The 72,089-nt window shown below is 35.9% G+C and overlaps 3 protein-coding genes across 6 annotated transcripts; 1 reads left to right on the forward strand and 2 right to left on the reverse strand.

The window, feature by feature from the left end:
• Positions 1–3,524: 3,524 nt before the first annotated feature.
• On the reverse strand, positions 3,525–30,385 carry LOC5571738 (TLD domain-containing protein 1). Of its 3 annotated transcripts, XM_021845036.1 has the most exons (9): positions 29,950–30,385; positions 29,511–29,842; positions 16,877–17,038; positions 16,591–16,818; positions 16,338–16,525; positions 14,393–14,727; positions 14,108–14,334; positions 5,592–5,774; positions 3,525–5,520 (listed from the first exon to the last, which is right to left on the reverse strand). In XM_021845036.1, the coding sequence occupies exons 3-9, from the start codon at positions 17,012–17,014 to the stop codon at positions 5,407–5,409; spliced, it is 1,413 nt and encodes a 470-aa protein (XP_021700728.1). In that variant the 5' UTR covers positions 17,015–17,038; positions 29,511–29,842; positions 29,950–30,385; the 3' UTR covers positions 3,525–5,406. The 3 variants fall into 3 exon arrangements, with proteins under 3 accessions (XP_021700728.1, XP_021700729.1, XP_001659873.1); XM_021845037.1 differs by lacking the exon at positions 29,511–29,842 and having other exon boundaries at positions 30,213–30,385; XM_001659823.2 differs by lacking the exon at positions 29,511–29,842.
• A 15,916-nt stretch (positions 30,386–46,301) lies between these two features.
• Positions 46,302–55,319, forward strand: LOC5571737 (jmjC domain-containing protein 7). The gene is made up of 6 exons (XM_021845039.1): positions 46,302–46,515; positions 46,600–46,753; positions 47,421–47,573; positions 47,638–47,804; positions 47,866–48,030; positions 54,978–55,319. The coding sequence occupies exons 1-6, from the start codon at positions 46,461–46,463 to the stop codon at positions 55,250–55,252; spliced, it is 969 nt and encodes a 322-aa protein (XP_021700731.1). The 5' UTR covers positions 46,302–46,460; the 3' UTR covers positions 55,253–55,319.
• LOC5571736 lies at positions 55,286–58,613 on the reverse strand. Of its 2 annotated transcripts, none has more exons than XM_001659825.2 (3): positions 58,487–58,613; positions 57,075–57,756; positions 55,286–55,831 (listed from the first exon to the last, which is right to left on the reverse strand). In XM_001659825.2, exons 2-3 carry the CDS (start codon positions 57,754–57,756, stop codon positions 55,503–55,505), a joined length of 1,011 nt encoding a protein of 336 aa, XP_001659875.1. In that variant the 5' UTR covers positions 58,487–58,613; the 3' UTR covers positions 55,286–55,502. The 2 variants fall into 2 exon arrangements, with proteins under 2 accessions (XP_001659875.1, XP_021700730.1); XM_021845038.1 differs by lacking the exon at positions 58,487–58,613 and adding an exon at positions 57,826–57,919.
• Between the last annotated feature and the right edge of the window lie 13,476 nt (positions 58,614–72,089).

The following is a 72,089-nucleotide window of genomic DNA, read 5'->3' on the forward strand; positions in this document are numbered from 1 at the left end:
CCTCAGTTGTTGTCGGTGCATCTAGTAATTCCTCAGTTGTTGTTTTCGAACTTCCTGCAACCTGATCCACCGATGATGTACAGATTGCCCGTTTGTCAACGTTTAAACGGCAGGACGTACAAATGCGTAAATTTGTATTCAATGTAGACATTGGAGCATAACCAGCCGCTTTCAGTTTATCTATGGTGCTTTCGGTGAGATTTCGTAGCTCTTTCGAACACTTTTTTTTTGCAAACGGCCTGCAACAGTTGAGAAAGCGACTACTCATGTTGCTCGTTAGATTTTAATAAACAAAATCACTTTTAAGTTTTTACTGACTAGTTTGGTGTCGTTTGCTTGACTGAAGAAAAATTTTACAATTAAATCTTTTATAACCATAGTGGTAGTATATTTTTAGCTTTTTCGTGAGTATGTTCATGGTATGTACCTATCATGTTTTTGATGTTGTTGAAGTAACTCGCTTTCTCCCAAATATGATTAACAAAGTCTATTCTCTACCAAGGCGGGTCTATACCCAGGTGTAATCAGATTTTAACTTTGTGGAGAAAACCAGCGCCGAGAAAACCGACCTGCTTTACGTATACTAGATCACCTGGGTATAGACCCGCCTTGTTCTCTACGAGGTAAACTTTTAGCAGGTAAACTAGTCGTATACCTGTATAGAAAACTTTTTTTGTAGCTTTTGTTTTCAATATTAGATTTCTTATAGGTTTCTTTTATCAAAAGGTTTCAACACTATTGAGAGAATTTTTCTTCAGTTACGTACAATAAAAAATATGACACTATCAAGACTTTAGATCACAACACTGGATCGCGTCTAACTTTCTAATAGATGCTATAATAGCTATGAATAATAAAATAAAATATCATGAAAACAACTTGTTAACTTCATGTGGTACCCTTAACAAAAAAATCAGCAACAAACTGCGGTCCTAAAAAAAATTAACAATGAAAAAAAAAAATTTTCACTAAGTGTCAAATTTGTGAAATATTTGAAATGTCATAACTTTTTTGTTTATTGGCTTACCATCACCAAATTTTTATGGTAGATAGCTAATATAATGGACCGTTTTCCCTCAAAAAATTACGTTGGTATTCCGATAGGGTTTTGAGATATTTGAGTTTTTGTGACAAAAATGATGTTTTTTAATGCAAAAAAAAATTTTTTTTACTGTGTGTATTTTTTTTTAAATCTTTATTTAGTTGTCTAACTTTGTTTCTTTAGTTGTCTAACAATCGAACGAACCGTTTTTGCTGTGCAGCTTTTTGAATATTTTTGAACCATTTTCACATACACCCTTTTGAAAAGTTAGTCGTGACTCAACTTGAAGATTTGATATCGGAAAATGACGATTTAGATGGAACTGAAAAACTGTGCAAAGTTTCAGATATTTTTGAAATGGTCGATCAGAATCGACTTGCATGCCTCCGTGGAATCCCTCACTCGTCACATACGTCAAAATAGTAGAACATGATTTGGAAAATCATTCATTCTGTAGGATAAATACCATTGCTCACCTAGTTTTGGTACTCTACTCAGTTTTTCTCTGCTTTCTAATGGTGATCTCAGAATTCAAAACGAGCGGCGTGCTAATGAACGATTTTTCAGACGAAATCCAAAATACCCGCCAATTTATTTGTAACTTCAAATGAAAGCTACATCTTTTCTCTATACGGTGCCACAAAGTTTGCTATTTGTTTCAATGCAAATATGCCATATAGCACAACACCTAAGATTTATCAAAAAAATGGGCTTTTCGCAAACTGTTTAGCTAGCAGGCGCTAAAGGGGTTCACCAATTTGAGAAAACTGGAACGACTCCTCCTTTAGTTTTAGCATATACTAGCGATCAGTGATATAAAATTGAACCAACGATGTGTGCCGATGGCGGCCTGATTTCAGCAAGAATTGCTAATGTCGCATTGAGTGAATATTGAGTGCGCAAAATTAATAACTAAACTTACCTCCGTGATTGTGTTTCAAAAAGTGCTCCGCGATGCAAAATGATTGAAAACCCATGTCATGATTTTAGCTTAGCTTAGCTTAGCTTAGACTGACTGCACATATCAATGGTTGCTATTCCGTGATTGACCGAAGTCAGTGAAAATGCACAAAGAATCAACTAGAAGTTTGGCTGGGATTGGCCATAATCTTCTTCAATGTGCATTATTCAGTGCATCTATTTATACAGGGTCAATAACGGCGCCGGCCACGTCCTTGCAGTCAGGTGGGATTGGGGGAAGGAATGTTAGTGTGTAACCTTTGCTATTTGGAGACCGTGTTTGCCTCTGCATCTCCACAAAGGTTACTGGGAGGGATGTTTGTTAATGGGGAGGATCGTTGTGTCACAGGATTCACTTTGATAAGCGATTAGACCATGATAAACAATGATTTGTGAGATATATACATGCTTATACGTAAATATAATATTTTCATTTAATATGAACAATTTCTATGTAGAGGAAAATTATGCCGACACTTGAGGTGACGAACCATTCAAAGTTTGTTGAACAAATACCTAAATGTAACATTCCTACAGCTGTCAGGACGAAAGCATGTGTTATTATATTTTACTCATTTGAAAAGAAACAAAAAACTCGATTGGTTGGGACATCATAGAACACTCTTATTCTTATGCCGACACTTACAGTGGCGAACCATCCAAAGTTTGTTGAATAAAGTGAACCTTTCGCAAGTCTACACTTGTAGTGTCGAACCATTCAAAGTTTTTTTAATTACAAAAATAAAGGTATATAAGAGGTGTTCTGAAAAAGAAATGTTAAACATAAATAAATCATGAATCAGAGTTTGTGTCGACACTCACAGTGACGAACCATCCATAGTTTGTTGAAAAATCATATTTACATCCCACCATTGTAACGATTAAATGTGCATGTATTTATAGATTAGAAATAGTAGCATGAAACGAGCTCACCAATTGATCCGTTATCCTTGACTGAGCAGCCACAATCCACTTTCAGCTTTACTCGTTTGCTCGGCTAGCACTCAGAAAAAAAAAATAGGCGCGCGATCCGAAAAAACAAACACGGACGACAGCTCGGGCTTTCTTGACGCACTGCCCAGGAGCAAGCGTCAAGGTCGTCGAAAGATCAAAAAGAACGAACCGATCGCGGCACTTTTTAACTTACTCCAACCGAACTCCCCGATCACACCACTTTTTCACTTACGAGATCGACGCGCGACATGTTTGATCCTGCCCTCGTCGCTCGCTCCGGCAAAAGCAAGCGTCAAGGTCGAAAGATCAAACAGAACTCTGAAAACCCATGTCATGATTTTGACGAGAAACAAAAAGCCCATATATGTGCTTATTCTGCGCGGCGTGTGAGGTGACACGAGTCGAACGAGGTGATAATTGTCGAATCGCTCCCATTTGATTAACATTGGTCGTCTCACGTCACTCGAGGTGAGAAAGACTCGTCTCGATTCACACGCCACGCAGAATAAGCACAATAGTAAATTTGGAAAACATGTTCTCAATAAAAAAAATGTATTGAACAATAAGGTACGATTTATTCAGCTTTGTATATTTGTCTTCATTTCGGATCTTGGGCAACGTTCCGTAGCACATATATAATGATTGACATAGATCGGTGATCTCATTTTATGATTTCATAACAGTCAACGCAAAAGGCAACAACAAAAATAATACTAATGGATTCTGTACTTTCTACTTTGCATTATCAATGTACACATAGGTTTAGTTTATATGGCACCTGCTATCAAACCTGTGCGTTCATAAATCCAAAAGGAATAAAAAATTACTATACACGCAATAAATTAATTAAACGCAAGATGAGTTAGGACTGAACGAAAATCTCTATATTTACACTTCTCATGCTGTTGGGCATAACAGTTCTTGAATAAATTATCACTTTTTAATAGTTGAATTGCTCAAGCTACTTGTTGTGTTGCTTCTTTCTACCATTTGCGGTACAATTATAATCACATTAACGCACATCTACAATAAGTTCCATTGAAGCGTTTTTCTCTGATGCACTGCTCGACCGGCTCAAGCTCGTACATGCTTTAAATTGCTCATGCTAATATTCAGGTATGATCACAGACAAGCAAACATAACACTCTGACCATCTTTCATTGCCAGAATTCTGTCGTCAATAATTATTACCCGGTTGATTTTAGAACTATTCATAAATTATTTTAAAACGTTAAATCTGCTTATCTGTGACTTTTTTTTTGATACCGAAATAAAACTTTTTCTGAACAAGCCGTTATGCTTTTTGCTAAACCAGACAGAAGTATCATTGTGATTTTTTCTCCATTTTTTCGCATTTTGATAAATCATGCTAAAGGTAGCATGTTCTAGTCCCAGTCCAGTCAAAACTCTCTGTGCATATGAAGTTTTCTTGACCTCTCAGGATGGAGTACCTTCGTTCTTGTCACACGATAAAAAATCATAAATGTTCGACTGGCAAAGAAAGCTTTCAGCTCATAGTTGTGGAAAAAGTTTTTTTTCTAAATATTTATTTTATAAATAACAGGAATCCAAATGACATTTTTTAACTAAAATTTGGCTTGCCCAGAAAGAAAGCTAAACTCGGTATTAAAATAAAACAATTCGATTTCTGCGGCTGCATTCAAGTCTTGCGCAATGTGCGCAATACAGTGAGATGTAAATTAAAAATATAGGCTTCCGCGCAAATTCGTCGTAAAATGGCTTAACCCTTTCTTTTCCATTGTAGCTTTCACGAATTTCAAACAAACTGAATCAGATTAAATTTGTAAACCAATATTAAATGTTAGTTTCACGAAATTTTGTTTACCAGAAAACTTAACTATTTGTTTCAAAGATATAACTTTCAATAAACAATCAAAATACAAGTTTGTAATATTTTAGGATGCTTAAAAAATGATCTTTCACAACTCCTATGTTTGTTTTAGTAACTCAAAAAAACACTTGCTGTGTGGAAAAAGTCTACCGAACTCGTAAGAAAGAAAGAGTTGGAAAAATATATCTTGAAAGTACAACAATTCCACAATCAAAATTGAATTCCGTAGTTTTATTCAGAATGCTTCATTTTTGCTTATAAATTACGAAATTTATCATTCCAGAATTATTGTATTGGCAAGATGAAGAACCTCCGTCTTACGACTAATAAGCGCGGTTTTCTACTTGTGCATACTGCAAACGCCAGAATCAAAATAAAGCCTTTAATAAATAAATAAAAATAACGCTTACTTCCATAATCTACTATGTCTCAACCTTTTATCGATTTGAATAACATTTTTAAATTGCAGACAATTAACACTCTAGTTTGTTCATTATCAGAGAAAATTAAAATTGAACGTATCCAACACATCAACCAGATTGATCTCCGGTGAACACAAATTTCTTCCCAACTTTTTTCTGGCGTTTGATCTCCATTTTTAATCTCTTGGTTCCTCTCGATACCCATCGGAATACTGCTCCCGACCACTCAGCTTGAGCATCGCTTTGCTGTCTGCATTTCCATCCAGAATTGAGCGGCCGGTATTCTCTTCCTGTATTTGTAAAAAGGAAAATTACTATTAGATCACTATTTAAAAATGTATCGTTTGTCAAATTGTCTTACCGATTCGTCTTCCTTGATTGGTTTTTCACCAACACCCCATACTTCTACATTTCGAACCGTGAACTTTTTGGTGGCACTCATTTGGAAGTATCCCTTGTAGGTGGTGCACGTCTCTGAACATTCTCCAACGCCGTACTCGCTGTCCAACCATAAGCCCCAATAGTTGTGTTGACCACCCATGCCCTGTAAAGAAACAAAATTTCATTTAAAATTGTATTAACATGAGTATTTTATCTGCTCAGCCGAGAACAGTTAAAAAACAGCTAAACAGTTTTTTTTTTCCAAAACCCCTATGAAAGCTGTTTTTTAAAATAAATATTATTTTTCGCATAAGAAAAATTCTCATTTCTCGGAACAAATTGTATGATGGTATACTATTCTACTGCAGATAAAGCTTTACAACGATTACAAATATTCCACCAATCTCTGAAACTAGATCACTCTAGTAATTTATTCGTTTATGGCCAAATTTCCTGAAATACCATCCTTTTACACCTAGCATAAAAGTAAACTAAAAAGCGTCTTCAAAATTGGTTAACATTACTAAAAAAACTCAATTTGTATAAAAAGAAGCTAAATCGTGAGTTTTAACCGCATGCTCAAATATAAATTTTATTCTTTATGATCGTTTTATCGAAAAATCCTATACCTTTAAAAACATGTACGCATTTTTACCGATCTACAGCATTTTGTAAACGTTTTTCTCCAAATACTTCGATCGGTAATTCCAGAATACCATATTATGAAAATCATACATGGAAAATATATTCGATTCCATTACAGCAGTGTTGTCAATTTTGATGATTTTCTTTGTGTTTTCAGAGGTCTTCTAAAAATAACGCATTTTTTCTGTTGTGCTTCAAATAAGACGTGGGGATCAAATAACCAACATTATTAAGGCATAGATTATTTTTCATAAAGACTTTATTGGTACTTCCGTCAGGAAGTACTTAAAACCTAAAAATTCTATTATAGATTGTCGAATTTTGCAGCCAATTTCTAATAATCAACGTTGATCGTTATTTATAAAAAATTTAATTATTTTGGTGGGTTTTTCATAGTTACGACATCGACACAATATTAGTGGAACGATATACAGAAAACCGATTGCGATTTCATTAACATATTAAAAGGATACAGCATGCACAAGGTGTCCACTTTATAAATCCTTAGTACATTACCAAAAAAAACCCTCAAAAATGGGTATAGTAATTTTTACAAGTCGGGTCAAGATGAGCACCCCTCATGGAAATAAGGAAATTAAAATAGGGAAGCAGTGTTGTGAAAAACTCAATTTCTCACAACTCACGCTTGAGATTTTTCAAGCGTGAGTTGTCAATCATGCAACTCAGCAGTCAAAAAATCATGGATGAGTTGGCTCACCTTTTTAACTCATTGTCTCGTTTTCCCACAGTTTACTCACACACGGCAATAATTTCTTGTTAGTCTGGTAAAATTATGTTAATCCTTTCTAACGTAAACAACAACATTCGGGTTTCACGAGTTTTTGCCGGGTTTTGCGACTGAATCATTTTTTACGGTTTGAGTTAATTGAGTTGATTTTGCATCAAAATCTCAAGCGTGAGATTTGCGAAGCAGATCTCTTATGAGTTTGCTCTCACGGGAGAGCGTATTGATTGATATTTTGAGTGTGAGTCTATCAACACTGTAGGGAAGGACAGGGCAAGATGAGCACTCCTTAATTTTGAGACTGATTAAACGAATTTTATTCAATTAACGCCATACCCTGTTTAATTGAGGTTCATCTAACTATTGTCCTTAAAAAAAGTTATAAGAAAAAAATAAATAGGGTGTCAAATTATGGGTAATTTATTATAACATGTAGGAATATTCGCAGCAAGCCATGCGCGCGGGCGTCTGCTTTTTGAATTTTGTGTCACGTTTACCTCGTTTCGCATTTATTTTTTTCAATTCAATTCGGCTGGTGAAAAATAGATTCGGCGGATGGTGCTATGCCACGTGCAAATGTGCTGTGGAACAATGTTTTTGAAAGTGATAAAAGTGTTTTTTTTTTTCGGAGATTATATCTGAAGATAATTTGTTGAGTTATGTTTTTTTTTACTTTTGTTTGACTTGCTTGCGTTTTGCTCGAGAGTGCTCTGTGATGGTTCGAGCAATTGAATTCGTTTGGCGCGACTCGTTTTTTTTATCTTCTATGTGTGTTAAACGTGTTGATAGAAACATAGAATGTGATTCGTCCATGCTCGGTTAGGCATTTTTTTCGCGCGGCGCGTGAATTTTGCTGGGTAGTGCTATATTACGGCTTACGCTATTGTTCATTGTTAGAGGAGCGATGGATAGTAGAGGATTTTCGTGGAATTTGGTGAATTTGTTCTGATCAGCAGCGCATGATCACAATGCGTAAATATCAATCATTTATCGGCCAGAACGTCTACCGAACGTATCTCATGGCCAAGCTTCCGAATTCTCACTCACTCTCACGATAATGGATTTCTCCATCACCACAATTAAGCGAAAATAGATAATGGCACAACTCCACAGCTGTGAGAATTTTATGTTATCATTAGACGAGAATGGAGAACTTTTCATGTGTCCATCGCCACAAGCAGCAGTTGCTTTTATGCATCAAATTAACTGCTGCTTTCGTCAAGTTGATGTGGTAGCATGGATAGCGTGCACGCATCGCGGCTGTTTTTAGCAATGTTGTAGGTTCGAATCCCGTCGGCGGCACCAGTTTTTGTTTATTCACATAGTGATAATTCTCTGGAGAAGTTGGTGAGCGAAAATATGATGGGGTGAAAAAGAAATTATCCCCGGAGTGGAATGATTTTCGGTTATCCTCCATCATAACTCTAGAGAAAATAAGTGTGAGCAAAAAGAGATATTCACGTGAGGAAGCGAAAAAGCATTCTCTTTACGTGCGAAAAATCGTAGATTTCGCATCATTGATACGATAATTCAGAACCCTGCTCATGGCACTACCCTTTCCATCAATATTCCACAACATCCCGTAACATCTATGAGAGTTTCTGCATCTTTCTTAAGTAGGTGTTCAATCAATTATCCTTTCCCATTCCCCAGCTTTCGCAAGGACGTGGCCAGGACAGCGCTGGACTATTGGAGGGTGTGTCAATCTTGTCTAAGAGTTGAAGGTTAGTCCCAAATTTCTGACTTTGGCAACGGACTAGGAGGAGGCAACCCTCATACAATGGTCTAGGACTGTACCACCTACGAATTTGTGCGCAATGCTTACATGTGAGAATAATCATCCAACAATACTTTAACCAAATTTCTGATTCTTAGCTAACACTGCAAATCTTTTGGAGAGTCTCTTAGTATATAAAGAACAAAATCATTAAACATATTTTCAGTACTTTACTTATAAAATTATTTCGAAATAATTCAAATACGCTTAGCAACGCTTGGGCCAGTTTCTTTTGCCGTTATTTAGTTGTTTCTCATATGTTCAGGTATCAGAAGGCCGGCTCCAAAGGCACGTTCCCCACCAGTTGGGAGATTTTTCAATCTCCAAATTGGGAATATATTCATGATTTCTCTACTCAAGCAAAATTTGAAATGTATAGTTTGATGCAGAATATACAATGCGTATCAATGAGAAACCATTCACAGTAACAAAAATAATTCAAGGAAGTGCCCTCCTTGCCCCGCAGTGTTTTTAAGACAACTGAAAAACATCTATTTTGTTTAGTCATTTCATTCAATGATTTTTTTTTAACTTGTTATATTTATGGATGATAGAAAACATGTTACATAAACGGAGTAGTGCGTGGTCTTTCGATTCCATTGGAGTGAGCCATCAAGACAAATCGTTTTCGGTCCGTGTGGTGCTTGTGCGAAAAAAATCGCGTCTCTTAGTTAGTATGTAGGGTGCCGGTACCAATGGTTGTAATGTACCAGTAGATTGGACCTGGGAGGGAGAAACCAATACAAAATTTCTGTACGTCATAGTGAGCCGGGATTCCGCTGTCACGAACTGTTACTGTGAGCCCAGAGCTCAAACATTGGACTAACATGGAAAAAGCGCGTAACTGATTAAAACACATTTTCGCATTTCATCAAAAGTGACAAAAATCGAATGAAAATAAATTCATGCACATAATGCAAGTATAATGTCACGTGAACACCTTTCAATCTGATTGAAAAACGCATCGTTTTACTTTTTCCAATGAAAATGAATATTTAGTGCATAGAAAACTGTGGCCCTTTTTCCATGTTTGTCAGGAAAGATCGAAAGTACACAACAAAAGAAAACTAGCTATTTTCTCCAAGCCTGCCTTGATTGTTGTTGGCAAGCTGGAGTTATCTTGCAGTTCAAACAAACGTTGTTCTATATTTCGTGTGTAGTATCTGTGCCTCCCTCCCAGGATTAGACTATGGAATAAAACGAACATGTTTCGATAAAAACGACATGTGCTATTTTTGGTGGATAGATCCTCTCAAGTTTAGTCGATTTGCCAAATTTCAACTTTTTATTTTATCAAAAAGTCATATAAATAATAATTAAGTTTATGCAAAAAATTTGCTCCCTTGCACCAATAGTTGCCGTCATGTTCCAATAGTGGACAACTCCAACTTCCAACAGTTTTTAAAATGGATGTATAAAAGTGAAACTTGGGGCCTTCCTTAGCCGAGTGGTTAGAGTCCGCGGCTACAAAGCAAAGCCATGCTGAAGGTGTCTGGGTTCGATTCCCGGTCGGTCCAGGATCTTTTCGTAATGGAAATTTTCTTGACTTCCCTGGGCATAGAGTATCATCGTACCTGCCACACGATATACGAATGTGAAAATGGCAACTTTGGCAAAGAAAGCTCTCAGCTAATAACTGTAGAAGTGCTCTTGGAGCACTACGCTGAGTAGCCGGCTCTGTCCCAGTGAGGACGTTAATGCCAAGAACAAGTATAAAAGTGAAGAAAAGCCTTAGAGATGATCTTTATGCTTCATTCGAAAGATATTAATTGCTGTTCCAAGGGAAAAATGTTAAACCTATGTAAAAGTTTACCATTTTGTTTTAAATTCCTTGTATCATTCCCGAACGTCTACTACTGGAGCACTAGCGCAACTACTGGAACACGTGTACCAATAGTGGCTCAAGCGATTTTATGTTAAAAAATTAGTTTTATCACTCTTTTTATATTTATATCCCATATAGTAGAGGTCGGAATTTTTCTGTTGGCACCAAAAGATCTCGGTTAAGCCTTTTCCTTATTTTGTTATAACTTTTCATAGCTTAGGTAGTCCACTAATGACACCGGCACCCTATGCTTCAAAAAAAGCTAAAAGTGGATTGTGGCTGCTCAACCAAGGATGAAGGATCAATAGTAAGGTCGTTTCATGCTTTTTTGTCCCAAATCTGTAAAATATGTATGACCGATGAAATGTGCCATCGTTACAACGGTGGGACGTAAATATGATTCTTCAAAAATCCCTTAAATGGTTCGTCACAGTGAGTGTCGGCATAAAATCTTATTCATAAATTATTCATATTTTATGTATATTTGTTTCATAACACCTTTTTTCCTTTAACCTTTATTTTTATAATTAAAAAAAACTTTGAATGGTTCGACACTATAAGTGTAGACTAGCAAAACGTTCATTTTATTCAACAAACTTTGTGTCGGCATAAGAGTGTTATGTGATGGTCCAGTCAATCGAGTTTTTTTTCTATGAGTAAAATATTGTAACACATGCTTTCGTCCTGACAGCTGTAGGAATTTTGCATTTAGCTATTTGTTCAACAAACTTTGAATGGTTCGTCACTTCAACTGTCGACATTATTTTCTTCTACCATGACCCTACAGTTATGGATCAAATAGTGTGGAGTCCAACCTATAAAATTCAATAAAACGACATGGAAAACGTAAAATTGTAATTTAAAAGCACGAATTGAATCGTTTCAAATTGGAACTTTGGTTAGTAAACTGTTTTGAGTGTAATATTGACATAGGATTGCATAAAAACTAAAAATTGTATCGGTTTCTGAAAACCATTCTTCTTCTTTCTGGCATTACGTCCCCACTGGGACAGAGCCTGCTTCTCAGCTTAGTGTTCTTACGAGCACTTCCACAGTTATTAACTGAGAGTTTACTATGCCAATGACCATTTTGCATGCGTATATCGTGTGGCAGGTACGAAGATACTCTATGCCCAGGGAAGTCGAGAAAATTTCCAACCCGAAAAGATCCTCGACCGGTGGGATTCGAACCCACGACCCTCAGCTTGGTCTTGCTGAATAGCTGCGCGTTTACCGCTACGGCTATCTGGGCCCCAATCCAACCATATTATGGATCAATTTTCATATTATGGATCAAATTGTGACATATTACGGATCAGTGCACAAAATCAAGAGATTTTCAGCTCAATGCATCTGTATTGCATGGTTTGGCGAAAGTTTACAATGTGTCACATATTACTGCAAAAAATAGCAGTGTTAGAGCTGGCAACAAGGGTAAAATGCCCTTTTTTTGTGATACTGCATTGTAGTAACTGAGACATGAACTGTTTTCGCTCCACACCAATTTTTCCACCCATTTTTGTTTGCTAAAAAATGAAATTCACAAACCGTGATGTTTTATTAGTTTTATCCTTAGTGCTATTGTCAGAACATGTAGATTCCAATGCTTAAAATGGCAGAAATCTACATTCTTTGGAAGTGATCCATAACCGTGGTAAACAATCATTTCCTGGTCCATATTATGGATCACTAGTTAGAAGTGCTAATACTCGGTATTTAGAATCAACAATCAAGAAAAATGTCTTCCAAAGATGAATTCATACTAAATCGAAGTGAACGTGCATGTTTTATACTATAACATTTGAATTTTACCACCTGTGGGAGCCTATGAATGCTGACGGCACTTCTTACAGAAAACGACCATATAATGATAGCTGTGTGGAACCAACTAAACATTTGTCAAAAACACCGTTATTTAGCGGTTGAATGTTGTGCTTAAGATTACAAATGGTAGAAGACAAATAGTTTAATATGGGAAAAATATGTTTTAGGTCAACGTTTATGTTTTGAGCGAGTTATCCGATGTTGAACGCCAAAGTGATCCGTCACTGTGGGTGATCCGTAACTGTGTGGGCATGGTATTTGGAAATGTTTCATATCAATTGAAAATATTATATTCATAAGCATGTTTATATCTCACAAATAATTGTTTATTATAGTCTAATCGCTTATCAAAGTGAATCCTGTGACCCAAAGATCATCCCCATTAAAAAAAAATCACAATCATTGCATCTAGGGATCGTTCAAATATTACGTAACGCCAAGGGGTCTTTCGTAGTGTTACGGTGCATACAAACATTTTGAATTTCCATACAAAAGCTGTTACGATACTAAGAGGAGGTTCAAAATCGTAGAATGAATTCATGAGATTGATTTAAATTTAGAATTGTAATACTTTGTAAGGGAAGACCACCCAGTACGGAATAGCACCCAATACCGGACATCGTCGAAAAATTGAAAAATCATAGTCCAACCAAGATGGTACATTCTAAGAAAAGAAAACTATTAAAGAGAGCAATGTTTGGGCAGAATAACACATCACTGTAACATGCACGCTTTTTTGGAAAAATGGAGATATTTGAAACCCAATAAAAATAGACGAATTGCCTTCCTAATTAATGAACCTAATTACTAATAATTCTGAATATGAAACAGATGTACGGATATATTCTATATTCTAACGAAATGTGCATAAATCTTTTTTTTTCGATAGCTTAAATTACTCATGTGAAGTTGTAAATGCTTTGCACTGGCAAAGCATTCCTTGAGTGAAAACATTCAATGGTGTACATTCTCAAAGAATTCGAAATGTTTCTTGTTTGAGTCCGGTATTGGGTGTACCATTAAAAATTGGTATCATCAAAATTCGTATTTATATTTTCAAATTGATTTTTGCACGATACAATAGTATTTATCATAAATGGGTAACAAGATCACATAAAAATAATTATATTGGATTATTGAATTTATTCTGGGGGATTTTCCCCTTATAATGTTTCTTAAACTAGTAAGCAATATTATAGCACATTTTTGTACAAAATTGAAACAATGACTTGTTTTTATAAAAAAAAATTAAAACAATATTTTTGTGCAGGGTGACTTGACAAGTAATTAACCGGTTTTTTATTAATTAAATTAAATTTGATTAATTAAGAGCAAGAATATCTTTAAATACCAATCCTTCGAATCATACGGTCATGCTGACAAAATTCTTAGCAGGGGCCTTCTGAATTCTATAACAATTTTTTTGTCATATTCCTTACTGGATTCATTACGAACTGTTGCTTAAACAGTGGAATGATATCTATGAAGATCTTTAGCAGGCTTTAGGGTACAAAGCTTAATGAAGTCGGTTAAACGATATTAATCGTAGAAGGGTTTTTAGTAAAGTAAAAACAAGTTTGGGTATTCAATACAAAAATAACCTGAAGAGACACCATTGGGATTGCTTTGAAAATTATTTATCTGAATGTATTTAAATTACGATTTCAACGGTTTACTTACCATTCCGTTGGGCATAGTTTGCTGATGTAGATTCAAATATTGATAATGAGGATTGTATCCCGTAGATGGAAAACATCGCATTTTTGGGCGCAACGTGAAGAGGAAAGAATTTTCGTTGCCCAAATAGTTAGGGCCTAGTGCCCACGATTCGGTTGCATAGCCTCCAAAAATATACCCGTTTGAGTCTTCAACTATCACTACTGTAGAACCTTGATCCATGATGCGACCTAAAATGCAAATAGAATATTAGATGAACGCAAAGCAATGAGCAACAAAAACCCATACCTAACAATGTAGAAAAACTTTCTCCGTGAATTTGCGAGGAGAACAAAAAGCGCCACTTGTGCTGCTGTGCATTTGGGAGATTCGCATTGATAAACAACATCTGCGAGAGATCGGTGAACGCCGGGTAGTCGGGCATGTATTGCAAACCCTCGCAGAGCGGGAGCATGGCGTGCAACACGACCTCTTGTTGCGGAAAGTTCTCTTTCCGCTTGGCTCTGCTATCATCGGTGTCGTCCTTCTTTCTTTCCTCGGAACTGTTTTTCACGCTACGATAGTTGTACAAATGGGAAAACACATGCTCCAGCATTTTGAGGAAAATGGGATTTTTGTTGAGCCTACCATAACGAAAAGTATAATTAGTTTCTCATTTGACGAAAGCAGGAGCATGTCCTGCTTTGAGGTTTTATTAGATTGCCATCATCAAATATGCATTTGATGCGCGGCATTTACGGCCGTGCTGGATGAATTTAGTTTAATGCTTTATCATTGGGTTACGGAATAGTACAAAGTAAAGAGTTTTGTTCTCAAATTTAATTGCACAGCATAAAAAACGCGTAGGTAATATAATTAATGAATTTTCGTGAAAGTTACGTGTGTGAAGGTTATGGATAAATAAATAGTTTTCATCACAACAAATTTGCTAAACAATCAAACAATCATTTTAGAAGTATTCATAAAAAGTAAATCAGTCTACAATTATTGCGACAGTCTGCAATTATTGCTTAACATTCTCAATATTTGATCGAAATTAATCTAATTTTGATCAGTTTTTATTTATAGTGTAATGTTCACTACAGTGATGCCAAAAGTAAAGACTTTTCTGCAGAGGTGCAATTTTTTAGATTGATTTTGTAACAGAATCTGAAGGGTACAGATTGCCGATTTTCACGGTAATTAATTTGCAATTAAATTTTACTAAACGATTATTTAACAATATAACATCATTTTTATTAAGTTAGGTCAAGCGTGACAAGCCTTACAAAATGTTTGGAGGATTCATACGAAAAACGTGACCAAGAGGAGGGGGAGGTGGTCCAAAAAGTTGAATTTTAGCGTGACATAATTTGTGTACCATCCCCGAAGTTCACTATCTACAAAACGCTGATTAGACCGGTACTCCTCTATGGACATGAAACATATACTCTACGTGCAGAGCATAACGCGCCCACGTTGTTTTCGAACGGAAGGTAAGTGTGGTCCACCGTAGATGGTCCAATAGAAGACGAAACGTTGGAAAAGGAATGAATCATGGATTCATTTGGAACCATGCAGTGGGCTGGGCATATTACCAGAATGTCGGATAACAACCCGGTAAAACTCAAAACCAAACCCATCAACACAAGACAACGTGGTGCGCAGTGAGGAAGATAGGTCGATCAAGTTTAGGGCGATCTGCAGAGCTTCCCAAATCGCAACCTCGGTGCTAATGAAATACAAATGCTGCGTCATTGAAAACGGATTTTAAGCAGTAGTCAGGTCAGAAATATTTCACAATTTGGGCAATTTAGCCTAAAGCCACTGCTCCAAAACCATGCAGGAGTGGTATGCGACTAATTCTGCGGATTTGTTGTGCCACGTTTTTGGGCAATCCAGCAAACTGTTGTAAAATGTCCTTCCGAAATCTATCGGGTCATGATATAGAATGAAGATCAATGAATATTTATTTTTAACTGCTGTAAAAATTTGATTTGATTAAGATAACTATAGCCGGTTTATCAATCAATCTAAAGTGTCGCAATTATTATCGCATCATCCTTTATTTGTCAAATTATTACAGTTCAAACAACGACACTCGCAAAATTCGAATCGCTGATCAATTGATTAGCGTTGTGCTAAAACTGTGGGGCCATTCTTGACGATTTGGCGCATTATTTATTGTATTCCAACCATTTTATTTGATTAACACTTGTCTATTTTTGGACGTAGTTCTAACAGTGTGACTTACCAGCGTTCAGCATCCGCCCGAGTAACTTTCTGTGTACCTTGTTGAACTACATCGTACACTAAGCTCTCAGCAAGCTTCTGGATGCACTCTTTTACGATTCGAAATCCTCGTGACTCCCACGATTTAAATTCCGGTCCACCTTCAAGTCTTATCGCTCGCATGTAACTGCTCACCACGGCTTCAACGTACTGTAATAAAACGTTAATTATCATTAATGTGTTGCTCTTTGTTCGCTGCCAGCTTAGAAGGATACCTCTTTAATCAACGGATACGCTATTTCGGTGGATTCCGAATCGGGCGATTGGCCCAAACTACAAAGCAATACATTGATTCGCTCCTCCAAAGTACCGCGAACAGTGTAGACATACAGCTCGGCAAACCTCGGAAGATCCACAAATGCTGCTCGTTGACCGAGCGGACCAAACAGAAAGTTGGTGATGTACTGTGCCAACCGTGGATCCATTTGCGATCCCCAGAATTTCTGACGGGTTAGAATCATGATTGAACTGGGCATTCTTATCATCTTACAGCATACATACCATGAGTTCCTCTTCCTTGCATTTGTCGGAATTTTTACTTGCTATTCTGAATGAGCTGGCTATCAGTGGAAGCTCACTTTTCTCAAGCATTGGACATTTTTCAGCTAACTTTGAACTTGAGGACGATATATTACCCATGGTTACTCGTATTATGGACTAGATCTGCAAATTAGGAGCACAAGGAATAAGGAAAGGATTATTACTTTATAGAAAATCGCAGTACAACATAGAACACTTTTTTCAAATTTAAAATTTTGTCGAACACTGTTGACATTTTTAAGTGTCGTGAAATTTTAAGTTATATTATTTTGTTTATATCAGTATATACTATAGTCAACTCTCCCTCAATCAATATTCCATATCTCGATATCGAGTTAGAGAACCATAGTACCGTTTTGATTCGAAATCCGGACACCTAAGCACCTAGACAGCTTCAACTCAATATTTTTTAAGGAATTTCATATTATGGGATGAATTTTTTGGTTGAAGTATGTAAACAGCTGTCTTTTGAAAGCAATATTGAATTAAAAATAACGAGTAATATGATATAAACCACTTAAAATACACTAAACGTGTGGGATGTCTTGCTTCGAAATCCGGACACTGAATAATGCATGCTTCCAATCCCGGACACTTTTGCTTCGAAATCCGGACACTATGAAATTGTCAATAAATTAGGAGAATTTAATAAATATTTGCGTAAAAAATTTCCAACACGTTCTACAAACAACATAAAGCTATGATGAAAATATAAAAAAAAACTATAAAAAATATAAAATAACTACTGTAAAATCCAATTTATCAACTTCAGACAAGAAGGAACAGTCCACTCTTAGATCAGAACCTAGTAAGAGCTTAGAGCCTGTATGATAAAGTAAATTTTATCTAATCAGTTAATGCTCAAAAATGAATGAAATGCGATTGAAGCTCAACTTTATTATAGTAGAATAAATACTACTTATATGCAGTAAGCATTCAAATTTATGAAAAGGTTTGCAGCTCCTGTTTTCAATAAAATTAGTAGAACTGAGACGCGAATCGAATTCCAGAACTTGAAGCTATATTATGTTCCCCCCACTGGACGAGGATATACTGCTGAATAGCACTTTTTAAAAGTATTAATTCCTTACCTGTTTCTGCTCAGCATGGATTTGTTTACTTCCTATTTGAAAAAAAAAATGAATAAAATATTTCCAACACCATCACTAAATGTAGTGCAGGACTAAAACATCCATTTGTGTTGAATTAAACACTTGCTCACTCACAGTCCATCACTTTTCCAAGATTTTTAAAACTTTCAGCCTCTATAAATCACTCATTAACACTCTTATAATGATTTTTTCATCTTCCTTCAACAATCACTATGAATGGAATGTTTGAAGCATGGGGTGTCCGGTTTTCGAAACGGTAGATTTTCTTGCTTCAAAACCCGGACACCAGGTATTTTTGACAAATACTGGAAGCTTGTGTAGTTGTTATCACTTTTCACTGTTTACAAACATCACCATAAACAAGAATAATGTTCAGTTTTGCTCAATATCACTTAAGTTTACTTCAATACTCTGAAATGATAAGATTTGTTTTAGGTGCAAATCTAAGGCTTCGACCTAACCAGCGGGAAAACTTACGCTCAATATGACACGAGTTTGTTTTTTAAGAGTTTAACAATCATTTTATCAGGTTACTATGATGAGAATTATAGCACCATGTAGAACTTAAAGTTAGGCATCGATTCGTATATAATTATTTAAAATTAAAATGCATATGCATGTTAAAATAGCTGAAATTGTACTGAGTGTCCGGCTTTCGAAGCGTCCGGGAATTCGATGCAAAACGGTAGTAGTTGGTTTTCATGGCTAACTCGATGATCCTTGGATAGCGTTTGCACTAGTTTTGTGTTATATAACTCGATACCTCCCCAACTCGATGATCCTTTCAATATCGAGTTATGAAGAATTGATTGTATTATCAAACTCAGTCTTTTTAAACCAATATTCATTCTCTTCTTTAGTTTAGAGCGCGGAATGTCGATCTTACACAAATATCACCGTTCACGAGATACCATATACAGTTTATATACATAGTGTGGGACAAAATTTAGATTCTCGCTCCAGTCCACTTTTTGGATTGCATATAGGTCCCATAACAACATTGCAAAATTTTAGCTCGATTGGTGAAACTATATTTTAGTGCCGTTCAAAGTTTGTATGGGATTTACTATGGGAAAACTTACTTTTGCAAAGAAAAATCGGCAGAAATTGCCTATTCACCTCTATAAAAATTCTGAACACACATTTCGATAGGTATTTTAACGATGCAGAATATTGCCAAAGACCGCGAAACAATCCGACACTTGTGAAAAAAGTTATTCAATGAAAACCTATTGGCAAGGCGACGTTGATTAACACGTAAAGGCATAACAATAATAACAAAATCTGGTAAAATTTCCAAATAGTCTATGCCTAATAACTTTTTTTCACAAGCATTGGATTGCTTTGCGGTCTTCGGCAATGTTGTTCATCGTTAAAATAGCCTACTCCCCCTCCCCCTAGAGCGTTACGTAATTTGTGGACGGCGCCTTAGTGTGCACAAATTTAGTGGCGTTGCGTATTCAATATGACTCTCAGCTATTCTATTTATACCTGCAATGCTGTTCTCAGTGTAGTCTGTATTTTTCTGCATTGGCCCTTTCAACAAGTAGAACATAATGAGTGACGTTCAATTTCAGGCATTGTCAACAAATACGAAAAGTTACCAATACAAAACCTAGTTTTTATACATTTTTGGATTGCCGAAGAGAACAATTTTGTTGCCGACAATAGTAATTGCATTGCCGATAAAAGGACCAGTGCCTCGTGACTTTGGTGAGGAAAAATAGACGATTTAGTGAACAAAATAGTGTTTTGTGCATAATAATTAATAAATTAAGTGTGCTCAAGTGTAGTTTAGGGGTCTCCTGTTAATTGTTGTACTTTGTTGTTGTGTATAATTGCCTTCCTAAAAGTTCAACTGCTTAGGCTGCCGACAATACGTAAGTTCCCCTATCTATTGAAATTTGTGTTTGAAATATTTATACAGATCAATGGGCGACCTCTGGCGATTTTTCTTTGCAAGTTAAGTTTTCCCATACAAACTTTGAACGGCTGGCGCTAAAATATAGTTTCACCGATCGAGCTGAAATTTTGTACAGTTATTTTGGGACCTAATTGCAATCCAAAAAGTGGACTGGAGCGAGAATCTAAATTTTTCATATAACCGTGTCACTAGAGTGTCCATCCCGGGACAAAAAAATCCCGAGATTTGAGAAATTTTGGAATTTTCCGTTTCTCGAGATGTAAATTCTAATGTTCCGAGATTCTCGAAATGAAAAGGAATTTCATGAAAACTACTAAATTTAATAAAAACCAATGACATTTTTCTCAGAATCAAGCTTCTTTCGATAAAATAGAAAACCGTGAGTTTCTCATGAAGATTAATCAATGGTATCAAAATCGCGATTATTATCGAACTTTTCTGTACCTCCGATATTTTTTCGGAAACGTCCTAGATTTTGGTTAAAACATTGTATTTGGTAGATTAAAAAATATTCTGTCGACGAAAACTTTACCAAACATTTTGTATGGGACGGATTCAGTTAAAAAATGGACATGTCACAAATTTAGTATGAACAATACGCTTCAAAGTTGCTCCAACAGAATATTGTCAAACTTTCAGGCTATAACAATTTTCGGGACAAGCAAAGCGGTCGGGCAATGGATACACTAATGGTCACTATTATAATGTAAGTCTCCGAAAAGTGTTTATTTTTCATGAATGGTCTCTTAAATCTTTTTTAGCCAAATTGATCTATAAAGTCACAATAGAGCTTGCAGTGAGCCCTGGTATAACATTCTAAAGGCTTCAAAGAAACCTTTAGAGATCCTTTCGGCTATAGAGGTCTACAAGCAAACTGCCACGACTACCAACGCACGATAAATCTTACACAAGTCGATTTCTTCAGAATGAAAACATATCGATGTGAATGCTAGGCAGCAATTCCGTTTATGTTTTTCTTTCTCGCAGCAAACAAAAGCAATGTTGTGACAGTTCTCACAGCAAACAAAGAAAATTTTGTCAACATTGCTCTACTACGCAGGTATTTGGATTGGTCTATTTTACAGGTTCTTCCAGAATCTCTTCTAAGATTCCTCTATGAAAAGCTACAGGATAAATTATCCAGAGATTCCTTGAGCAATACTTTCAAGGACTTCTACAGGGATCACTGTACTAAGTGTGAGATTCTTAGAGGATTTTTACCAAACGATAGTCCAAGAAATACTTGAGCACTCAAACGCTACAACATCGCGAGAAAATTCACAGAGGTTCATTCCAAGCTTTTAGAGCAATTTGTGTAGGTATTTTCTAGGAAATCCTACAAGAATTAATCTATTAGTTCATACTTTGATTTTCCGGGTATCAGCCCAACCATTTTATATGCATTTCATCAAGAATTCATCCAATGTTTCATCTAGGAATCCCTCAAAAAATTCTTCAGAAATTATTTCAGGAAATGTATTGAAATCTCTTTCAGAGATTCCACAACAAAGTCGATCAGGAATTCCTCACGAAATGCCTTATGATATTTCTTCTCTTGCTAGTTCTATATCATTTGATCCAGATGTTATTCCTGCAGTGCTTCCAAACATTTCTTTAGTAATTTATCAAGCAAAACCTCCATGGATTCTTCCAATATTCATTTTAGGTTCCATACCAGCAAATACGACATTCCAAATTATTCCATTTAAGGGTCATGCGCAAATTACGTCACACTCCAAGGGGGGGGGGGGTTCGAGCCAAGCGTGACAAGCCTCACAAAATTTTCGGAGGACTCATACAAAAAGTGTGACAAAGGGGGGGGGGGGGAGGGGTCAAAAAGTTGATATTTAGCGTGACATAATTTGTGTACCATCCCTTATTATTGAGGGATTCGATTTATTATTTCTTCAATAAGTTGATTATCTTAGTAGGGTGCCGGTTGGTTGTAGTATACCAGTAGATTGGACTATGGAATAAAACGTAAATTGTTTGGTAAAAACGACATGCGCTATTTTTTGTGTATACACACTTAGATTTTTTTTACGGATTCCTGTTAAATTTCACCGATATCTCAACAGCTGAACATTCGGTGAAAATTCGCCGAACAATCTGTGAAATCGTTGAACAAAATCATAAAGAAAAACACGAAAATGGTCCCATCGAGAATTGAACTCACGACCTGTGCAAAAAGTGGAACGAATGCCTGTCAAATGATTTCACAGAAGTTCGGTGAAAATAATACTTTCACCGGACTGTTCGTTGGTACTTTGCAGAATTACAGTTCATTTGTTTGTTTTCACAGATTTCGGCGGTAAAAAAAATAGATTTCACAAATTTTGTCGGTAAAATACTAGATTTCACAGGAAAATTTAATTTTGTTGCTTTACAGTTCATATTCGGTGACTTATTTTACAGCATACTGCGATTTATTCTAAGGGTTCTATCCCGTTAGGCCGAAAGAGTCGTTAGGCCGAAAGGGTCATTGGCCCGAAAATGGCCGAAAGTTCTAATGAGCCGTAAGGACGAATGAGTAACTAACAGGGATAGGTCTGAATAATTTGCATCACCTAGAAGCAACCGGATGAATTTACAGGTCGAATGGATTGTTAGTTGTTAGAATATGATAGTTTGCATACCTAGAAGCCCACAATAACCGCTGTGAAATATAACTAGAAAGAACAGCCTTTGATTAAAAGAAGTAAAAATAACTGATGAATGTGTTAGCCATTTGAAATAGTAATAAATGATCAAATGTTATTTCAGCCTCACGACAATTTCGGCCTAACGGCACTTTTGGCCTAAGGGCATTCGGCCTAATGGCCTTCGGCCTAACGACCTGCTCGCTAATTCACCTTTTTAAGCTTATAGAGCTAGTATACGGATAAAATAAAGCATGTCAGCTGTATAATAGCGCTATATTAGCACGCTGGGCGAATTAAAGTGCTATTTGGTTAATACCTGAGTGGATCAACTTCTGGAGGAATTGGGCCTTTCTGGGAAAAATTTCTAGTGGGGAATCGTTGGAGGAATTGCTAGCTTAAATAGTTTGTGGGGTTATCCTTAGACAAATTCTAGATTGATTTTTGAAGGCATCTTTAACGAAATACTTGCAGGAATTCCTTAGCAAAATTGAAAAAGAATAACTATATGAACTCATGCAAAAATCTTTGGAATAATATCTGAAGGATACTTTGGAGAAAATAATAAAAAATCATAATTTATTACCGTCTATCGTGACTATGATATGGCAACTTTGGCAAAGAAAGCTCTCAGTTAACAACTGTGGAAGTGCTCATTTAACAGTAAGCTAATAAGCAGGCTTTGTTCCAGTGAGGACGTGTTGCCAAGAAGAAGTAGAAGAAAAAAGTAATAGTAGTCGCAATGTAACAAAGAATTCAAATAGAAACTCTAACCAGCGGTTTTCATATCGTGCTTCGCGGAGCACTTGGTGATCCGCGAAGCCTTGACAGGTACTCCACAACCGTTTTAAAGAAATGTACCAATGTCTTAAAATATCTCAACTTTTCGCTTTAAAATACGTTTTTAATTATACCAAACAAAGTTATATCTTAAACACTTTGAATTTAAAGGACAAAACTATCGATCGAACTGAAAATTCGATCAGTTATTAATCCGTTGATTGCGACCCTTTCTTTTTTGTCCTCTAGATTTGTGCTCGCGATAATTTGGAAATCGATTTAATTCATCTTCTCCTTATGATATTTTAAAAATTATAATTTTTACAAGTCATATGTACAAAATCTTGATCATTATTGGACTTTCATGTGCATGGATATTTTTATTAAAATTTTAAGTATTTGGGCTAAGATTTTATAATTGTAAGGTTAAAAATATTCTATTGGTGATAATTTAACCGTACACTTTGTACGGGTCAGTTTTAGCTGCAAAATAAGGTTTTCTTGAATTTAACATAGAAAACTAAAGGTTGAAGAAATTCTATTTCTGACACCATGATAAAAAAATAAGGAACATATCACGAGTTTCATCAAAATTGTGAATAATTTCGAGAGTGATGAACTTGTGGTTAAGCCATTCAGACACATTGAGAAAATGTGCCGCTACAGATGCTCGCTCAGTTGTTCGAACTAACAACAATAGTAGGAACATTTCCTTACCAAATTAATTCTGCCGTTGTGAAGCCACGAACTATAAAATATTTGACGAAAAATCCAATTTAGTTTTACATAGATGCCTGTCATAGTTTAAAATTTAAAATTTTAACTTTTTCAACATGTGCTCCGCCAGCCAAAAAGGCTGAAAACCCCTGCTCTAGCACATTCTATTTGGCACTTCTTTATTTACTTGTTTCCTTTTGGACCCTTTTCGATTCCTATTTGGTCTCTTTTTTCAGGAATAAAGTCTCTAAAGTTGCGGGTTACTGTTGTGCTGATCTGTTAGATATACTTATCAGCTACAACTTTGTCCAAGATTATGTTTGAATCGGTTAATAATGATTTCAATCTTAGTTGAAGATCTATAGCTAAAATAATTCAGCTTTTTAGGCGTCACTGGATCTACGCAGTGAACAGAAAAAAAAAACATATGTATATATTAACCATAAGATGTGTGTATCTTTCTATAGATGCAGCAATGGGCCCAGATAGCCGTAGCGGTAAACGCGCAGCTATTCAGCAAGATCAAGCTGAGGGTCGTGGGTTCGAATCCCACCGATCGAGGATCTTTTCGGGTTGGAAATTTTCTCGACTTCCCAGGGCATAAAGTATCATCGTACCTGCCATACGATATACGCATGCAAAAAAATGGTCATTGGCATAGTAAGCTCTCAGTTAATAACTGTGGAAGTGCTCATAAGAACACTAAGTTGAGAAGCAGGCTCTGTCCCAGTGGGGACGTAACGCCAGAAAGAAGAAGAAGAATGTTACCTGTTTATCTGTAAGATAGGTGAAGTATTGAAAATTTTTCGTTAGTATAAAAACCAATATTTCGTTACTAGACGACTCAGTATGGAAAAGTCAGTTTGAAAACTGTCTTAAAAATGTGTAGCTGACAAGTGTTCATAACAGAATCAGCAATATTTTGAGAGGATACTCAGAACCTGAAATACAATCGAATGAGTCGTATGGAACAAAAACTAAACCATTCTCATAACTACCGAAGGTTTATAACTTTGTTAAAGACTTGTAGTCATTCTCTGATCTGTATGATATACAATTTTCAGTACTAGTAAAATGTTTGCTCATTATCTCACGTTGAAAGTTCATTGAGCCATAAAAATACACCAAAAAATATTTTCATTGAGACAAAACTGTGAATGAAGCTGTGCTAGTTATGATTCATTGTGCCACACGTTTTCCTGTCTGCCAATCCATATAATCTTATCAGGGCGAATTATTTAGCACTAATTGTTTCGGGAGCAAAAGTCTTGTGAGGAATGGAGATAAAAGACCGCTCGTTAGACGTAAAGCACATGATTGAACTACGTCGTCGACGTCACCAGATTAGACAAAAATCATTAAACTGGACATATCGCAAGTAGCCGGACAAAACCTCAATAAAATTGAGGTGGTACAAAATGAGCCGGTGATACATTTACTGAATGGGGCAATACCAATTCAATTAGCGATGAACACATTATTAAAACGAGTTTAAAAAATGAATCACTAGCTGCTAAAAAGAAGAGCAATAAAAATATTTTTTGGCAAGCACCCTTTACAGTTCTAGTAAAATGTCGCCACATGATTGCTGTATAAGGATACATCATATAGAACACCCACTTCATATGCTCGGACAGCCAAAATCAATCCATTTCTCTACACTCACCTTAGGTCGATAGGGTGATGCAAACCCCAATTGTATTATCCCTTATGAAATTTATTTTGTATCGTTAACATGATTATTGCCATGTCATGAAAAATATATTAGATTGTTAAGTTCATGTAGGGATCACATGTTAATGCGTATTAAAAATGAATTTAAGAAAAGCTGTTTTCAAGCAAACGCAATGATACACAATGGTACGCAATGAAAATATACATTCTGATAGTTTCTGGAATTCTGAAATGAACTTTAAGCTAATTGTAAATAACGGTAGGAAAAATGTAGGCATTTTGAAATGAATACCAAGCTTTTCCGTAGTAACAGGCTTTAAACAGTTGAGGTGATATCAATTTTACACAGAACCTTGAAATACACTATGCTGTTCTCATTAAACTCCCATTTTGAACCACCCTGGTGCAACACATATCTGTTCAGAATAATTTGATGTTTGCTACATATGGTACAATCTTGCAAATTGAATTTTTATCTCACTCGGCAGACCACTTATCCATGCACATCACTATCATTAGGCATACTCAGTTGTAGATACGTCTATAAAACCACATCACCATGTCCAGGCCCAGCGCTGTTGGTAAACAAAATAAGGAACTTTTAGCCGGCTATTTCAGTTTTTGTGTAACAAACGATTTTATTTTATTTACTCTGTCCGATATTTCCGTCACGCATTTTTGCCCTTTTTCAAAAGTAAAATGGTTTTTCGTATTTGTCCTGATTTAAATTGTTGTCTTGATTGAAATTGTTGTTGCGGCATTACATCTACAAATGTTTCATAGTAATTATTTATTTGTACTAGTAGTACCGTTAAGTCACCAGTCACCGTGCGGCCTCCATTCACCGTGCACATATGCAGATTCCTACAGAATATTCATACAATTTTCACAAATTATTCTTTTGTTCGCACAACAAGATAAAATTGATAAAATGAAGTAGTTCTTGTCACAAAGCATTATGAAAAACTTAGTTTATGAAGCCAAAATCGTGTGAATTCTGTCTGGTAATGGGATTTTTTAACACTCCTAGTAGAAACGCCAAAAATTCACATATTTCAATTTAACGTTAGAGTATCAAATTTTTCAAAATTTCAAAAAGTTTTCGCTGTGGTTACTTCTAGCAAGATGTAATTCATCGTATGAACCATGAGGTTTAACGCAAATTAAAATTTTTCATTATGTTTCAGACGAAAAGCAAATGCACGGTGAATTGACCCTTCTCAATATGTATGGTTCCAATTACCGTGCATAAGTGTAAAAGGCTTGAAATTGTTGAATAATGTTGGATTTATTGTTAGGTCGTAATTAAACAACTTCATATCTAGTTTTAGAGCAAATATAAATTAGTTTGGACAATACAGTCAAAACTTCTATAACGATTTCAATGAAATAATAATGATTTAATCATTTTTACAGCTATCTATTGCTTTTACTGTAAATTAAGATTTGAATACCCTTAAAAAAGAGTGCGCACTCTTCTAGCAACATAGTTGCTCCACCAACAACGTTTGTTCAAGATACGAAATTAAATCATGATGAAAACTATACGCACGGTGAATGGTGCACTAGCGTGCACGGTGAATGTGACATAGAACGGTACGAGGCGACCTTACCATGACATTAATAAACATAATTTTTGAGTATTTTTTTGTTATGCATCACTAATTTTAGATTTTTTCCTGAACTATGGTATAATTGAACGCTTCATAGTGGTATTCTCGTTTGCTTTAAATTATTTAAAAAAAAAGATATAATTTTTTGAAGCGCAGATTTTTCTTAAATGCACGGTGAATGGTAGCTTGACGGTAATTAGTTTTATGGTTACAGTTTAAAGTTTTCATTAGGGTCGGTGTACCAATAGCCACATAGCTAAGAACAACATATTAGTATAAAATCGAAAAATAATGGCAGCTTCATTATTTGTACTTCATCTGAAAGCTTTAAGTCTTGTTTTTTTTTTAATACGAAAACGAACATTTATATTGCTGTATTTAATATCGCTTGTGTCACTATAGGAACACATGTGCCTATAGTAGCACTATTTCTAATTTCTGTTCCTATAGTAGCACTAGCTTCACGGTGTAGACACATCAAAATCGTATTTTCACAAAACTTTTATATTAGTTTCTCTTAGTAGTGCTACTATAGGTACAATGTGTCTAGTATAGGTACAAGGGAGCTCAATCAAAACTATTTATTTCAATAATTATTTCATTTTGTGTACAACATCTAGCTGTGAATTAATGGTACTTAGATAATTAGCTCATGACTTTCGTGTCAAATATATTTTGCAACGATTTATATCAAAACTGCCGTAAAAATCCACTAGTGCGACTATAGGTTACTATCTAGTAAAGGTACAATGACATTACATTCGAAACTAAATTGATAACATTATAACATACATTACAAATGAAATTGGTACAGTACAATTGAAATGGTAAAATTTTGAACGGAAAACATTTACTCTGTTAAATTTTACTATGTAAAAAAAAATAAAAAGTGTGTTCGTTGGCCATATATTGGCTCTAGGTTATAGAAATTAACCCTTTAAAAAAATTCTGGCCGTCTAAATAATAAATTAATTGGTATATGAAATCTTTCCACACCATGTTCACACATATAATTTATTGATCTTTGAAAAAATAAAGAAAAAAGAAATTGTACAGTTAGGTGGCACAAAGTGAGCAAGTGATGAAAAAGAAGATGAAAGTAAAGAAAATCAAAATTCTTTGCATTTTGTACAGGGTAGAAGAACCAATTATGGCAATAGTGGGAACAAAAAGAGGTTTTTCGTATAGTTTATTAGAATAAAACGGCTAATATTCACAGGAATGATAAACCTATTTGTTTTTGATTATAACTAAAACCTTGACAAAAACATTCGTGCAATAAGCTTCGAAAAATGAAAATCTGAAAATTTTGCGTTACAACTGCTAATTTCATGGTAGAGAGGATTGTTTCAGAGATATTCGGTTTTTATGTTTTCGCACTTTTTTCCCAAAATAAGGCACTTAAAAGATAACACTGCGTAACAAAAATGACGTTTTTGCCTGTCTCAACAATCAAATTATGTGTCTCTAGTAGATTTAGGGTTGCTGAACCTGATGCCGTTTTTAGATATGTTCCAGCACGTCACAATTTTTAGCTACAGGTTTATACAATTCTTCTTCTTGTTCTTGACATTACGTCTCCACTTGGAAAGAGTCTGCTTCTCAGCTTAGTGTTCAATGAGCACTTCTACAGTTATCAATCGTGAGCTTTCATTGCCAAATTTATTATATTTATTATATTTGCATTCGTATATCGTGTGGCAGGATGCGTTACGATGGGTTGATGTCAAAAATGGTTTAATTAACGTTAACGTTACCACTAGACTATAGAAGCCCCCTGCAGTACAACCCATTTTATTTTAATTAGGAATTTCTTCATCCAGCCCTGTCCTTATCATCGAAAGCTAATAATGTACCCTGGTTAGATATACATATGCATAGGTACTTTATCGCCATAATCATGGGCACTGAATCAGCGTTGCTTATATTCATAACACGATAAGAGTTTAACAAATTGAATTCCCTGGCACCTGTGGCATTGTTGTTTGCAGTATTATATTCCTGTATGAATTTTATCTTTTATGAAATATTTTCATTCTAATTCCTCGACCTTCATACCATACCCTTGAAGATTACATATTAAACTTTAATAAACACACTGATAATTGTATCTGATTAAATTTATTATAGACTTACCTTATAAGTTATTCTACAAGTTGCTTCAGTTTAATCAATGTGATAATACTTTTATATGAGGACTGCTTGTACACTGTTTTACTAATATAGTAAACACTAATCCATCATCAGGCGGAACACGGTCAATTCACAAACCAATGACATCTCCATCGAAATAGCTCGATAAACCTTGAACCCTAATGCTACAAGTAGCTCCTATTTTCGTATTCCATTCACAGCGAATTTATTCACATGCACAATACACACTTTGTTTGCACTAGTCTGTCAATAAATATTGGCTGTATTGACAACTGTCTATGTTACTCTCCTTACAGGACAATGCTACTAGAGATCTAATTTTATGTGCAAAAATGGAGGCAAACAAGATTGGCTGTCTCAGATAGACTGGGTTCGGAGTATTCAACAAGGACGAAAAAATGTATCTAATTCATGCGATTACCTCCGATGCATATGCCATCTACAATAAACAAAACTCGTTCCATCACAAAGCCTACTTGTACCAATCGTTTCAGTAAGCTATCATAACTTTAGTTTTCACTTCGAAGAAATATTTGATATTCGAGACCGTGCATACGTCGAATGAGTGACACTTGACATAATATTTTGCAAACACTAGACTAGACTTGATTGCACTACGTGAATGCTCACGTGGATCGGAATTCACTGATATAAAGCTGAAACCAAGTGATGAAAACCAATCACCTTAATCCTAACAATTCCCTTCAGTGAACGATTGACGATATTGGAAATTGGATTTTCGAATTTTATACGTTCATCGAACACGACCGTCATCGATGAGCTAACAACACAGAGTAAAGCAGGAAGAGTGTCCGATGTTTGAGCAGAAGATTTTTCTAATAATGCAAGTGATTTTTTAGTGAGAGCGAAGTCGTGTGAAATGAAGCTGCGCACAGTGAGGCATGGGAAATCGGCTCATGAGTAGTGAGAGGTGATATCCAAGCCGTTGTACTGGACTTGCATGAAACTTATCTGATGATGTCCAATTAGATTATTGAAAATATATTATTCGAATTCGACGTTTGAAACATTTATTTTGCATCGCCCAGATAACTCGGCTTATAACTTATAACTTATATTCACAAATTTCAATGTGACTTGATGCATTCAAAATGAAACAGCACAACTATTATGTTATGTAGTTGCAAAAAGGTATGTAAGGTTCCATGGGGCAAGTGGCAAGTTTCCTGGGTAATTACATTTAAAATACAACTAGTTATATCCTAAGCTGGAAATTTGAACTAAAATCCTAAGCTTGAAAAATTATCAGTTAGATTTAAGTTTTATAAGAACTTTACTGTTTGTTAAGGAGTCCCAATAAACAATAACATGTAAACGAAGAACATTTTATTATTGTCTATTTAATTTTCTTCAGTTCAGTCAAGTTTGTTCAAAACAGTAGACAATGTTATAATTACAGCATTTTTGTTGCTACTTCTTACATCATGGAACAACAATTCCATTTCTGTGTAGTCGAATATCTACCGCTTGTAATTTGTGCTGAATAAAGTCGGATATGACGTCGGGAAAAATCATTCCTCGGAACGGAATCCTTCAATAAAGTATTAAGAACTTTCTACATGTGGATAGACCAAAATCTCATTTTTTGTACTTAAAATTAACTTTACTTCTAGATTTCACGGGATCTACCGTGGTGAATCAAAATCCGGACGGTACCAATATCTGGACACTCTCGTAATTTTCATCGATTAATGGTAAAATTTAATGAATATACGTTCACTTTAGTTTATTTTTCTTCTTTCTGGCGTTACGTCCCCACTGGGACAGAGCCTGCCTTCTCAGCTTAGTGTTCTTTATGAGCACTTCCACAGTTATTAACTGAGATGCTTACTATGCCAATGACCATTTTTGCATGCGTATATCGTGTGGCAGGTACGATTATACTTTATGCCCTGGGAAGTCGAGAAAATTTCCAACCCGAAAAGATCCTCGACCGGTGGGATTGGAACCCACGACCCTCAGCTTGGTCTTGCTGAATAGCTGCGCGTTTACCGCTACGGCTATCTTGGCCGTAGTTTATATTTTCTACTATGAACATAACTGATCATTGTACATTCATTTGTTACCATTGCAAAACAGGGAATAAGAACGAAAACAGAAAATTGCTTCAGCCAAACGTCTTTTCTCTGCAGTGCAAGTGATTTTGAAGGTAGCGTCGACGAACGAACCACAACATGTAGTGAACGATTATATTAGAGAATTTTACTAATAATGTTAGTGTTTCTAATATGTTTTGTTCACGAAGTGATAGATAAACAGTTCCGTGGTATCATATTCCTGAAATATGCAGTACATATCTGCTAAAAGTGGAGAAAAGTGTCTGTCCGGTTTTGGAGCCAAGTGGATTTAAATCCGGACATTGAATATGAACCGTATATTTTAATGGTGTAAGAATATTATCTACATTAAAAACGAGAAGAAAACATTAAAAAACTATCAGTATTTATGGAATGAGTGTTCAGACCAATGCGATGCACCGTTTTTGTGTAGAAAAATTGTAGAAATCAGTGATGGTTGCAACTCGAATCACAGGCGTTTCAGTTCAGGTAACCAAATCATAAATTATTCCTACATTTCAATAGCTTTAACTAGTACAGGATAAATGCATTTCATAAACTTTAATACACAATTGAACTTCAAGAAAATTACGTGATTAATTTTAATAATTCGATGTTAATATGCAGCTGTCCGGATTCTGATTCAAAAGTGTCCGGATTTATAGACATGATTTGCTACAGGTGTCCGGATTTAAGGACAAGACAACCCTAATTGTTTTAACTGTTTTCATGACAAAATCTCAACTTTTATCGGAAACGTTATCAATAATGCTTAGATCTGGCATAAAACCGTTCGCTGGATATAAAGATAGAATTTTACTAATAATGTTAGTGTTTCTAATATGTTTTGTTCACGAAGTGATAGATAAACAGTTCCGTGGTATCATATTCCTGAAATATGCAGTACATATCTGCTAAAAGTGGAGAAAAGTGTCTGTCCGGTTTTGGAGCCAAGTGGATTTAAATCCGGACATTGAATATGAACCGTATATTTTAATGGTGTAAGAATATTATCTACATTAAAAACGAGAAGAAAACATTAAAAAACTATCAGTATTTATGGAATGAGTGTTCAGACCAATGCGATGCACCGTTTTTGTGTAGAAAAATTGTAGAAATCAGTGATGGTTGCAACTCGAATCACAGGCGTTTCAGTTCAGGTAACCAAATCATAAATTATTCCTACATTTCAATAGCTTTAACTAGTACAGGATAAATGCATTTCATAAACTTTAATACACAATTGAACTTCAAGAAAATTACGTGATTAATTTTAATAATTCGATGTTAATATGCAGCTGTCCGGATTCTGATTCAAAAGTGTCCGGATTTATAGACATGATTTGCTACAGGTGTCCGGATTTAAGGACAAGACAACCCTAATTGTTTTAACTGTTTTCATGACAAAATCTCAACTTTTATCGGAAACGTTATCAATAATGCTTAGATCTGGCATAAAACCGTTCACTGGATATAAAGATTTTAATTTAGTATGAAAAACACAAAAACGGAGGTTGAGGATTTGTGCCTTCTTAAGCGTCCGGATATTGATGCACCACGGTACGTGTAATTTCTAAAATTGGAACTTTTCAATCAACGTCTTCCTTTTAATCGTCTGTTCGAAGTAGACACCCTAATATCATAAAGTTTGGTGGCATCTTTGGGAGTGTTAGATTCAGCTTTCAATAAAGTGTTTTTATTATATTCAGCTCGCTCTGATTTTCTATGATCAATGCGAACCTTGCTAGCATATGGCTATTTAAAGAACAAATAAAAATTCAACCTCTAATAAGAAAATTTTCACTTACACTAACCACGGGGGTTAGAAAATTGGTGTTTCAATTTAGATTTTTCGAAAGGTCCACATCAAATTAATTTTTGTTTCACTTTAAAATTATTAGAGAGGGTAACTTAGATGTAGTAAAGAAAATTATTTCCCACAACATTTTTTCACCAAAAATTTCAAAATAAGATTGCACGCCATCAACATGTCACGAAGTCATATTTGACAGGTAAACAATCTTTCGCCTACTTATGATATTATAGTTGAACTTTTTTGTAGAGTGTCAAGAGTGTCTGTCGTAATGTTCTGAATGACCTAGAAGGTTTACCCGTGAGCTTGGAATGTAAAATTATAATACTTATTAGATTGATTCAAAAAATCGTGTTTGCTCCACACCGCTCATTCGATTCAAGATCAAATTCTGAGTGTACTCAGAAAATTTGAGCTCATTCGGATAGAAATTGAGACTGCACAAGCCCTACAAAGTTTATATGGGAATTACTATGGGAAAAGCCAGCAAATCGTTCAATAGGTCATAGTGTTTGCCCATATGATCTTGAGGATTAGTGCTACGTTAATACTGTTAGATACATTTATCAGCTACAACTTTGCCGAAAACCGTGTTCAAGTAGGACGCCTCAGTAATTAGTTATTGATTTTTATATGAGTTATAGAACTTTGGCTATAATAATTGGGCTTATCTACAGGCATCACTGGATATATGCAGTAAAACATGGTAGCCATGATTTATGCGTGCTATCTTTCGCGCCAAAAGCCTTTTCAGAAGTTAAATGAGCACTGTAGGAGAATTTGCGATTAGATATAAATCAATAACAAATTACTGAGACGTCCGATTTGAAAACAGTCTTCGGCAAAGTTGTAGCTGATGAATGTATCTTACATTATCAACGTCGTTCTAATCTCCTAGAGCACATGGGCCAACACTAAAACCGATTGAGTGAAATACTTGCTTTTACCATAATAATTCCCATATAAGAATTGAAGGGCTTGTGCAGTCTCAATTTTCATCCGAATGAGCTCAAGTTTTAGGAGGACACTCAGAATTTGATCTTGAGTCGAATGAGCGGTGTGGAGCAAAAATGGTTTTTTGAACAACAACATTAATAATTTTAGAAAAACTGTAAACAATAACCTGTAATAATAATTCATGTCATTAAAATATATTGATTGTGCTTCAAAATGACACGAAATCATGAATTATAGTTTATCCACACACACATAGTAAAAAGCCATCCGAAGTTTTTTTTTTCTTTTTAAGAGCGTTTGCCCTGACGGGGCATTTGTCTCTGCTATTCCGAAGTTTAATAAAAAAGTATATAGTACAACAGCCCCAATTTTGTCATGATAAAAATATGTGGTAGTATTCCACATTTCAACATTTTAAATAACAACCAGCTCATCGACTGATAATCCATCCTTGACTTGAGTCTCTTCCAATTTTAAAAACACCGACATCACACAAAGTTCCGGCACATCGTAGGCTCACGTCCATCCACCACAGACCTTGCAATCAACCTTCCAAAAATTCGTCATGAAACTCCCCAGGTTGCTGCCTAGGGTTCTGTCAGGAAAACTTCTTGGTATCACGCAGGCTTTGGAAAAATTTAACGATCTTGGACACACGAGTCATAATTTTATCCCATTTATCCGCCTGCATTCATACAAAAAGCATGACATTTATCGTTCGTGGAAGATAACGAGCCATGAACGAAAACAAGACAGACACACACCACCCACTGCTTGGCGCCGATCACCGTGTGTCAAAACTTGTAACATTCGCTGATCCACTCTCATTCTGATCAAGAAGCAGAGGCGATTATTTTTTATATTCTGTGCTGTGCTGTGGAATTTATCCTGTGATCCATTCATACTTTCTCTCCAGAAGTTCATTCAGGATTTGCTCCATGTGTTCCGGCATGGACCCGTTCTCCTCGTTATTAAAGATTCTCTTTGGGGAAAACGTTCGTTAGCCACGTCCTATTCGAAAATGGTCTTCGGATAAGTTGTAGCTGACAAATGTATCTAACAGTATCAGCGTAGCTCTAACCTTTAGGAGAACATGAACGAACAGTATTTCCGATTGAATTGATTGTTTGCTTTTTGAATAGTAATTACCATACAAACTTTGAAGGGTTTGTGCAAACTCAGTTTTAATCCAAATGACCTCAAATTTTGGGAGGGCACTCAGAATTTGATCAGAATCGAATGAGTAGTAGGGTGCGGCTTATTTTTCAAAAGTTCTCAAAACCAAAAACTCGTGTGCTATTCTGAATTCAAATCACACAAGTAGAGAAACTTTAAAATTTGAGCCTAAAATATTAACATATAGAGGTGGCGCAAACGACTTGGAGGTGAATTTTCAAATTATAAAATATGACCGTCAGTGAAGTATACATAACTTTGTTATTTTTCAACCAATTTTGAAGTTTTTAGCATCATTCCCTTTAAAACTAAATTTATAAAAACTTTGAAGAACACCAAATTTATGTAAAATCAAAACTAGTTTTGGTTAAAAGTAGTTTACTCCAATTTTGCCCTTAATTTCCTCGAAAATGTATCTTAGTTTGACCATAACTCCATGAATACTTAACTGATTTGAAATGTTACATGGTTTTAAAGCTAGTTTAATTGTTTACAAACTGTCCACACAACACACTTCACTAAAAAAATGTTTTGACCAAGTTATTCAACATAAATGTTTTTTTACGAAAAATGCCGTTTTTTCAAATTTTTAAGCATTTTTTCTAAAGCTGTTTTGTCTCATTCGTTAAACGTTTTAAAAGGACTTAGCAACATTTTGTTTTAATTATTTTGAAACAAAAATATTTTTGCACATGTTAAAAAATATAAGCACTATTAAACTTGTAATTGAAACAAAATGCCTTATAAATTTAAGTTTTGTAGGAAAAAAAAATGTGATTTCTGACAAAAATCTTAAATAATCCAAAGACATTTGATTGTTTTCATTTAGAAATCTAGTTTTGGTTAGTTTGTGTTAAATAACTAAGTTAAAACCACTATCGAAAAGCTAAACATTTCATATAATTTGCGATTGGATTAAATGGACAAATTGATGTGAAGTTTTGCGAAAAAGTTACACGTCTTCTCAGTGAGAATCGAACTCACGACTCCCTGATCTCTAGTTAGGGCGCGTTACCCCTACGCCATGAGAGGACTCATGAACGCAGAAGTTAACCTGAATTCGATTTCAGCTCAATAATATCACGTGGTCCTTTTTCGCAAAGTGCACCTCTTTCGGAAGAATTAGATGGCCATCCAAACACAACGCTTTCTATTTATATCCAATGCCTAGCCCGAGAGCGCATTATTTTTTAGGTAATGAAATAGCACACAACACTAGCCAGCAACTGTGCAAACATCCACTCAGCTGGTTATAGCCGTAAACCACGATTCATAATTAAAAACAAGTAAGTTAAAACCATTTTTATGAAAAATGTGCTGTATGAATAGTTTAAGAACAATTGAATTTGCTTCAAAACCATGTAAACATATTTGGAATCGGTTGAGTATTTATGTAGTTATGGTCAATCAAGGATAGTTTTTAGTAAAATGAGGAAACATTTGGAGAAAACTATTTTTAAGGTACCCCGGGGCAAGTGAGAATCCGGGGTAAGTGGGGCGTTTCGTCATAGCTCAACTAGGAAAAGTTTTTCATGGGGGTATTCTTCTAGAAAGTCGAAGATACAATGACAAGGAATGTATTAAGTACTAAACATATTGTTATTTTTACTACCTTGTGGTTCATGTAACAGTTGTCAGTTCAGCGCCATTTTCAACTTGCATGATAAATTGTGACACATTTCACGTCTTGCATTGACTCGCAAAAAATAAATGTGTTTAAAATCAAATTTCCATCAGTATGCTATAATTTTAAGTATTATTACAAGCTGCTAACGATAAACCAGTATTTTGTTTTCATTTCATATGAAATTTTCGATGGTCTATCATACCCCAAAATATATTTGTACCTGGGGTAAGTGGGACCTATCAAAACAAAAATCAGAATCAAAACTTTTCGTAAACGTTTCATTCATTCTCCTAGAGAGTAGCACTAATACATTCAAACAAATGATTTTTATCAAAAAAGATCAACCTCAAATTACATAATTGCATAAGAGGGAGAAGAAAAGTGTTATTATTCTTTATTTTTAAATTTAGTTTTAATATTTGAAATACGACTTCAAAATTGAACAAACATACAGCTGAAATTTGAAATGCATCATGAGAACGATTACTTTTCTATTTTATTTGAACTTTATTTGTTATTTCTACCAAATTAAGTAGAGATGGAAAACAATTCCACCCCATAAGGTGGTTTTCTGTCATGCATGTAAATAATAACAAAACATATTTATAATTTCGTCAATTATTGATTGTTTATGTTCTACATTTTAATTACACACTTATAAATGACATATTTTGAACATGTTTAATTCCTCTTTCGCCTTTCTTGAGGAATTTTCAGTTAATATTAAATGTGAGGTGACATACTATTAAATAAAGGGTTTCTTCCTAAAACGTAACGTAATTTATGGTTGATCCCTTATGTACATCAAATATGTACTTAAAATTAAAAATCTATGACCTATCAATCCTATTATTGTAATGGTTGACTTACTGATGTGGATTGACGCATGAAACTGGATGTATCCCACTTGCCCCGTTTTGCGAGGTAACTGCGTCCAATGGCTCATTCTGAAACTTTCTTCCAAGGTTTTCACAATTTTGAAATTATTCGATTAGTTTCATGCACACACCAGCAAATATGTTGCCAAAACGTGATTGTGTTGTTGGATTTGAAAAATATTGACATTTGAAAATTTTATTGAACAATTTGTTTGAACTATCGTTTTTTTCGTTCCCACTTGCCCCGCGGTACCTTAATTAAGACTAGCTTCGATTTTAGACAAATTTGGTGTTCTACAAAGTTTTCATGAATTTAATTTTGAAGATGTTGCTAAAAGTTTCAAAATTGGTTAGAAAATAACGAAGTTATGGTGACTGCACTGAAGGCCATTTTTTATAACTTAAAAATTCACCTTCAAGACGCTTGCGCCTCTAAATCTTAATATTTTTAGTTCAAACTTTGCTTGTATATGTATATGTATATGCTTGTATTTTCAAACTTTTTTTGTCTGATCCACGATATACTTTTATGATAAACAGCTAACAACAATACTGGGGAAATTATGGTTGTTAGCTGTTACCTGGTAAAGTAAGTTTGGTAGACCAAACTCTTCTTATATTTTGAATCTTAAGTTGATGTAACAAAGAATCGAAAATAAAAACCTACCTAGAAAGTGACTATATGTTCACTAAGAGTTTTATATGTGACTACTAAAAGTTCGCTGAGGAAAGCATATCGATAAAACAAAATTGTATCTATGTTTCATTCGATTTTATGTTCAAACCTTAAAAATGTGATTTTTATGCATGTTTTGCTCTGTAAGTACATCATTTACAATACCAATGGTTTGTAATCAACATGATATTCTTTCAGATCTTCTTTTTTATGCCAATTTAATAATACACTCAAGAAAATAGCTTCCTTCAATTCATGCGAATTTGCACATACATTGCTCAAATTGCCAAAATCATTAGTTTTATTTGTATCATATATATAGCATTTGAAACATATTCAAAGTATGTGCAAGTAATACGTTCTTCTGAAGCACATTGTGCAAAAAATATGGCGTCCGTGTGAAGGTTTCGCGGTAGTGATCTCGTTGAGCTGTATTTATCCAGCGATATTTTGGCTGCATCGGAAAGTATATTTGCTAAAATTCAATACTTTGATATTGTTTTAACTTATGTTTACTTTTATGCAGATGGAGAAATCGAATTTCATCTGAAAGATGTAACAGAAAAAAAGAGATTACCGACTGATGAACTCGCTGCCCACAGAGATTGCGTAGAAGACCAATACGAGTCGCTCCAAAAAGTTGGTAATTTTTGGTTTGTTTTCTTCTGCTGCTCATTCTAATTCATTGTTTCATTGTACTACACATATTGAAACTGTTCTAATGTGATTATCAGACTATATAATAAACTTTATTTATATTCACTTTATTTATATTGTTCATTATTGGATTTAACAAGAAAAAACAAAAAAACCTTCATTGAAATGATTTGGTCGGTCAATATACTCCATTGAGGCCGCCCATGTAAAGTATGTGCCTGGATTATGGATTTTATATGAAATAATCATGCTTTCAATGGAAATTAAGATTGGCGACAATCTATTGATTACGCACATGCTTCCCATATGCAAACCCCCATTGCGAAAATCCATATGGGTTGGCACATGAATCAAATGAGGACATTATCTTGAGTGTACGTCTGCACTGACGTGTTCTTATGAGCACTTCCACAATTATTAACTGAGAGCTTTCTTTTCTAAATTTGAAATTTCCGCATTCGTAGGGTAATTTATGGACGTATTGGACAGGCTGGTCGCTCTATGCAAATTTTCAATTAGATTGTGAGGAATATATGTACCGGATTTATGATTTCCAAATTGTATTGTATCAGAACTGTAAATTGTATTAACAGTACATCTGTGAAACCTACGAATGCAAGAGGATGTACATTCCAAGAGCATATATTAAATGTAATAACAGTGCTCAGAATTGCCATTCATAAAAAGTTAAAAAGTGGCAATATGATAAAATATGTCTAAAATTGAAGCTAAGCTCATCTAAAATCTTAAGGTGAAGATGCACCGAAGCCAAACCTTAAATTTGGGTATGTACATAAGTGATAATCAATAATTTAATTTATTGCAAGCAAATATCACCAGATCCACGAATTATATGTTAAGGTGAAGATGCATCGAAGCCAAACCTCAAATTTTCAAGAGCACATATCCAGAAAACTAAACATAAACCAGGTACAGGTAGGACATGTACTACGCACAAAAACAGCTGGGTAGGACAGTCAAAGGATTGTCCTACCCATGACTCAACAAAAAAAAATACAAGATTAGCAACTTGGAAAATAAATTAAATAATTTATTATTTGTTCAATATATACATTCCTGGAAGTAATTCTTGAGAAGGTTCTGGAACATCCATGGAGAATTACCAGAAGATTATTGACTCACTTTATCCTGAGAACATTTACTATTAGTCGGGTCACTTCGGAGCAAAGATATAAAATCTACACAAATACTCAGAATTTTTGCTTTTCAACAATTTGTTATTTAGAATTAGAATAGGAAATTATAACAAACTCACTAGTTGGATATAAATATAAAGAGATATTTCTACCAATTCTCCCAGAAATTCTGCTAAAAATTTACAACACTTTTTCCCGCTTACAAGTGCTGTAAAATGGATACAAGACAGTCGGAGTCATCTTCTAAAAGGATTAAGCTGCAGTTAGAGTTCTGGGAAAACGAACGTTCAATCAAATTGAAAGCAATAACAGACCGAGAAAAGGTGGAGTTATTGTATGCAAGAAAACGGTTTGATCTGATGAAATCCCAATTGGCCTTTGGTTCGGTTGATGATCTTGACCACAGCGTCATTGGTTTGGTTGAAGCTTCGAATGATGCAAACGGTATTCTACCACCATTAGATCCCTTTGAAAGTTCTGTTTCAGTGAACAGTTCACAAAATGTAAATAGTGTACCAACACAACAACAAATCTGTGCCCGACAAGTAATGTCGAAAGACTTGCCTAATTTCACAGGAGATTCAGAAGATTGGCCCGTGTTCTATAGCCAATACAACAACAGCACACTTGCTTGTGGCTACAGCAATACAGAAAATTTGATGAGGCTGCAAAGATGCTTAAAAGGGAAAGCCTTAGAATACGTGCGAAGTAGTCTGTTGTTACCTGAATTAGTTCCAAAAGTAATTCAAACGTTGGAAATGTTGTATGGACGGCCGCCAGTTTTGATTAACTCACTAATAGAAAAGATTCGTACTATTACGCCACCGGACATTGATCGATTAGAAACGGTGATCGATTATGGAATGGCGATACGGAATTTAGTTCACCATTTGATAGCAATGAATCAAAAGGAGCACCTTAGGAATCCTACGTTGCTACAAGAGTTAGAAGCAAAGATACCCGGACAGATGAAACTGGAGTGGGCGCGGTACAAAAGGGATCATGCTCCACCATCTCTCAAAATTCTGAATGAATTCATGAATGAAGGAGTAGAGGCAGCTTGTGAGCTAACATCTGTAGGATCACATCCGAAAACAGATCACATTCGAAACGAAGTTTCAAATTATTATAATGAAGGGCGAATGTACTCACGAGATGATATTCGTAATAGAAGTTGTTTAGTTTGCAAAAGACAAACCCATCATGTAAGAGATTGTGCAGAATTCCAATCGTTTGGTGTAAGTCGTCGATGGTATTTGGTTGGCGAATTGAAGTTGTGTAGGTGCTGCCTAGATCGTCATGCTACTAGGGTTTGTCCAGCTGCATATGAGTGTGGAGTAAATAGATGTCAACTGCTTCACCATCCATTGTTACACCAAAACAGAGATCAATAATAGGGTAACCAGTAAATTGGCACGCCGTTATAATTTAGTAAAACTTCAAAGAATATGAAGAATTACGGGGGAGGGAATGTTGGCGCGCTAGCCATATATGATCACCCTAAATGATAATAGTAGAAGACTAAGAAGAAGAATATAGTTACGAGAATTGAATTGTCGGATAGAAATCGCAGGACTGTTATCTTAAATCTAGAAGAATTAATGAAACGTAGTGAGTGGAAGGAAGCACTGTAAATTGTGAGTAATAATAATACATTTAATGTGAAATGGTTTCTAATAAACAAAACTTTAGTTTAGGCTGATCTTCAAAAATACTGCGTTTGGTCTGCTATAAAAAGCTGTGCATCGATTGAATCGCCACCACAACATCTGCCTTCCAGCGAATTTTCAAAGGATGCTTAGCAAATTTCTCCAGGGGAAGCTTGGGAATTCCAAAGCTACTAACTCCATTAATTTCCTCAGGTATTATTGCAATTTTAGAGATAACTCTCCGTTCTACGGTTGAACAGAAAGCTACCGCAGCAGTCACATTGATGATTTTCTCAGAGCATCATCGATCGGCTGCAGTATTACTTTGGAAACCACGCTAATGACTATTGTTTTCTGCTATTTTTCAAAGCTTTGAACTTGATTAGCATACTTTGATTAGATGGTTTCGTTCAATGATACAATGATTTACAAGTCTGCGGTAGAACTTTGACAGCTGCGGTAGAACTTGGCGGCTACCGCTGAACGGAAAATTTTCAGAAGAACCGTAATATTTGATTTTTTCCGAAACTATCTTAGACTTTTCCCCTATATTTTTTCACTAATCCTTCAACCGAATTCTTCAGTAGTTACATTAGGAGATATTCAAAAAAAAATCTACACAATTTCTTTCGAGTAATTTCTAGAGTGTTTGAAAAATATAGTTTAATGTTTTCCTTCAAGAAACCCTACAAGAACTCCTCCTCCTGTTCATGAGGACTCCTTTGTGAAATTGTCCATGTTTCCTCCCAGATATCTTAAATTTCTTGAGACATTCTTCAAACAAATCATACTTTTCTAGGATTTTTCCAGCATTTCATTATCTGCTGCTATACCAAACGAGCAAGTTATCTAAGAAATTTTCAAAAACTTCCTTAAGGCCCAAGTAAAAATGGTGCAAAAGTCAAACAAGAAAAAGCAGTTTTCTCTTTTTAATTAGACAAATCGAAGAAAATAAAAACACACAGCTCTTTTATTTACCAAATAAAAAGGCTGTGTGTTTTTATTTTCATCAATTTGTTGTTTTAAAAGGAGAAAACTGCTTTTTCAGTTCTGATTTTTGTGCCATCCTCTCTTGCGCCTTAAGAGTCCAGGAGTTATTTCAGAAATCCTTGTTCTTTAAGTTGGCTTCAAAACTTACGAAGGTTTCTCAGAAGTTACTCTTGGATTTTCTTTAAAAATACCTCACTAATTTTTTTTTTTCAGAAAAAAAACCCTGGCATTTCCTGGATTAATTCTCAAAAATAGATCATGACTTACTTGAAAAGAAAATTCAAAGAATTACTAAAGGAAATTTTGTAGAATAAGATTTCAAAGAAGCAATTTCTGGTGCAATTGGTGAAGGTATCTTTAGAGAAATCCTTAATTAATATTTTATAAAGATCGTGAAAGACAATTTAAAAAAAATCCATAGAAATACCAGGAGAAGTTATTAATGAAATTTTAGAAGAAGGGTATGTTGGAGGATGTCTCAAAGAAATCGATGGATAATTCACTGGATAACATATTGAAGGAGTTAGGACTTTCGTGAAAAAAAAAATCTCAAAGAATGTTTGGTAGAATTTAGATGATTTCTGAAATAATCTTTGGGTAAATTTAATTTCTCTAGTTCATTTTTGAAATTTGGTTTGGTTGAGTTCTTGAGGTATCCCGAACAAAATTTGTGGAAAAATTTCCTGGGAAAATTCGTTCTCTTAATTCCTGTTTGGACTCTTTGCGCTTTTTTTGGATCCTTTTACGTTTTTTTTTAGTTTTTTAGTTTCTTGTTTTCGAGCAAGAGGTCTCTTAATTTCCTATTTTTAAGGAACTCAATCTCTACCAGCCCTGTAAAGACAAAAAGATTTTGGATGTTGGAAGCTAATGCTACAGTTTGTAAGCTTTTTCTTCTCAGAAACTTAAAGTACAAGGAGACATTAAGCATATAAGTAACATTACGTAATAAAACATTAGAATTTCATGCAGTAAATCGATCGCCGATTCCAGACATATCTTTAGCCTGTCCGAAATACATGATTTATCCTATATTTTTCTATACTGTGTGACAGACCGAAGATACTGTGTAATCAGAGAAGTCAAGAAAGTTTTTTATTACGAAAAGATCCTAAACCGACCGCAAATCGAACCCAGACACCTTCAGCATGACCGAACTTTGTTTCCGCAGAAGTTACCACTAGGCTAAGGAATGACTCCTCTTTCAGGTCTTCTGTATATTTTGTAGTTTTTTTCACTCCATCGATAGCTACTGGAGTATAGTTGATAAAAAAATGTTCAAACAATTCGTTATTTGGAGTGGAACTTGATATTTGTTTCTTTAAGGTGAAACAGTTTGGAACCCAACTTCTAAGATTGCTCTAAGAATTCAAAGGCACTAATCTCGCGAAAGAAACATTCAATAACAGTGTGCTTTTTATTTTGGCTTTGTGCACCAACAGAAAGCTTAAAGTAAGAAAATCAGGAACAAGTGCCTACTATTTCTCCAGTTTAGTGCCTTTGAAAACGTGAGAAGGGGTACAAGGCGGCCATTGTGATGGCCATCTTTAGATCACCGGGGCCCAAATAGACATAGCGGTAAACGCGCAGCAGTACAGCAAATCGATAATCTTTTCAGGTTGGAAATTTCCTCGACTTCCCAGGGCATAGAATATCTTTATGCTTGCCACACGGCTTACATATGTTGAAATGGTCAATCGGTAAAGAAAGCTCTTAGTTAACAACTATGAACCTGTACATAAGAACACTAAATCTAGAAGCAGGCGTACCAGTTGGGACGTAACGCTAGAAAAAAGAAAACGAAAGTCGCCGTGATTGTTACCTATACACTGAACCAATTAATCCGATTCTATGTATCTGAAAAATCATATACTTGCATCGGAATTCAGACTTGATAGATTTTATTAATGTCCAATGAAGGCTATATACAGATCCAATTGGGTTTAAATAATAACCGCATGGAAGCAATTCGAATTCTACTTAAAACTTATTGGACACTGATTATCAATTCGGTCATTACAAAATCATATACATGATATATGATTTGGTAATGTGAAAAATATCGGTTTATATGTAGTTAAACGATGGCGTAGCAACTCTATACAATTCATTTCAAAACGAGTTGTAAGACATTTTCAAAGGTCTTGTCAAAGGTAAGCTGTTGAAATCAGGTATTTTTTTATTATAATGTTATTATTTTATTTATATATTACAGAATATGGAACAACTCTTTATGAAATTCTATCTTGTTTGTTGAAGAATTGTGTTCCTAATTCGATGCAACTATGAACTTTGAAGTTCTGCTTGACTTTTTTTAGGCAAGTTATTTTATTTGGAAGTTAGTTCTGGGCATGAAATACAAGGACATTTTTAATTATTTCAGGAATTGTTTAAACGATCATACTACAACTGAATTCCCTCTGCAATTATTGAAACAGTATATGAGAAGGCTTTGGAGATAGTTAGTGCGAATACCCTGGTGATGAAACGTTCAAATAATAACAAAGAAATCTATTTTATGATTTTTTCTAACTTTGTATTGAAGATAATATTTTAAAATAAATATTTATAAAACTTACTTGAACGTTTTTATAATTGTCGAAATTTCATTTTGGATAATCAAATGTAGCAAATGCCAATTGAAAACCCGTTCATTGTTATTAAAGCAACAATTACAATTTAATTTAGATTCACACGAAAGGTATATGATTTTGTCTATGATACCAACCTCCATTGGATTTTATAGCCATAGTCTTTTTGTTTGAAAAATATGTGATTTTCATAATGAACTCTATCTATATGAATTCTGAATAAGAGTTATATGAAAAGTATTATGGAAAAAAGCTATATGTTTATTGTAATGATTCGTACATGAACAATTTTTGGAGTGTAGATATTAATGTGAGAAATATATAAGAGACAATGCAATACAATTTGATTAAAATTATCAATTTATTAACACAACTATTCAAAATGCTTAACTACTTCGCAGATCTCATATCTGAATCAGAATGAATAATCGTAAAAATCGAACATTTTATTGCATGAAAGTTTCTGTTTCTCCCTTGCGAATACAAACATCTAAACTCAAACCCACTTACTCATCAATCGATGTTCACATTGCTTTCGTCCATTGCCGACACTCGGTGGTGAGCTGTACCTTGGTGTGAGTTTTAATGTTTAGTTTTAGTTGCACGCTGAGCCAGATAAATCAAACTAGAGACAGACGGAGAAGCGATAGTAACAGGTTTGCTATTATACCAACGATACACGAGAAATGGAGCAACCTTTTGTCAAGGAGGCTTTTAAAGTTCTTACCAGAGAAGCCAAAGGTAAGTCGAAGCATAGTATAAAAGTGCATTACTTAACCCGTTCGTGGCATTCATTTATGTAATCCTTTTTTTTTAATCGTACAGATCTATTTCTGGGGACGAGCCTTCCCGAAACCTATGGCATACCATCAGCCCTGGAGTTTGTACGGGACAATGTGGCGAAAAACATGCCATTGATCATACGGGAAGCCACTAACGATTGGCCAGCTGTGGAAAAGTGGAATTCCAAATACTTCAGGTATGTTCTAATAATGACGCCGGATTAATTTCCGCTAATTAAAATCTACAGATTGACCACGCATATTTTCCCCACTTTTTTGGCTCGATTGTTCATAATTTTGATACATTTCCAAATGCATGGCAGGAAATGGCACTCACTTATTGCACGGCAGCCAATCAAAATTTGCATCATATTTATACTTCATAGAGATGAAAGATATATGTGCATATGTACCTACTTTCCACCTAAATTAAGTTTTGCGTCCTTTGGCCCTAGCGGCCCGGTGCATGGCATGGTACTACCACCAAATAGCATCTGTTTGCGCCATCTATAAACGTGTTGGGTGTATGTTGTGAATGGTGGATGAACGTAGATGATAATGACACGACACGTGCTACTACATAGCTGCTAGCATTAGGGTGAATATGAAAAATATGAAAAGTTTGAAAATCGTACCACGCGTATTTTTCTTACAATATGTATGATAATAGAGTTCTGTCAAAATTTAAGATTTTTTGTGAATATTTAATTGTTTAAACAATTAAAAATCGGTGCAAACCAAAAAACAACCACTCCACCATGCTAATGTTAGATCTTGCTTGATGTTTGATGTAGACTTTTCTTTTGATGAGAGTGGAAAACACCAACCCAGAGACATTTGTTCTTATTTGCGTTAGTTCTGCAGAGAAACGTTCGCGGACAAGGAAGTCACAGTTGCAATCACCCCCAATGGGTACGCCGACGGACTAGCCAAACATGACGGCGCGGATTTCTTCGTTCTGCCCATGGAGACTCAGATGTCGATGGGAGAATTTCTGGACACGTTGGATCGCAAAGAGTAAGCTTTATATTCTAGAACTTATGCCAGTAACTTCACAGTAGTTGTCTTGAATGACTTACAGCGAAAATATACTGTACATACAACGGCAAAACTCTAATCTCACGGAGGATTTCTACGAGTTATGGCGGGACGTGGACATGGAAAAGCTTAAATTTGCCTCAGAAGCCTTCAACAAGCAACCGGATGCCATCAACTTCTGGATGGGAGACGATCGTGCCATTACATCTAGTAAGACAACAGCGGTCACATCATATCGATTTACTAATGAGGAATATCTTTGAAATTTAAGCGCATAAAGATCCATACGAAAATATCTACTGTGTAATTTCTGGCTATAAGGATTTCATTCTGATCCCACCCGTCGACTTGCATAACGTCCCACGAAAGAAGTACCCCATGGGAATCTACATGCAGGAAGATGATGGGACAATGGTGGTGGAGCCAATCTTAGATGGTATGTACGAAGGAGTATACATTTTCTACAACCTAGCGGATGGCGGATTCTTTTTTAGCTACTTGGTCACTATTTCATTGAAAGCTCCTTAAAAGTATCTGTTTCATTCGAAGGTCTACAAGGTCTCTAAAGTAACTTTCGTTTTAATTTCTCGATGGAGTGGTTTTCTAGTAGATGGTTAAATGAAAATTTCGCGGCTAGATAATGGGACAAGCTATCGGTTTAAATATCATGATTGGAAAAAGCTGCTGGATCAAATGGTAGCGTGGGTAAATACCGATATGGGAAGTTCCTAAAGGTTGTTGTTATATTACATAAGAACATCCAGAACATCTCCAGATGTCATCCAAGAAATTCTCAAAAACATCTCCAAAAATTCTTCATTATTTTCATAAGTATTTTTCCCCTGGGCTTGGAATTATATTTTCCAAGGGGGCGACGAATTTTGATAATTGATCGCTGTTGTTAGTAGTTTTGATTAGATGTTGGGTGAATTTCAAAGCAATGGCAACCTTTTTATTACAAAATTTAGATTTTATCTTCTGACCTAAAAATTCTGGTTAAACTACTGTACTGGGGCTGCACTACGCTATCACTTATCAAAATTACTTTCACTTCGGGAAAATATAATTTCAAACTGGCGAGAAGATTACAGACTGAGGGTGGGTTAGGAGCACAATCAGACCCTTGAATGTGCAATGTGGGGTAGTAATTGGGAATGCCATTAACGGTTTGTAATCTTCTACGAGGTTTTCGAAAACCAACAGGGCGCGTGCACCGGGTTGCGGATAGGAGCAAAGGGAGATCAATAGCATCTACCTAAAATAATTGAGCAAAAAGCCGTTCCATGATTAGGTAATGTTTAGCGATCTTCTATGGTGTTCTAGTACTATAAAATTCTTCACTCACTGGGAATTCTGGCCTTGATAATATCAATAGTGATAAAAACATAAAATAATACCTAATACTTAATAAGTACAATGTAGCTTCAATGTAGTAATAAATGAAATAAAATCAATTTTCTATACTTGACAAGGTTTTGAAGACAATCAATGAGTGAAAGAACTACCTATTAGAAAAGCCACATCAGCTAAGGCTATACATATACAAATGTTGGTCATAGGGTCATGGCGAGCATTCGGTATGTATGTCTATGACTGATTCTTATCTAATAGGGGCACTAGAAGACCTCGCTGACAATTTCGAAACAAATTATTTTTATACATCGGTCTTACGATCCGAAAGGCTCAGCTATGCTGCAAAGTTTTTGTAAGCTATTCATTACTACTGTTTAATTGTTTATAATTCTAACAAAACTACATAATTAACTCATTACTAATCACTGTTCCTATATTCTCTTTTTCTCTCCTTCTTATCTGTTGCATGATTATGAGCATCACTAATATAATGCATGAGCATGCACAATAAGAATAATTTCAGGATTGAAAGCAGTACAAGGATACCTGGATAGAATAGCTTCGAAAAGGATACTCAAAATAGAATATTTCTGGTCAGGGAAGTATTATCATCAAGGGTATGTAAAATTTTTCAATCATCAACTCATAGATCACACAAACAAATGAACTAATATCAAATATTTTTATATAAATCAGCATCGTCAATCAGTGCAAAAACAGATAAAGTTTGTAAAGTTATCACCATCGATTAAATTGCGCTCTTTATAGTAATGTTCAATCAGTATCAAAATCTCCTAAAGCGTCGCTGATGGCACCTCTTAGCATCACTCTCATATTGTTATTATTTGGTTGTTTATAAAATTTCTAGAAAGCGATCAGCATACTCTTTCTTACTTGTACAATGTCCGATCTATCTGGAATTTTAATAAGTCAAATCAAACTTCAATACTTTCAGCACATTTACATTTTGCAGCATTAATCGCATTACTGTGTCAAGTCTTCTCCAATTTCCTATACCCTACCCCAACCCTTCCTATCATTTCCGATGGTGTTCAAGTGGTCCGCATAGACTATTACGGCCATTGCCTATCCCTGGCCCCGGCTTTGGACTGACTTGCGCTCTCATTGCCCCACCAAACGCTGCAAAATGAAAATGAAAATGAAATTATTTTCATAAGTTTTTTTCAAAAAGATTCCTCCAAATTTTGTTTCGGGGATACATAGAGAAACTTCTGTACAAATCATTACGTAATTTTTGTAAAGGCATTCTTTGAATAACTCCTGAACGAATGCTCTAGGAATAGTCTAGGAGTTAATTTTTAATGAAATTTCTGATAATCCTCAACGAAATCCTAAGAATAAGTATTGGGGAAAACATTGCAATTATTCAGTATAAAATTCAGGTAGAAAGAGTTTCTTTAATTAACTCTGAAAGTGTTTGAAGCTCTAGTGAAGCAAATGCAGGGCTGGTAGCAGGTCTATAAAAGACTCTATTTTTATTTCTCTCATATCTTTATTTTAACCAAAACGTTCTTTTAAGTTAAATTTTTTAAACCTTCAGAGACGATAAGGCAACAAGCTGATCAAGAATTTCTTCTCACATTTCTCGAGAAATTCTTAAGTCATTAAGCATTTGCTACTAATTTTCCAGAGATTTCATTCAGAATATTGTTTGAGATTCCTATTGGGATGTCTCCCGAAATTCTTCGAGAAATTACTTTACTAATTCTCCCAAAAAATCTTTCAGCGATCTTTCAAACGACGCTTTGATGAATTTCTCCAAAATTCGTTCCATGAAATCATTGAGCACTCCAACGTTGCATTCTCAGGGATTACCTTGAGATTTCCTCCAGATTTTTTTTACTAATCCTCCAACCGTTTTTTTTTTTACTATAGAAGATTTCCCAAAGATTCATACATAAATTCTTCAAAGAAAATCCATAATACAGAGTTTTTGAAGTAATTCGTGCAGCAATTTTTCCAAGAAAAATCGAATGAGCGGTGTGGAGCAAAAACGATTTTTTGAACCATTCTAATTCCACATACTTCACAAAAACGATTCGCCATACAGTGAAATATTGTGGATAGGAACAGATAAGCTCATAGTTTGTCTTCCCTGAAGTGGTGCTAACTTAGAAAACAGATAATTAGGTGTTCTCCGGTTTAAAATCTTGTGCATGAAGAAGCAAACTCTCAAAGCGTGAGTGTTGCGGAAAGGACAACCTAAAAGAGATTCTTGGAGATGCCGCACTGATGTCCGTCTGTTTATGTCATAAACAAATCACACACAATCGTTCAAAGCAACTTCGAGTTTAGACAGCAATGCCATGGTCATATTCATATAGGTAGACCAAATCCGCAAAAATGAAATTGGGGCAACAATAATGATTTGAACAATTGAAGCTTCGTTTGCACTGGCATATCCTTTGTCACAGCTCTTAAAGTCCTCAGACCGCTATATATTTGTCCACATAGCTGAGAAAAAGTTTTGTCCCGCTTTAGGTTATTTTGAAAAATCATGCCAAGATTACTACCATCGCATGTTAGCCCAATATGGTTTCCATCATCTTTTAGGACAGGTAAAATTAGATTGTCTTGTCTTGGTACACCAAACAGCAAAGCTTTGTTTTTGCTATGATTGATCCGAAGGTTGGTCCTTATGGCCCAACGATGTAATCGTGTCAGTCTTCATTAACAAGATTTGTTATTGGTTGAATTTTTGTAGATGTTTTAAATGGTTATCTTTGAGGATGTCAGTTCCCTGTCGATGAAAGAATCCGTGGATAAAATCCTGGAGAACTTAAGACTTTTTTTAGGGGCCCAGATAGCCGTAACGGTAAACGCGCAGCTATTCAGCAGGACCAAGCTGAGGGTCGTGGGTTCGAATCCCACCGGTCGAGGATCTTTTCGGGTTGGAATTTTTCTCGACTTCCCAGGGCATAGAGTATCTTCGTACCTGCCACATGATATACGCATGCAAAAATGGTAATTGGCAAAGTAAGCTCTCAGTTAATAACTGTGGAAGTGCTCATAAGAATACTAAGCTGAGAAGCAGGCTATGTCTCAATGAGGACGTAACGCCAGAAAGAAGAAGAAGAACTTAAGACTTTTTTGAAAATTTCCTGAAAGAATCTTTAGTGTAATTTGTGATAGAATATCTGAGGTAATTTCCGTGGTTTGGAAATAAATCAGGCTGAATTCCTAGAACAAAACCCTTAGTAGAATTTATTAGGAAAATTTTTGGAGAAATTCCTTTAGGAAATTCTTGAAAGTATTCCTTTGGAAATTATCACTATCTCAACTTCTGAAGAAACTTTCGGAGTAATATCTCAATCTTTGGACAAATGCATGAATTAATTTCTTGTGCAATACCTTTAAAAAGTCATTAGAAACACAAACAGTAATACGAACACTTGTCATAATGTCACGAGGAATTCCAATAAAAAAAGTCTTATAAACAGTCTTAGAGAAATGTATGGTCTAATTCTATGAGGGTTCCTTATCGAGAAATCAAACTCTTATCTCCTGGTTCCTTTTAGATTCTTTTCGTTTCCTTAATTCTTGTTTGGTTTGTTTCAGGTTTCTTGTTGGTGCTTGTTTTGTTTCTTTTTGAGCCTCTCTTTTCAAACAAGAGGTTTCAATTTTCAAGATACTCAGTGTCTACCAGTCTTGCAAATAACAAAACCAAAAAAATGGTTTACCCCGTGATAATCGACAATTGAACAAAATAAAAAAAAACAAAGAAATTTCTTTAAATATTGTCAATTTGTGGAAAAGTGCCTTGAGTAATTAATATAGAATTTGGGTTAAAAATCGTTGAAGAGTAACTTGAGCATGAGCTTGATTGGTCGCCCGTGGTTGCTACTCCAGTATCGCCAGATCAGCTGCACTTACACAAGAAACCAACCAGATGAATGTTTGGGATCAACAAACACCCTCAATGTATAAGTGCTGGTGATCTTCTACTTTTAGGCGATAATGGCGCCTACCACGTCAGAATGCTGACCAGTGAGGGGAAGAGGGAGGAATTGATGATGCATTAAACTGGCTCCCACTGTAGACCGTATGTACCACTGAGTCTACGCCAGTTCATGCGGAAAGGTGTGTTAGGGGAGGTGTATTTATGGCAGAGAGGCTTGCTGTTTGGTTAGCAGACTGCCTATGTATCAGGCATAAGGAAAGGCGTGCTATAATGATGGAAGAATGGAAGCGTCGGGAAAAGGTTATTTTTTGTCCGACTCTGGATCTAGCAAATGCTATGAACTGTGATAGATTATGTGTGGAAGATACAATTACAAAGTACGAGGAAAGGAAAGGGCCTGGGATTGAACCCATGAACTTCTGCTTATGAAGCAGAAGCGGTAGCCATTAGACCTCCAACCCCATCAATTTCAGTCAAAAATCGTCGAAAAATCCTTGCCGAAAATCTTGGTGTGAATCCTAGAGGCTTCCATGCTTTGAAGAAATTTGCTTGAAGATTTTGTAAGTGAATCCTACAACAATATTTCCAGAAGGTTCTATAACGATTTTTTCAGTAATTCAGTAATTTTAATTTAGAAGAATTTTTGGTAAAATTTTGAAAAAATATTAGCAAAACTTTTGTAAAAGATACAATTGTTCGTTCCTCCCCGGAGAAAACGAATTTTAGTTTTACTAGGTATGACTTCGTTGTTTCTTAACGGAAAGACTTCCGATTTGGAGACGGGGTCCAGATATCCGAGCGGTAAATACGCAGCTATTTAGCAGGACCGAACTGAGGGTCGTGAGTTCGAATCTCGCTGGATCTTTTCATAATGGAAATACTTCCCGGGCATAGAGTATTTTCGTGTTTGACACACGCAAAAATGGTCAATTGGCACTGTTCTTAAACCTAACTACTTTGGAAGTGCTGTTAAGAACACTAAGCTGAGAAGCAGAATCTTTGCCAGTCGGGACGTTACGCCAGAAAAAAAGAAGAAGGTAGATTGGAGAATCTCCAAATTATTAATGAAAAAAAATCAAGAATTTCTCATATACTTATATGGTACACTTCCTCCATACATGCTTCAAGAGACATCCCTCTCTCCCTTGGGGTTGATAGATTAAGCTCAAACGTTCACATTAAGCACAAATTTGAGGAGTGTAACTTGAGATAAATAGGCCCGTTACGCTTTAACGAAGTTACACAAACTTGAGTACGATGCGCACAGGACCAGCACCTGTATGATATTTTAACACATGCTGAAAAACTTACTCCTAGAATGACCAAATTTTTTGCAAAGTAGACATTTAAAGAAGTTTCGTAATACTAATTATCTATATACGTCGTGAATATTGAAAACATTAAGCAGAAATCAACACAAAATCGATTTTCAGTATATGTAAAAATAACACACATTATGTGTTGGTCCAGAAGAGCCCGATTTTGCGTAAATATATTTTAGAGAGTACGACATATAAAGAAGCTTCGCAATACTATAGCATAATACTATAAGCATCTCTGTATGTAGGGACCCAGATAGCCGTAGCGGTAAACGCGCAGCTATTCAGCAAAACCAAGCTGAGGGTCGTGGGTTCGAATCCCACCGGTCGAGGATCTTTTCGGGTTGGAAATTTTCTCGACTTCCCAGGGCATAGAGTATCTTCGTACCTGCCACACGATATACGCATGCAAAAATGGTCATGGCATAGTAAGCTCTCAGTTAATAACTGTGGAAGTGCTCATAAGAACACTAAGCTGAGAAGCAGGCTCTGTCCCAGTGGGGACGTAACGCCAGAAAAGAAGAAGAAGATCTCTGTATGTCGTGAACTTTAGAAAAATCTAGCAGAAATCAGCAGAAAATCGATGTTTTTAAAATGTAATAAAATTACCTACACACATTGTGTGTTGATCAAGAAGAGTCCGATTTTGTGTAATTATGCTTCAAAGAATAAACGAGAAATTTATGAAAAAAACCGCTTCTAGGGAAATTTCAAGTTTGCATTGATAAAAACTTTCAAAAGTAAGTAATTGTTAACTCAAACAACCTTGTTCTTTTTCACTTTTTACAGAAATATGCAAACCTAGGCTCATCGAGTGGGTTAGTATCGATCCTCTGGAACCGGACCTTGAGAGGTACCCGCAGTACGCCAATGCTACCGCCTACGAAATCCGAGTGAATGCCGGTGACATGTTGTACCTTCCAAGCCTGTGGTATCATCACGTACGCCAAAGTCACAAATGCATTGCGGTTAACTTCTGGTACGATATGGACTACGACGCTCGCTACTGCTATTACAAAATGACGGAAAAGTTGTGCGGTTATGGTGATTATGAGGAAGACTAGGGCGATTGGTATGTGATCGAAGGCAAACATTTGTTATTGGTAATAAAATACTGTTTTATTTTTAATATTGGTTCCTTAAAAGTTATTGTTTTTGCACGACCCTTTGGCCTGGATAAATATTAATAATATTGTATTGGTGAAGTCGTAAGTCTAAGACGAACTGCCGGTTTGGGGGCATTTCTGAAGCACTGGTAGGTGGTAAGGGTTCTGTTAAGTAGTAAAATATGCGTATGTATACATGAAACAGCTTCTAGAATGATGGTCTCGCTCTGTACACTTTATCATTCTGATTTCGTAAGAATCCGCACTGTTGTCGCATGTCCGCCAAACATTCCGGCGTAATGCCCCTATCAAGGCAGTTTGATTCCAGCTCAAAAATCACTTGTCCCATCCAGTTCTGCATAGCATACAGATCAGCGCTTTCGCTACGGTCAAACTCCAGGTGCATATTGGTGATTTGTTGGGCGATCTTCTTCTTGAATCGTGACTTTCGCGAAGCCAAATTGTTTCGCTCTCGTTCGGCTGCCTCCATTGGACTTTCGTACACCTTCCGGAGGCGGGACTTATTAGGGTTGTATTCTAAAACAAGAAAAGAGGCACGGTTAGATTTCATCCAAAGCATATCGTCGATACAGATAAAGTGTAATGTAATGTGCTTTATGGTAAACGAATCACACATAAACCTTATTAGATCTTACCAGCAAGCACTTATTTCTAGATCATCAATGTTAATCATTTAATTCAATTTCTTAAGGAAGCCGAAGGTCTACGTGTTCTACGACGGCTGAAAGCCTTTTCTCCAGCATCCACCAACAAGCGAACTGAAGTAGTGTCCAAACGCAACGAGGAGATTATTTCTGTAAATTGTTTGAACATATCAAATGAAATACAGTTGTCTTCTATATCTAATACAATTGGATTGTTTAATGATGAAAAATATACAGTTCTGTGGAGCTTGCTCGTAAGATCTATTTTTTTTTTTATAAATATTAAGTAGTTTAGTTACGTTAACAAAAATAATTTGTGGGCTTTGAATGATTCATAAAAATTTAAATCTATAAAATGATACTCTTGATTATTTCTGGCCCACCACAGTTGATCATTTTGTTTGGAAAATCGAAAAAGTTGCAAATTTTTTGTCCAATACTATATGTGAAGTGTAAATGTTCAATAAGGTCATTTATAATCACACGAAACAGGAATGAAAAAAAATCCATTATTATAATCCTATTACATCAACAATTGGTGCTAAAAACTTCTTGCATTGAATTTTTTACTTCTTCACCAGAAGGTTTACAGCGATCAGTGCTGCCTTACTTGATCAATATTACCCTATGGATCATCTCAAAAAACCAACCCTTACGCTGCAATTTACTGGGTAGGAAACTGTTTCAATTTGGATGACACATTTTAAATTTCTATCCTTCATTTAAAACTAACAATGTGTCACTATATGGTAAAGTTGACTGACAATACTCTCGAAATAAGTGTTTATTGGCAGTTATGGAAGGATATGCAAAGTGGTCAAACAAGGTCCTTGAGTGAAATACTATGTCGTGGCGGTTTGTTCAGTTCAGGGTGACGGACAAGCAATAAATCCTTTCTAATATGCTCACCGCCATAAAACTCCGCCCACAACATTCGTACCCTTATTTGATGCTCTATTAACAAACTTGTCCATGCTGGTTTTACCTGTCCTATGTCGGTCCCAGGTAGAACAAGCGCAACAAACATGCAAGGATAGGCCTAATCCCGTAAAAGGAATATGTATGGGTTTTACCAGCTTAGCACCAAACTTAGGAAAGATTCCAAAGATACTCACCCAAATCCGTTGGCAGTTCACACATTCGCATTTCCAGATATCGTTCCTTGTGTTGAGCAGATTTGGCCTCAATGGTTGTCAGCGCACTGTTCAGCTTTTCCGCAAGTTCTGGATTTACAGCATCACGGAAAAAATCATTCATGCACAGTGGGTTGATATCATCCACTTCCGGTATGGATGAATTGCCCGAGTCGGATGTGACCCGAGCACGAGCTGGTCGTATAATTGGTTCCGGAGTATGCAATGCATGGGGCGAATCCACGGCATAGTTATGCTCTTGGGGATTATTAAAAGTAGCAGGCGACCTAACACGTGATTGATCATATATTGATTGGGATGGTTCTCCTGGGCTTTGCATGAAACCATTGAATAGCGGCGACGAAACTTGACCCATGCTCATTGCAAAATCTGGCGATGGAGTTGAACGGTTCCCATCCAATGAAGAAATTATCGATGATGTTGTTGAAGTCATTGAGTACCGATCGTTTCGCATCATGAGGGCGTGTGTTCTATTCTTGTTGTAAATGTATTCATTGTGCATATTGGTGAAGCCTGCCCGAAACATCATATTCTGGTAGCTATCGTCATATTTGATCTTTTTAGACTGGTTGGAATTTGAATCGCTCTCGGTAGATGATGGGTCATTGTGGGTGTCTGGATGTAATGAATTGTGTGGCGCCATCTAGAATGAAAAAAAAATTAATGTATTAATGTAACGTTCATAGAAAAGCTATGCATTTAAATTTCTTACAAATTTATGGGTTTAACTCGATGACTATATTGCCAACATCCGTGGAGTTCTAGCCGTACTACAGTTATGTTCAAAAAATCATGTAATACGTCTAAACACCACGAAAGTGGTACAACTTAATCCATTGTAACATATAGAGAAACCACTCATAATGCTCGTATTTGGATCACAATTATAATTTACATAACTGAAATCACTTAATATTCATATCACATATTTAACAAAATGTCGATTACGTTGTATCGTTGTTGAACAAAACTGGCATTTTTTCAGTTCTTAGCTGCACGTATTATAACAATAGGTATCACTTGTTTCAGGTTACTGTAGTTACAAATGTAATTGTCCGTGGAGTTCTAGCCGTACTACAAACCGTATTCCATATCGTGTAATGCAGCTGAGCTTCACGAACAATCGCCATTCTTGCGTAATCCAATAGGCACAAAGACTCAGTAGAAATTATGAACCCCAATCCCCATATCTTTTCCGTACTACAATTATTACAATGAAATGCAGTAGCGGTAAAAATATGGCGATCATTGTTCATATTGACTCCTTAGACATGGCGATCAAATAACTTCCATCCAGCATACGGTTCGCACTTCAGATCAACACTCTTGCTCCCACAAATCCCAATTAGCGCCTAATCGAACGATCTTCTTACCTTTAAAGCTCGCAGAGTAGATATTCAATCCTGTATCACAAACAATGGACGATCAAAACGGTCAAAGCTCGGTCCGATTTCGGTGCACTTCTAAATAGTTGTGTTCTGCGAACAAGGTTCACGATCGTTTATATTCATTTTCCGAAGTTCGTCTCCGTTCGTACCGCAGACGATCTTCGATCTCTACCCGAACGGGCGGTAATATTCCCAGTGCGTCATAGAATCGATCACATCCATTTACCCTCCCTTCCATGAACCGACGCCGTGCAATTGAACACAGCTCCCATTTCAATCCCAAATTTCTACCCGTACGCAGGGACTACCTTTTTAACGGCTTTTCTGCTAGCTATAGGTAAATTTGCAAGGACAACGTGATTTCTCGGGGTCTTTACCCCACATTTTTGACTCGATCCTTCTCGAATAGGGTAGATAATTGTTAATCAGCTGAATTTGCTGCAAACAAGGTGTTATTGTTATAATTGATCTTGACGGTCACACCCCCGAATGTGAAAAATTTAAATTTTTGGGCAACTCCCACTCCTTTGTCTATGGTATCTACTAACGGTTTTCAACGCTGTTTGCTTTACAACTCCCAACGGAAAACGTGCATGGACAAGTTCTACGGAGAACGGATGAACAATCAGAAACAGAATGTCGCCTCAGGTGGACTGGACATACTAAATGTGGACTAACGATTCCAATCACGCATCTAAACCATATCATAAAGGGCCATCCATATACCACGTGGACAGCTTAGAAGGGATGATGAAATGTTCATCTGGTATATCAAATTTGATTTCTAAATTACAGGGCTGTTACAACAGTCGCGATTTTCGCGGAATTGTCCAGCAAGTCGTGAAAATCGCGGATGAGAAAAATTCTGTCGGTTTTTCGAATCATACCGCGCAACTAGCATAATTGATAATCATTCCGTTCGGAATCACGCGATTTTTTATGTTTAAAGAAAACCCAAGCTTTTCATTTAATATTCATAGAGTTAACCCCTATAGCAGTGTAACTAGGCTAATACTTATGACACACTGGTGGTATACGTACCATGGTACAATAATCTTGAAATGAGATCCATACTGATAATTGTCTTCACTCAAGATAGTCTTGTAAAAATTTTCTTGACAACTTGTCCCTTGCATTAATTTGCATTAACAATCGTGTGTCAAAAATTATTTGCGATAACGTTAATTAGGGAGCCGGATCATGTTCTTGGCTTTTTTGATTCACTTCGACAGTGAGTTTTTTGAATGCTACTAAGCTAATATTTAACCACAATATGCGTCGTATTGAAGTGCTTCTTATTGCGAAGTTTCAGATAATTCGTCTAATCATGGAAGTGCTCAAGTAGCTTTGCACCCTATATTTTATTTTATTTTTTCTAAGTAATCCACAATCATTTAATCCGCATAATATAAATCTCCTACGATTGAACGAATTTTGTACGCCGTCAATGATGTTCCTTCAGAATAGCAATTTTGAGTGTTTATATGAACTTTTTCGATTCTACAAGGAAAAACAAAATATTTTTAGATCAGCGCTCCAAATACGTTTTCAAAAATCTCTCTTTCCGCAGCTCCACTGGTTCTTTTTCCTGATTAAAAAGAACCAGTGAAGCACCTCCAGCTTTTTTCTCTGCTTTTCGATGGATGCTGTTTGTGGCTGTACTGCCTTCATTTGGCTGCAAATTCAAAAATAAAACTATTGGTAGAATGTACTACTGAAAAAACGATATAGGTATAACAAATCAAATTACCCCCGAAATAAATGTGTTCAAATAAAATCTTCAAGGTGAAGGTGCATCGAAGCCAAACCTCAAATTTTCAAAAGCACAAATCTAGAGAACCAGACAGCGGTTTGAGCTGTAAACTGGTGGTGATCAATCGACAAGTTTTCAGTTTTTTTAATCGGCATAAAGATGACCATTGGAAGCCTTTCTGGTCATTTTGAATACAGGTGGTTAGTTTAAGTCCAGTATCGGAACTCCGTTTTTTGGTACCAAAAGAGCTATTTTTATCATAAATAAAAACAGTAATAATACAAAACAGCAAATGAAAACATGTAGAGCAAGGCTGGTAGCAGTCAGAGGCCAAAATAATAGTGACTTTACTGATCAAAATGATCAAAATAGTGACCAAAAAGTGAATTCAATACTAGAAGTAGGGTGCCGGTGCCATTAGTGGACTACCTAAGCTATAAAAAATCATAACAAAATAACGAAAAGCCTTAACAAAGATCTTTTGGCGTCAACAGAAAGATTTCAACCTCTACTATATGGGAAAAATATAAAAAGAATGATATAACTAATATTTTAACATAAAATCGCTTGAGCCACTATTGGTACACGTGTTCCAGTAGTTGCGCTAGTGCTCCAGTAGTAGACGTTCGGGAATGATACAAGGAATTTTAAACAAAATGGTAAATTTTACATAGGTTTAACATTTTTCCCTCGGAACAGCAATTAATATCTTTAGAATGAAGCATAAAGATCATCTCTAGGGCTTTTCTTCATTTTTATACATCCATTTCAAAAACTGCTTCCATCCGTTGATCCACTACTGGAACACGACGGCTACTACTGGTGCAAGGGAGCAATTTTTTTGCGTAAACTTTATTAAATAAAGGACTTTTTGATAAAATAAAAAGCTGAAATTTGGCAAATCGACTAAACTAGAGACGATCTATCCACCAAAAATAGCACATGTCGTTTTTATCGAAAAATGTTCGTTTTATTCCATAGTCCAATCTACTGGTACATTACAACTATTGGTACCGCCACCCTATATATACCAGAAACAAAAATACGTTCTATATTGATATTTACGAATGCACATATTGGATAAATTTAGAATGTAAAGAACAGCAGTTATCTAATTATTGGAAATGTTCCTTAACATTTATCTGTCCAGGATAAGACTTGATTGCTTAAAAAGATGGTGCGTTTAAGATTTAACTTCTTCATAAAAAAAGGATGAATTTCAGAAAATTCTAAAAGAAAATCCTTGCCGAAAAAGTTGAAATTTAGCGTGACATAATTTGTGTACCATCCCTTATCTGTTGTACGACCCTGAAAATGACTAATTTTGCATACCGTGCACCCCCGCTAATTTGAACGGTACCTCATGCAAACCATTTGAACTTAAAACCGTGTTTCTAGTTAGCCTTCTGGCTGTTTTGTTTTGATTTAGCGTTTCGTTTCACAATGTTCCATTTGACTTTGCATAAGTTAAATTATTGTTTATTTTTTTTTTATCTGAATGAATCGGGGTCAAATCAAAACGTGATCAGATTAAAAGCGGTCAAATCAACAGGGGTATCCAGTACTTAGATTATAAACAAATAGTAAACGATTGAAACCGCATATGTGTTGCTAAAATTCATGAACAGGTGTATTTGACGTCAGGGAATCGCCAATGATATAACTATTAAATTATAAATTGTTAAAGTATTAATGAATCATAATTGTCTAACAATGTTTAACCATTTGAAGTTTACATGTACACGACGAACGGGCTGCAATCTAGGCTGTTGCTCGACAATTTAAATATGTAATATAAAAATGTGTTTTTGTACTACTGTTGACCAAAGTCGAGTAAAAACAATAGCAAGGGTTAATGAATGGAAAAATGTATATTTTATTGATTGGAATTTTTAATGTAATTTCTCAAACGATTTCTAGGAAAATTATTACTCACATTTGAAATTCTGGACGAGTTTTTAACAAACTCTTTTATTTTATTTTTTTTTTCTTGTTTCCCAAACCGTCTCTGGCTAATTTTCCAAAGGAGTTTGATGAGGATTTTTCTGAAAGCAGGTTTCTATAGTTGCAGATTACTACAGTAGGTTTACTAGTTATTAATTCAGCAGGTCTGTCGGGTGTTGGTCCTTGTTTTCGCTTAAGTTTATTAAAATATTTTTGTCGGAAAATTCAGTTTAAATTCGCATTCTTCTGGAGGAAATCTCCAGAAGAATTTCTGGACAAAATCCCCGGAGAAAATCGTGGTGCAAATCCCCAGAGAAATTCCTGAAGATATCCTCGGATAAATTATCTGGATAAATCCCCTAAGCAATTTGTAGAAGAGTTCCTGGACGAAATTGTCGGTGGAATTGCTATTAGAATGCCTTTGAGAAACTTCTGGAGAAAACTCCCGAAGGATTTCTTAGAAACAAATTCTTAGAATTCCTGGCGGAAATTTTTAAAGGATTTTCTGAAGGAAATCCCTGGATGAATTTCTGGACGAAATCTTCGAAGAAATTTCTGATGGAAATACCCGAGGGATTCCTGGAGGAAATCCCCGGGGGTATTGCTGTAGCAAATCCACGCATGAATCCCTGAAAGAAGTCTCCGTAGAAAAAACAAGGTGAAACTGCTGGTGGGAATCCATGGAGTAGTTCCTGGTGGAAATTTTGTTAGACACATCGGAATAACTTCGGTAGAATTTCTGGAAGGATTCTGTTGGAGGACTTCCTTGAGGAATCTTTAGAAGTATTCTCGTAGAAATTCTTGGTGGAATTCCTGGACGAATTATGTAGGAATCCCTCTACTTTGTGCACCCGAGAGAGAAATTGCTCATGGCGCGGTTTGCGAAAATTGAGAAAGCGCACGCAACTGGCGTCACGACGTCTGCTGTTGGAAGAGAAAGCGTCAACGCCTGCATTAAGATCTCAGGTCTCGCGCAATACTAGGCGACTTTTCTTGCTCGACAGCTTATAAATTGCGGTGGGCATAAAAGGGGGGTTTCAGCGTTCAACAGTCAATCATTATTAAATACATTTTCGCCTAAAAGCCTTGATGTAGGAATCAAAAAAGTGTACAAGGATATGTCCGTGCTCTGGGCATAGTTGAAAAACTAAGATATCGTGATACAATTTACTGGCTGTAAAAAACATTAGGGCCCATTCACAAATTTCATAACGCTAAAGGGGGTGGGTGGGTGTCCTCGTGATGTTACGGATCATACAAAATTCATAAAATGTTCATACAAAAAGTGTCACGAGGGGGTGGGTGGGTGTCGAAAATGATCATTTTTGGCGTTATGAAATTTGTGAATAAACCCTTAGTTAACATTTAGTACAATATCGTTAGAGACAATGGAAATTCGCAATTTCGAGGAATCCCTGAAATCCACGAAATTTGGCCTTCATCGCAGGTTTGATCAAAAATGTCATAATCGTTTAGTTTTAAGTTGAACGTCTTTCTGGCTTGCATCGTATAAGACATCAGCCAAAATGCTTAAAACTGACAACAAGCGATTAGAACGAAGAAAAAAGGTCAATGAGCAACTAATATATAATCACTGCGAGACATTTGAAGATTGCGTTCAATATTGGAAATTACATTACCGTGAAGACCCCATATTCTGCGCACTTAAGGCTTTTCAAATTTCAAACAGCTTTAATTTACTACACTTTTTATATTAAATTTAGGGGAGGGATTATAAGAGAGTGCTTCGTGAAGCCCAAGCAGGACAGTTCGGTTTTGTGTCGTCCGATAGGTTTTGCTCACGGTTTCGCGCGTGTTTTCGTCGCCGGAGTTTTTTTTTCCCTGTTTTGGAGCGTCTAGCTGGGTACACTGAACGAAAGCTCCTGCCCCAAATTGAATGATTTGCAATTCACACGGTTGCAAACCTCAATATTCACTATTTTGAATGAAAATAGAAGAATATGATGCATCTGCTACCTATTGAGCAAAATTCATCCAATTCGACGATGATTTTTAGTATATATTTGAGTGGCAATAATTAAATAGTTGAATTAAAATGTCACAAACGAAAAACATGCAACTTCTAAAGGATTTTATTATGTCCTATGTACCAAAACAAAAATCATTCAATTATCGTCTGAGTTGTCATGTGGACAGATAATGATCGTAGATTTCAAATCATCTTTGTTAATCCTAGAAAAATATGGCGGCAGCAGCTTGATGGTCGATATTTTTTGTCTATTTAACAGGTAAGTGCATTGAATTATCAATAATTATCGTTATTTCCAGCATCTGTTTATTATTTTCAAGCATACCAAACACAACAACGCTCTCTAACCAACGATGTTGGTGCAGAAATCATGGATCAACAACAGGCTCCCTCCGGACTATGCTTCGGTCACACGTGTGTTCCTGCAAATCTAAACTTGTGATTATCGAATGATTTGTGTGAATAAAAAACTAAATAATCACTGCTTGTGATTGTGTACGCAAACCCACAATTGTTTAGTCATTATTTGTGTTCAACTTGAATTGCTTTAAAATATGAAAAAGTATGTAACGGATTGTTTACATCTATGTATGAAAATCATTCAATATTCAACATCTTTTGCAACGATGAAAAACATTCCAAGACTGGATGATTTTCATCCAGTGTAATTTGTAAACAGATGATTTTGACAGGGATGAAAATCATCTTGAATGTGTCTGAAAATAGGTATGGGGCTAGGATGAGGCAAAAATCATTCATTTTAAGGCGGGAGATTTTGTTCAGTGTAGTGCTTCATGAAGCCTACACTGAACGAAAGCTCCTGCCCCAAATTGAATGATTTGCAATTCACACGGTTGCAAACCTCAATATTCACTATTTTGAATGAAAATAGAAGAATATGATGCATCTGCTACCTATTGAGCAAAATTCATCCAATTCGACGATGATTTTTAGTATATATTTGAGTGGCAATAATTAAATAGTTGAATTAAAATGTCACAAACGAAAAACATGCAACTTCTAAAGGATTTTATTATGTCCTATGTACCAAAACAAAAATCATTCAATTATCGTCTGAGTTGTCATGTGGACAGATAATGATCGTAGATTTCAAATCATCTTTGTTAATCCTAGAAAAATATGGCGGCAGCAGCTTGATGGTCGATATTTTTTGTCTATTTAACAGGTAAGTGCATTGAATTATCAATAATTATCGTTATTTCCAGCATCTGTTTATTATTTTCAAGCATACCAAACACAACAACGCTCTCTAACCAACGATGTTGGTGCAGAAATCATGGATCAACAACAGGCTCCCTCCGGACTATGCTTCGGTCACACGTGTGTTCCTGCAAATCTAAACTTGTGATTATCGAATGATTTGTGTGAATAAAAAACTAAATAATCACTGCTTGTGATTGTGTACGCAAACCCACAATTGTTTAGTCATTATTTGTGTTCAACTTGAATTGCTTTAAAATATGAAAAAGTATGTAACGGATTGTTTACATCTATGTATGAAAATCATTCAATATTCAACATCTTTTGCAACGATGAAAAACATTCCAAGACTGGATGATTTTCATCCAGTGTAATTTGTAAACAGATGATTTTGACAGGGATGAAAATCATCTTGAATGTGTCTGAAAATAGGTATGGGGCTAGGATGAGGCAAAAATCATTCATTTTAAGGCGGGAGATTTTGTTCAGTGTAAGCAGGACAATTCGGTTTTGCGTCGTCCGATAGGTTTTGCTCACGGTTTCGCGCGTGTTTTCGTCGCCGGAGAATTTTTTTTTCCCCTGTTTTGGAGCGTCTTGCTGGATAGGTATTTGGGAAGGCCCTGGGAGGAAGAAACCAATACAAAATTTCTGTACGTCATGAAAAAGCGCGTAACTGATTAAAACACATTTTCGTATTTCTTCAAAAGTGATAAAAATCGAATGAAAATCAATTCATGCATTGAAAAACGCATCGTTCTAATTTTTCCAATGAAAATGATTATTTAGTGCATAGAAAACTGTGGCCCTTTTTTCATTTTTGTCAGGAAAGATCTCGAAGTTGCACAACAAAAGGAAACTACCGATTTTCTCGAAGCCTGCCTTGATTGTTGTTGGCAAGCTGGAGTTATCTTGCAGTTCAAAATAACGTTGTCTTATATTTCGTGTGTAGTATCGGTGCCTCCCTCCCAGGATTAGACTAAAGGAAAGCATATTATCCTAACCGTGTCGTGGACTTTGTCGCCAAACGATAAAAAATGCCGGTGGTCCAAAATATATACTTTGAGGGTCCAAAATGTATTGGTGTGTCCAAAATAATGAAAAACAGTGCATCACAATTCAATTATTTTCGACGTTTTTTGGATCCTACATGACTATATGGGCATTTTTATCTCGTAGAGGAAGTTTTTCTCTACATTTTGGCATATTCTTTATTACGCTGTGCAATTAATTAATTGAAACAAAAAACTAAAATCACTTCCTTAAGGGGTCCAAAATACGACCGTTACCTTACACGTTCAGAATGTTCCTGCTTTACAAGTTTCAATTTGCTGAAGCAGTTTTATTTACTGTTTCGTATAATGTGTGTTTTCTAGTGATAAAAATCGGTATTTTGGAGCCAAAAACGTGGTTATTAAACTAAATTTAAATTGGTCGACTGTATTCAAAATTACCGGAAAAGCTTCCAATGTCCATATTTTGTCGAATAAATATGATTCTATTTGGCGCAGTATGGAAATCAACATTTACTTTGGTTGGTTCTCTGGGATCGCATCCTAAGACTTCCGGTCTCCCGTATCTGAATATGTCAAAAGGCCAAGTGATTATTGTGTCAAAAATGTTCCACATGAGCTCGCAAGACTTGATACATACTATATTCATATACTTTTACATAAACACATTCGAAATAAATTGAAATTTTATCAGGAATCGCTGGTGGAAAAAGAGATGTACACTACATTTCCGGGCGTGTATCCGGATTGGCCACCGGTATCCAAATCGGTGTGGATGCATTTGGAGCTGCAACTAATTCCCAACACAATACTGTTAAAATTTTGAGAATTCTCGCGAAACATTACTAAAGGACCTATGTACAAATGAGAGGCTCTCTTTGTTTACTTTCTCTTTGATCAATAACTGAGCCACATTAACCTCTTCTGTTGCGTTTTTTGTATGGAACGCTAGTCAAGGAAATTGCCTTTCGATCTGTAATGAAAAACTTCCCAAAAGCTTTAGTATTCCACTGTTATAATCGAAAGAGAGCGAGAGAGGAGAGAATCTCTCATATGTACATAGGTCCTTTAGTAATGTTTCGCGAGAATTGCTCAATAGCAAAAATTACAGACAACAACCTTTCGAACATTCAGTTTCTCTTACCGGCCGCCGAGCGACGACACCGTTGTTTGTATGTCACCCACTGATCGCGCTACGCTGGATTCTCAAATTTCTCAAACTTTCAACACAAGCGCATGGAAGAATGGTAGTCGGAGAACTGTCAAAACGTATGAAAAATAATGAAAATCGTAAATTGCTTGCAATTAGGAAACTGGATCAAAAAAATAATGATTAGAAATCAAGTGTAAAGTGAATACATAACTTTTTGTGTTTAGTTTATCTTCCGTGGTGCTTTCTTTGCTTCAGGATTTCGTTTTTACTACCATTGAAAAAGAGCCATCTATTCGTGATCAAACGTCAACATCCCACCGCAAAATCGCTAGTGTTTGGAGGTGATTTTAACCTCCAAATTGCTAAATAACCTCCAAATCATCACCTCCAAGTTAGTTCTAATAACCTCCGTTATATGAAATATGGTGGCGCGTCGATCGTCGCAAGTTTATCGTTAAACAGTCAATTGCCTTTTCAGTTTTGAATATCGCCCCATTGAGTCAAAAGATACACGCTAAGCCTGCTCAATACAGCGCATGCGTAAAAACTGCACAGAATGAGGCAACCAATGCAGGACTCTTTGGCTGAGTGAAAATTCTGTGTAAGTCGCACTCATGCTGTGTGTAGCCGATGTGTTGGCCTTCGGCTGTGCGGGGATCGATGGAAATAGAACTGTCAATCTCTCCCGCGCGGCAGCAAACAGTTGGCCGTTGGTAAGATGGGGAGTTTTGTGTGATTTTTTTCAGGCGAAAAGCCGGAAGCTTTTTCCCCATTTTCTTCCACTTAGGCTATTCGAACGAAAAAATCTCTGAAAACTTGAAAATTTAAATGTTTTTTTTTTATGTTTTCAGAAGCAAAACAAAAATGGATGCGAATTCCGCATTCCAAGCGTTCCTCCTCTGTGCGCAATTCACTCATTCGGTTTGTTTACCACCGTTTGCACAAAACTGTGTACAGCCCCCTTTGCACAGAATCTGTGCTGCATGAAGAGAGGCTGATTTTGTGTAATCGGCACTCATTTCTGAGCGTGACAAGTTTAGCGTGTATGAGCAAAAGAGTGCAAAAAAGTCGTTGGGCCCATTCACAAATTTCCCAAATTTCATAACGCTAGAGGGGGTGGGTGGGTGTCCTAGCGATGTTACGGCCCATACAAAAATTAAACATTCATTTCATTCATTTAACATTCATACAAAAAGCGTTACAAGGGGGTGAGTGGGTGTCCAAAATGGCCAATTTCAGCGTTATGAAATAAATGAATGAGCCCGTTCACGCCTTTTAAGGGTTTAAAAACAACAAAATCACTGGTTTAAAATCCAGCAAAAATTTTGGTTGTGTCAAACAAAGGCGTTTTTCGTTTGAATATTTTGCAAGAATTAAGAAATAGTCTTCGGTCGGTTATGACCGCACCCGGCGAACACTACACGGTTCTGTAACGCCGCAAACAGATGCCTGTTCTTTGTGTTTTGTGCCGACGAGGATTAAATAAGCCGGAAGATTCCCAACCTGAGGCAGCAACAGCCGTTCAAAATGATAATATCCTTGCGCCGCTGTTGCTGCCTCAAGGCGGGAATCTTCCAGATCAACAGCCAACCGATAGATTTAGCATTTGTCGGCATGAATAGCAAGAATAGTCTCTTAGCGGTACCGTAACTGGTGGGTGGATGAAGCATTTGTTGTTTGGGGGGTGGTTTTGAATTTTGAATCTATTCGTGATCAAACGTCAACATCCCACCGCAAAATCGCTAGTGTTTGGAGGTGATTTTAACCTCCAAATTGCCAAATAACCTCCAAATCATCACCTCTTCTTCTTCAGTCGCGTTACTTTGACATCATTCTTGCAACAATTTCCGATGAATATTCATAAAGATAACTGCAGTTATTACTTCATGAAGTTATACCGAGAAAGATGATTGAACGAAATTTTGTACCGTATTGAAGATTTATATCGTATGCTTGATTTTAAATATCATTATACTTATTATGGATTGATAAAGATACATGAACAAACGTAACAAAATAAACAGTAATTACTGTTTTATTACTTGTTTATTTTATTATTACTGTTATCTTATTGCTGTTTTATTATTTTATTATTCTTTAAAGAATAAACGACAAAAATCTATATTATTGGATAGATATTTAAAATTCCAGCAGTGAATGACAACTCGATATAAAAAAATCTAAATAATTCCAGCAGCAAATGACAAATAGCAAGACAGTCAATTGAGCGTGATGAAAGAGGGACAGAGAAGAAGAATGTTTCATGACGTCACCATGCACTCTTCTATCCAGCTTTTTACGAGCGCTAATGGCTGTCGCTCACAGGCTCGCTTTCTGATAGGGATTGGTCGAATTGACGTTTGGCTTGGGTTCGCTCAATGTAAAACGACCCAAGCCAAACGTCAAATCGACCGATCCCTACCAGAAAACGAGCCCGTTTGCGGCAGTCATTAGCGCTTTTAAATAGCGGTATATAGGATGGTTTAGGTAAACTCGACATGATACTCCCCGACCAACCAGTTTTCATAATTCTTTAGATATTTGTCCAACGATGGCGATTGCTAACGATTCAAAACGAAACGCTATCGAAAATTACTGACTGCGGTTGACCGGTTATAAATAGAGTGCCTGTACATAAGAGTGACGTCGACGTCATGTTCCAGTTTTGACAGGTCTTCTGCTCAATTGGAACGCGGATTTGTATGGAAATGACAGTTCGCCACTGTTCCAATTTTGACATTGACGCCACTCTTCTTAAATCCACTCTGGTTATAACTACATATACGAATTTTAATAAGGGTATTCACTTAAAGTCACGTAAAGTACAATTCTGCGTAACTTCAGCAATGAAAAATTTCAAATGAAATATTCCTTATTTGATTCGGTGGAATGTCAAATGAGATATTTATAATCTAGTTGTCTATGGATCTAGGGACTGTTAACGTCAAAACTTCATTTCAAAACATGATGTTCCTATTATTTCAGCTCGTAAGCGATCATTTTTCGGAGTTTATCCAGGTTGAATTTTGCCATTTTGTAACGTAATAAGTGTTGGTGTTAATGATAGAGGTTGGCGCGACAACTTCTCTATCGAAAACTGCGAAGTTGAATGATTGGAAATTTCATATAAGCTTATACCACGACCATTGCAGCTGGTTCCGAATTATCGGCGATAATTAATTGCCTAATATGTGATGGAAGATAGCCAAGTAGTCCATATTTCATTGAAAACAGTTTTTGGCGACTCGCTTGAGTTGATTAGGGGAAATTTTATGCCCGACTCGAGAACTATCTCACACTGCATTTAGTTGATTGTTTTCCTCACTCACTTGATATGAAATGGCCAAGCTATGCCCGGAGATTTTCTCTGAACAAATTTCACGAAACCCAACATAAATGTCCTTGAACAAGATCTACACACTTAGAAAATTTCACCGACTCCGGTAATTTTTTTACCGAAATATAAACCGCTGAGCGCTCAGTAATCCTTTCGGTAAAGTTAAGAATCACCGAACAATCAGTAATTTAAACCAAAACACAGCTGTCAAAATATTACAAACTGTTCGTTACCGAGCAAATCGTAAGATTATTACCGAACGCATTGTTTTTATCAGCAGACAGCCAATATTCCATTCCGGATGATTGAAAAACATAAAAATAATGAAATTTACTTTGTTAATCGATAATTTTTTTTTCGGATTCTGTTCTCTATACAAAAAAAATGAACTGTATAGACATTTGGAATGCATTTCCACAGCTACAGTGTTCTGAAGCACAATAAAGATCAAGGAATCACTTAATTTTCCCGAACATCCTTATACGTGACGTTGTAATTCGGAACGAGATTTGGCTCTTGTATCCTATAACGAAAACATTTTGCATTTGGTCATACCTCGCAATCCTTTATCGTGAACACTGAAAAGTGTTTCGAAAACTAAAGCAGTTTTTTTTAATAATAATGCAAAGAGAGCAACGATTAATGCAATCTTGCCTAAATGAAACATCATTGTCAATTTGCCCTGTATAAAACGCTTATTATTGGCTCTCTAAGCTTATATTTTTGAGAACAGGCAAACTTCAGTAAGCTGGTCATTTAGTACGAATGCCGGAAAAGCTGTAAATATTTCTAATTATGATAACGGTAACAATGTTATACTAGTTGAGAACAGTTTGGCCAAGTTTTTTAGCGTTTTTGTAGTTTTTTTCAGTGCTATTGCAAAATTTTAATATGGATTATATTGAAATTTTTAGTCAAAAACTTAAAATCGACATTTCTCGAGATTTCTCCTAGGGATTTTTTTAAAAATTGGTCCAGAGGTGCAGAATGACCTCAGGAATCGAGCCCTGTGCTCAGATTTGATGGACAATTTTTTTGCATAATAACGGTCTGTCGGGGCACCGTGACGGATAAGTACCAGACGCACATCTTGCTGCAACAGTTTTTTGAAAACAGTATCCACGTTCGAAAACACAGAATTAAAAACAAACATCGGAGACGATCCAAAGCGTCGATTTGC

The sequence above is a fragment of the Aedes aegypti genome, chromosome 2 (assembly GCF_002204515.2).
Source record: "Aedes aegypti strain LVP_AGWG chromosome 2, AaegL5.0 Primary Assembly, whole genome shotgun sequence".
Taxonomy (NCBI): Eukaryota; Metazoa; Arthropoda; class Insecta; order Diptera; family Culicidae; genus Aedes; species Aedes aegypti.

Bases quoted from the DNA above. Each gene is read 5' to 3' on its own strand.
- LOC5571736 (XM_001659825.2), bottom strand. From the start codon at position 57,756: ATGGCGCCACACAATTCATTACATCCAGACACCCACAATGACCCATCA. The intron at 55,832-57,074 runs GTGAGTATCTTT...TTCTTGTTTTAG, and splicing joins TGAACTGCCAACGGATTTGG to AATACAACCCTAATAAGTCC.
- LOC5571738 (XM_021845037.1), bottom strand. From the start codon at position 17,014: ATGGGTAATATATCGTCCTCAAGTTCAAAGTTAGCTGAAAAATGTCCA. The intron at 14,728-16,337 runs GTAAGTCACACT...TCGTTATGGTAG, and splicing joins CGGGCGGATGCTGAACGCTG to GCTCAACAAAAATCCCATTT. The intron at 5,775-14,107 runs GTAAGTAAACCG...GTTTCTTTACAG, and splicing joins AAACTATGCCCAACGGAATG to GGCATGGGTGGTCAACACAA.
- LOC5571737 (XM_021845039.1), top strand. From the start codon at position 46,461: ATGGAGCAACCTTTTGTCAAGGAGGCTTTTAAAGTTCTTACCAGAGAA. The intron at 47,574-47,637 runs GTAAGCTTTATA...AATGACTTACAG, and splicing joins GACACGTTGGATCGCAAAGA to CGAAAATATACTGTACATAC. The intron at 48,031-54,977 runs GTATGTACGAAG...CACTTTTTACAG, and splicing joins GGTGGAGCCAATCTTAGATG to AAATATGCAAACCTAGGCTC.